The following is a 51149-nucleotide window of genomic DNA, read 5'->3' as shown; positions in this document are numbered from 1 at the left end:
TCCTCCCCTTTTTCTATATTTTGGCAGACTAGCCTTTAGTTTGATAGACCATGTAGAAGGCGCTTGTACGCCGAAACGCATAGTCTAAGCAGGCTACCACTCCTAATCTCTTTCCTTCACCGCCCAGAAGTGAGGCTCCAATTTTATGGAAGTTTTTCAAAATAAAGATTTGCAAATGCAAAAAAATTTTTAATATATATCTGCATCCTCAAATTTGTCCGCTGGAGTTATAAAGTTTTTTCATTTGGATTTCCCGTGGCTGGCTCCTGCTCTGGTTTTCCGTGCGGACTATCATCTGGATTGATACTGGAATCCACACACAGGAGTGTACGGGTAAGCTGGCTTTGAAAACTATTTAGTTTTTTGTACTATTTACAGTGGCACACTTATATACCCCTTATCCTCTGCCATAGTCTGCAGCAGAGTCTTTGCACGGTGGACCCTGACTGTCTGATATTCCTTTGGGTTTTATTATCAGACAGCCCCCCAATAACACCCAGCCTGTACCATATTGTAATCAGGCTCCAGCAGTAGATATTGTCCTGTATGTGCTGCTTCTGGTCGGAGATTGATTGTTCTTGCAAGCATGGGGCTCCTACAATCCATAACTTGGTAGACAGAATAGAGCCAGGACGTCTAGCATCCTTTCATGTATCAAATGTCCAGGGGAGGTGGGCCCTTCTGCCCACCTAAGGGGCTGATCCCATGAGAGGAGAATAATGAGACCCATGTTAGTCAGTTGGTTGGATTTCAGCTTGAGAAAGACTAGGATCTATAGCTGAGGCTGGATCCTAGAACCTGTGTATGGACTCTTACAGATTGGAGATCAGTGGCCACGTGGGATTGTGTTTTGTTGTTCACCCTGTTGCTCAAGGAACTCATTCATATAAGGACCATTGCCATATTTTCCCTGGCGTCGGAATACCGAGAGGCGCCCCCGGATCTGTTTTTTGTGGACTCTTTGCAGACTTTAAGGATTTATATTCATGTTTGGTGCTTTATCTTTGTGGTTCCAATAAAGCCCTTTTGTTTGGCCTCGGCCTGGTGTCCCTTACTGCTCTGTCGCATACCCCGTCACAATGACAACCAAAAATATCCAAATAACCCTAACCAAAAGTTCGGTCGGTGTGCGCGCGCGAACGTCATTGGTGCATTCTTGGGAACCCTGTGCAACATTTACAGGGCCCGGGAGGGGAAAGACGCAGCAGCACACGTGGATGGCTACGGAAATGAAGGGGGAGGACGTGACCCACCTGGGGCGGTAAGTCTCTGTCTCAGCAGAGACGCTGGCGCTACAAAAGGAAGAATGGATGAAAATCACTCAAACAAGTATTAAAATACTCTTGACTGCTACAAAAAGCGTTTACAAGCGGTGATACTTTCCAAAGGGTTGTGATACTAGTGACTAATCATGCAAGATGCCCAAACTTTCTCGCCAGCCCATTTTCCTTTTTTGTTAATTTAATAAAGTACAGAGATTTAAAAAAAAAAAAAAAATAAATTGTTGTTTCTTCCCCAGGAATGTTCTGTTTATGGCTGGTTGAAAGTGGTCGGACAGCCGAATGGACCAATAAGTGACTTCCATTGCGGGGTTCAGATCAAATCTGGGTCCAGAACAGTCCGGCTGAACCCCCAAGTCCACTCATCTCTAATAATAACATCATGTTTGAATGGGAGCATGCAAAATAAATAAAAAAAAATTGCTTTTTGTTAACAAAATATATTAAAATAAATAAATAATAATTACATCAAATGCATGTTTAAAAGGTAGATGCTGCCCAGTACTACTACATTACAAAGTTCCAACATAACTCGCAGTACCTACAGGGTACATGAACATACACAGATCGTAAACTAAATAATGGGGTCGTCTTACAAAGAACTAGTGTTAACCCCTTCACATCAGGTGATTTTCCAATTTTCCTTTTTTATTTTTCCATCAATATAGCCATATGAGGCTTGGTTTTTTTTGTGGGACGAGTTTTTTTTTTTTACAGTGAAACTGTAAAAAAGTGCAATTGCACAATTGTTTTGGGGGCATTTTATTTGCCATGTTCACTATATGGTAACACTGACATTTCAGCATGATTCCCCAGGTCAGTTTGTAGATACCAAACATGTATAGTTTTACTTTTATCTAAGTGGTAAAAAAAAAAAAAAAAAAAAAAGAATTCAGAAGTTTGTGTTTAACAAAAAAAAACAAAAAAAAACAAAAGCAATTGCACTTTTCTCACCAATTTCCGAGACCCATAGCGTTCCCGTTTTTTGAAATCTGAGGCTCAATGAGGGCTTCTTTTTTGTTTTTTGAGCAGACGTTTTTAATTACCGTATTTTTCGTTTTATAAAGACACACCCCAAATTTAGGGATTTAAAAAAAAATAAATAAATAAAAGTGTAAAAAAATAAAAATGAGGTCCGTCTTATAATCCGGTGTTGTCTTACCGGAGGGGGGCAGCAGTGGTGGTGAAGCGGGGTCACAGGAGGCACAGGTTGTGCTGGCAGCCATGGCGGGTCAGTGGTGGCAGCGGTCAGTGGCGAAAGGTCAATGGTGTAAGCAGCGGCAGGTAAGTAGTGGCAGCAGCGGTGGGTCAGTGGAGGAGCAGGCCGGTTTGTTGAGTGTCCCAGTCTGTACGAGGTCCCGGCTCAAATGATGGCGCCTGGAGTGGCGCATGCGCAGATGGAGTTCTCATTCAAGGGCTCCATCTGCGCACGCGCTGACTCCCGGCGCCATCATTTGAAACTGGGACCGTGGACACACTGGGACGCCTGCTACACAGCCACCTGCCCGCATGCACAGAGTGGCAGCCAGCAGGCCGCCCACCCGCACAGAGAGGCAGCCGGCCTCCAGGACAGAGAGGCAGCCGCCACAGACAGGCACCCAGCTAACCGCACGCAGCCACAGGCACCCGGCCACACGAACGCACCGTTCGCCGCACAGACAGCCTCCCCGGTAAGCTATATTCGGATTTTAAGACACACCCCTCATTTTCCTCCCAAATTTTTGGGATTAAAAGTGTATTTTATAATCCGAAAAATACGGTATACCATTTGTGCATGGCTGTGATGTTTTATTCACCTGTTGTCGCATTTTAATGCAATTTTATGGCGAGCAAAATAAAACAAAGAAAAAAAAACACCAAAAAACGTAATGCTGGAGTTTTGATTTTTTCCTCTCGCTATGCCGTGTACTAATCACATTAATCGATTTCATATTAGGATAAATCGGGCATTTCTGAATGCAGTGATACTAAATACCGTATGTGTATTTTCTTTTTGTTTTATTTTCAATGGGGCAAACAATAATTTAAACAATAAAGGTTTTTGTTTTTCATATTTTTAAATTACATTTTTTTTTTTACTTTACCCTTACCCCTAGTGGACTTTATGCCTGCACTATTTAATCTGCTGACCAGAGCAATGCTTCAGCCTCAGCCCCGCTCTGATCAGGAGAAATGCTGTGTTAGGATGGCGTCACACTTGCATATCGCTTCTATCATGCAACTGTGACCCAATCTTGCGATCGGGTCACAGCTGTGTAGGAGAGGGAGGGGTTAATCTCCCCATCTCCTCTATTGTCAGCCTGTGCATATATCGCACTGCACTTGAATGACATCAGAGTGCAGCCCGATGTTTCTCTCACACCTATAGACTTTTATGGGTGCGAGTGACACGGCTCTTGCAGACAATTGCAGCATGCTGAGATATTTTCTTCAGTCTGTTTAGGGCTGAGGAAAAACTGGCAGATCAGAGCGGCCTCATTGATTAACATTGGTTCGAGGACAATGCGAGATTCTCGCATTGCGCTCGTGTGAGTCATACATAAGTGTGACTCCAGCCTTACTGTGAGTGCCAGTGCTCTGCTGGCATTCACAGGAAATACATCATGACAGTGACAAGGGTCCTCATCTGACCCCACTCTGTCATAGCAACCAACTGGCACCCTATGATCGCATCATGGAGCTGTCAATGGAGAGGGGGTGGGGGGGGGGGACAGCTTGATCCCTGCCAGTGTGTGTTAGATTGCGCTGTCAGAGTTTGAAAGTGTAATCTAAGGGGTTAACAGGAGCAGGTAGATCGGAGATCCACCATTGCCTGTGAGCTGCACATGTCTGCTGATCAGACAAGCAGACATGTGCAGGGAATAATGCGGGCTTGCCGCATGAGCCCACATTAAAGGGACAGACACTGCCAAGAACGTGAAGGGGTTAAAAGGGATCCTGTTGTGTCCACTATGACCGCCAACCCTGCGGCAATTTTATATGAATGGCTAAATTGTCAGCCGTACCAGTCCTTTATAATGTTAGTCACATGAATCCATGGAAAAAAAAAAAAGGATTTATAAGCTGGTTATGCTAATTAAGGCTCTAGTAGATGAGATGGGGCATTAGTTCCTCAGACTAGTTGGCCCTGTGTACATGTTATCATACCCCTGTGGGTGTGATAACATGATGTGCAAGAGACTGTCATAGCCAGCTACCTGTATATCTCACATGCGCGGGGCATCATTGTGCCTGAAGTCGGGTGTTCACTTCTTGACCTCAGAGGCACACGATAAGAAGTGCAGAAAATGGCTGTTCTTCGGCTCCTTCGTGCATGCAAGCCGCCTTCTGAACGTCTGATCATGTGCAGTGCGCCTGCAGATTACTGGTCTAATAAGCCGTCAACAGTGCGGACGCTGTCACCGTTTCCCCTGTGCTCTGATGCTTTGTTCCAGAAAGGGGCAGGGGCTTTGGCAGTGTCAAGCTAGGTACGCTGAATGACCGAAGGGAAAGCCTGTGTCTAAGGAAAGGAGAGATGGTGACCACTGACTAAACTTACCGCTGGCCCCTGGCTTCCCTGACCGCCCTAGATAGCTTCCGCACCTATGCACCGAGCAGGATACCTGACCCTGGCTGACCCTGAAATAGGCCCTAGGTAGGGAATGGATGGGATGAGTGCTTAGTCAACCCCACTAAGCTCTAAAGAGCACACAAGGAATACACACAGGGGAAAAGTAAATTAATAATTTACCTCCAAATGACTCAGGGAGAGGAACTGCAACAACAATATTTTCTCCAGATGAATACAAGCTGACTGCTTGCATTGAAGACTTGCTAAGGGTATTAGACCTATCACCAGGACTGAGTAAGGGGGAATGAGGGTATTTAAAGACACAAAGGGAAGTGCTGAAAATTAACAGCTGAAAATGTGAGGAAATCCACAAGGTCCTAAAGAGAAAAGGGATAAACCTCAAGCCGGGAAAAAGGGAACGTCAGAGCAGCTTGTGTAGCCAAACGCTGCGACCTTCTACAGCTGGACACTACAGGACTGTTTGTCAAGTGTGACACACCAGTGACAGGCAGTGACCGCACATTCTGCTCCCTGCTCTGATGACGCTTTGTTTCAGGGAGGGCAGAGGCTGTGCTAGTGACTGCACCCTCTGTTCTGATAATGCTTTGTTTCAGGGAAGGGCTGAGGTAGTGACCACCTCCTCTGCCCCCTGCACTGATGACACTTCATTTGAGTATCCCAGCATGCACTGGTGTTCTCAAACAAAACATCATCACATAGGAAATAGGAAAGGAAAAAAAAAAAATAGCAGTTAGTGTAGTTAGGGAACGGTAGTGAATTTTTTATATATTAGAAAATCGTTTATAAATTATGACACTAAATAGATAAGGATTTTGATGGAAGTTTAGTTTGACTTCGGACCACCTCTTTAACTGATGCAGTCAGGGTTCTTGTACTGGTGCAGATGGTCCTTTGCCTTTAGTCTTCTGGCAGCTGATGCATGGCACATTGCACGAAGTAAAGAAAAAAGCCAGAAATATGGACAACAGGCCCAATCCACCTGTCGACAGTATCTTCCCTTCCTGCTCCTTTAGCCTCCCCCTACTGCATACCCATTTTTTTAAAAATGTTTGCACACTTTTCCTTCTTCTGTGGCATTCCTCTCCATCCTCATGGGGATCTTTCCCAAGTGATCTCCGTCTTTTCGCTGCAGCTCCAGCTCTTTCTTACACCAGTGGGATCTCAGATACTCTTCCCATGGCCGGGAGTAAAATTTAGTCCCCAGAACTCCCCAACCAATCAGCCTTGTGTGCAGCCTCTCCTCCTGTGCTTCAGCCTGTGTCTGCCCCTTCCTCTTTCCCTGGATGCTGTCTATGCTGTGTGCACTGCTTCATGATACGAGTTGCTCTCGATATCTCTTAGGTGCTGTCCTCGTCCAGGACTTGCTTTTATTCTCCTGCTTCTTTCTACTCTCTGCCCTCTATCATATCCGCCTATGCCACATGACAAGCTCCACTGATCATCTTTTTGTTCTGGGTTTCATGTATGTGTAACCCATCGCAACCTACACCACTTACTCTTGCCCGGTTCCCCTGCAGCCTGCAACACGAGTGCACCCCCTTCTTCAGGTTTCTATATAAAAATGTTCCTTTGGCCTCCTTATATTACGGTAATTCCTTCTGTGTCTGGCACACAATAGAAATATTCACCTCGCCCCTCGCTGACCAGCGCTGCTGCTCTCCTCCTTCCTGCAGGCTTCTGTCCGGCACATGCAATACAGTGCAATGACATTGCGTCACCTGCGTTATGGAAGCAGCCCTTGGCCTCTCAGAGTATCGGAGCTACAGGACGCTCACCCAGGCGTTTGTATTGATGGAGACTAACCTTGAGCAATTTCTAAAGGGACTGAGCTGGAGTCTGGTTGTTGCGTTTCATTGTGGCTATTGGAGACCTCAGGATTCCTCTCTGGGACCTGCCCCGGGGCTTTGGACCTTCGGCTTCCGAGGTTTTCAGACTTCCCTCTTATTTCTGAGAGTCACCTGCCTGTGGGTCTCCACTCGTGAGGGACTCAGCTACGAGTCTGCCAATGGTCTCCAATTATCCTGGTACCGATCTCAACTTGTAACTACCTGTCTGCCAGTTTTCTCCTGTCATGCCCTTACCCGTGTCCCCTAGTCAGTAACTCTACTACCTGTCTGCCAGTGATCTCCCATCATCCTGTTACCTGTCTCCACTAGTCACTAACTACCAGCGGTCTCCAGTCATCCTGTCTCCACTCATGAGTAACTCGGCTATCTACCAGGGGTCTCCAGTCATCCTGTCTCCACTCATCAGTAACTCTGCTATCTACCAGGGGTCTCCAGTCATCCTGGTACCGATCTCCACTCATAAGCAACTCCGCTACCTTCTCTGTCAGCAGTCTCCTGTCATTCTGTTACCTGTCTGCACTAGTCAGTAACCGCTGTCTACCAGCGGTCTCCAGCCATCCTGTCTCCACTAGTCAGTGACTCTGCTACCTGTCTGCCAGCAGTCTCCAGTCATCCGGGAACCGGTCTCTGCTCGTCAGTAACTGTTTGCAAGCAGTCTCCAGGCATCCTGTTACTTATCTCCACTCGTCAGTAACTCTGCTGTCTGCCAGTGGTCTCCAGTCATCCGGTTACCGATCTCCACTCGTCAGTAACTCTGCTGTCTGCCATCATCCGGTTACCAATCTCCACTCGTCAGTAACTCTGCTGTCTGCCAGCGGTCTCCAGTCATCCAGGAACCAGTCTCCGCTCGTCAGTAACTGTTTGCTAGTAGTCTCTAGTCATCTTGTTACTTATCTCCACTCCTCAGTAACTCTGCTACCGATCTGCCAGTGGTCTCCAGTCATCCGGTTACCGATCTCCATTGGTCAGTAAGGCTATGTGAACACGTTGCGTTTGTCCCTGCAGAAATTTCTGCAGCGATTTGACTGGAGAGGGGTAACCAAGGACTGTCTTATATAGGAGATGGAAAAAACATGGCCGAAAGGGGCGGAGCTGTGTTCACATTAAGAAAAAAAATTACATATAACTGAATAGGATAACTGAAGTGAGCACTAATGTATGTATTTTTTTGGCTTGCACTCAGAATATATATATTAGTGCTCACTTCAGTTATCCTATTCAGTTATATGTAATTTTTTTTCTGAATGTGAACACAGCTCCGCCCCTTTCGGCCATGTTTTTTCCATCTCCTATATAAGACAGTCCTTGGTTACCCCTCTCCACCCACAGCAGTTTTTAATTGCAATGAGATGACACACAGTTAGGGTCACAGAGCTAGGGACCCCAATATAGAGATATACCTTGACGAGGTCTTGGGGCTCAGTTACATTGATCAATGCGATTGCTAAATATCTCCTTTTTCCTAATATTCATGGCAGGTATGCAATTCATTAGTCACATGTTCAAGTTAGCAAGTAGCATTTTTCATTGTATTTTTCCAATATTTTTCCATATGCTTGAGGCATTATACCATTATCTAAGTTTGATGTGCAGCCTTATCCTTGTATAGTATGTATTTTTTTGGCTTGCACTCAGAATATATATATTAGTGCTCACTTCAGTTATCCTATTCAGTTGCCAGTGGTCTCCAGTCATCCGGTTACTGATCTCCACTCGTCAGTAACTCTGCTGTCTGCCAGTGGTCTCCCATCATCCTGTTACCCGTCTGCACTAGTCGGTAACTACCAGCGGTCTCCAGTCATCCTGTCTCCACTCGTTAGTAACTCTGCTGTCTGCCAGGGGTCTCCAGTCATCCTGTCTCCACTCGTCAGTAACTCTGCTGTCTGCCAGTGGTCTCCAGTCATCCGGTTACCGATCTCCACTCGTCAGTAACTCTGCTGTCTGCCAGTGGTCTCCAGTCATCCGGTTATCGATCTCCACTCGTCAGTAACTCTGCTGTCTGCCAGTGGTCTCCAGTCATCCGGTTATCGATCTCCACTCGTCAGTAACTCTGTTGTCTGCCAGTGGTCTCCAGTCATCCGGTTAGTAATCTCCACTCGTCAGTAACTCTGCTGTCTGCCAGTGGTCTCCAGTCATCCGGTTACCGATCTCCACTCGTCAGTAACTCTGCTGTCTGCCAGTAGTCTCCAGTCATCCGGTTACCAATCTCCACTCGTCAGTAACTCTGCTGTCTGCCAGCGATCTCGTCATCTTGTTGCTGGTCTCCATTGGTCAGTAACTCCGCTGTCTGCCAGCGGTCTCCAGTTGTCCGTATTCATGCTATGCTTCTGTGGTCCTCCGCCATATGCCCCAGATCTTCAGTTTCGCCTCCATCTGCCAAGGCTGTGCAGGTTATGTGCGTTCCGTTACTTTGTACACGGCTGGACTTCCTAAACCTGTTACCTTTGCCCGTTACCTCTGTATGCCACACGCTTCATGAGACTGCAGCACCGGCGTGTCGTGTCCACGTGGGCCAGCGAGTTTAGTGGATCCACCACATGAGCACGTGTCACATAACTGGCCTATGCAGCCAACCAGAGCGGAGCGGCCAGTATTAGCCAGACCAGTCCGGCTCTACAACCTGCACAATTGTGACTGCAGGTAACTGGTACAACATGGCGGCTACTGTGGGGAAGGCTCAGCTCTGTATTAGGGTCTCCACCCGGGCCCTCACTTTACATTCTGCCTTACTATACACCTGATGTAAAATACCTCACATTTACATTGCCTTTTCTGTCAGTATTCCAATGACTGGCAGTTTCAACTTGCGATAGAAGAATCTAGAAATGTCTCTCACGTGAAGAAAAACTGAAATTCCCGCCCTTGCCGCGTCGCTCATCAACAGCCGCGCCCATCTACTGGCGGACGGAGTTTCACACACCCGCTCCTTTTATACATCCGTTAGGCCACGCCTTTTAATGCTCTTCTCCAATCAGACTTTGGTAGCGTCATACAGGAGCGACATACGCCGGCGGAAAACAAGGCGTGTTGAGTGGGCGGAGTTTTCTTGCCTCCCTTGATGATGATTGGAGGACATGCTGTGACGTCAGGAAAAGGGACAGCTGACCGGATTGAGGCCAGGGAAGTGACGTCAGAGTGAGGGCAGTGGGTGGTAGAGCGCCCGAGCCTTCCAGAAGGAGAGACGTGCGCGCAGCCTCCAGGTGGGAGCTCGTCCGGTCCGTACATTACACGGCTCTGCCCGTGTTATTTCTCGTTGTATTAGAAGTGACCTTGTATGAAGCAGGAAGTGACTCTGTGTCTGGTGTGGAGCTGCAACTCCCAGTGTTGTGCAGCAGTCTCTGACATCCTGTGAGTGGCATGCTGAGACTTGTAGTCCCCACCCTAGGCTTAGAATGAGGGGATTGCAGATGAACAGGGGTGACCTTTTATTCTATGTGACTTTTCTATGTAAAAAAAATGTGGAAGGATGGGATAGAAGGGAAAACATCGTCTCAAAGGGGCGATTGTCGTCTTAAAGGGGCGGTTCACTTTTGATAACTAGGGACTGCGACCCCGGGGGGCGTCCACTATTCTGACTTTAAGGAGCAGATGTGATTTGGTTGCACGACTGCTGTGTACGTTATGTGCGGCGCATTCTTAAAGGGGAACTCTATCTACAACGGATCCGTAGTCCAGACTACCGCACATTTCCTCTTCGTGACCTTTTGACACCGCACGGAACTTTCTGTTCCTGGTAAACTGTCAGCATTCCAAGGGAAAAATCACAGACGTGTAAAAGGGGCTGTTGTGATATAAATGTGGAAATCTGCCAAAATCCAAAATTATAGACACGTTGTACTAGTCTTGTATGGGTCTACGAGGTCCCTTGAAGGGGTTACTCCCATCTTCACAAATGGATGTTGTCGGATAGGGTAGGGCTTGAAAAAAACAAGCACTTTTGCAATTATCATCTTGTTAAAATTTACAGCCGTTCTTGATATATTAACACTTTTCTTTTGTTTACAGCTCGTTGCCTAGGAGACAGACCACCGCTGTTGTCTAGCTTGTAAGCACTGCGTTGAAGTTGGCTGGGATTAGGAGGTCACGGTATGCTCCAGCGATCCTGGCCTGCTTCAAAACAACACTTACGTAATGGAAAAGATCTTGGATCATAATGGAAAAGATCAAAGCACCGTGCTTTGTTGAGCTGTGGTGGTCGGTCTCCAAGGCAACAAGATGTAAATCAAAAGCTTTAAAGGGAACCTGTCACCAGTTTTTTACCCTATAACCTGTGACCATCACCAGTAGGCTTTTATATCCAGCATAACATGCCATATATAAGAGCCCAGGCTGCTGCGTAGAACATAAAAAACACTTTTCTTTAACGTTCCGACATGGGAGACCCAGCCCATGGGTGTATAGCTAGCGACCTCCGGAGGACACACAAAGCACTACACTCAAACGTGTAGCTCCTCCCTCCGGGCTATATACACCCCCTGGATGACAATCTACCCAGTTCAACGCTTTGTGTTCCAGGAGGATCACACACACTTTTATTTCCTCATATTTTTTTCAATTTTATTTTAATGTTTTAAAGATTTGGAAGAAAAGCGGGTCCAGTCTGGACTCCCGGCATGTCCCTTCACGCTCCACTCTGCGGGGTGCTGTTAAGGTTGATTTTAATAAGGCTGGAGCCTTCACATGCCGAGCTCCTTCGCATCCTCTGTCGAGGCTCTGTTTGAAGTGGGAGCCTCCACGGTCCTCTCTGCTTGCAGGAGGCCGGCTCCATCCACAGCCCTGTCTGGTCCCTGCTGGAAGGAGCGTTAACCCCCATTCAGGGACATGGCCCTGCGTCTCAAAGCTAAGTATTGAGACGTTTTTTCAGGGATCCCGGGTACTTTTATTATGGGGGCAGTATGTGCTTTAGCGTTACTGTTATTTTCGGCCGGTTCTGGGAATTTCCCATGAGAACCGCGCCGACGGTGCCTGCTCGTCGGCCGCACTTTAAAATCTAGGCCCCGGCTTCAGTTTGGGCCTAGTTTCGTTTTTGGCTTCTTCTGTATGTTTTGCATACAGCGACGCCCACCGCCCGGCCAGCAGAGCGGAGGGCACTCCCCTCTGGGGGGATGTCCCCTCCTCTGTCTACCCCCCTGTGTCTCTCTGGCCTCTGTGTTTTCCCGCTCCTGGGCTTATACACGCCCCCCCTCCTTCTCCCAGCGCCATTTTCTCAGCGTTCTTATCACTGAGAAGCGCTGGATGCTACTGCTGCATACTTTTTGGAAGCTGTCACTTTACAGAGGAGCGGTGAAGTCCAGAGGGCACACAGAGAACAGGGCTGGTAAGCCACAACCTATGGTTGTGGATTTTTATACACTCAGGCTTTCTACAGGAGTGTGTTTTGGCTGCAGAGCTTCCTCCACAGCAGCATGTCTGTCACTAGGAGCAAGGCTGCAAACATGTATGCTATATGCACTGCTTGCAAGCTAATTCTGCCAGAGCCTAGCACGTACCCACATTGTGATAACTGTGCTAATATGGTTGTGTCTCAGCCTGGAGCCTCCGCAGGGGTCCCTCCGGCTGCTTCGGTCCCGGTGGCTGAACCCCCGGCTTGGGTAGCATCCTTTACACAGGCTCTTTCCAAGTCGTTTGCCGATTCCATGGGGCAGCTGTCTCAGACGCTGCTGTCTATGCATCAGCCTCCCTCTCAGCCCCCCTCTCAGGGTGTCTCTGCTGCTCAGAGCTCTGCAGAGCCCTCAGAGCATGTCCTCGGACCCAGTCCCCCCAAACGGAGACGCACGGACCCTCCTCCTTCCTCGTCCCACGGCTCTGATTCACAAGCCGAGGTGCAGGGCGAGGATGATTCATTTACTGTGGGCTCAGACTCTGCCTCTATGTACCCCATTGACTTGTCTGAGGGCGATGCGGACGTTAGTGACTTGATTGCGTCCATTAACTCCGTACTGAACCTTAACCCACAGGAGTCAGAGGATCAACCCTCTCTGGTAGAGGTACACCAGTTTACCTCTCCTAAGAAGCCTAGGAGTATGTTTTTTAATCACTCCAGCTTTCAGACCACTGTTAACAAGCCAAGGGCCTGTCCTGACAAACGTTTTCCGAAACGTAGTTCAGATGACCGTTTCCCGTTTCCACCGGAGGTGGTTAAGGACTGGGCCCAGTCCCCAAAGGTAGACCCTCCAGTGTCCAGAATCTCAGCCCGCACAGTAGTTGCGGTGGCCGACGGCACTTCTCTTAAGGATCCCACTGACCGCCAGGTTGACCTTCTGGCCAAGTCTGTATTTGAGGCGGCAGGAGCCTCCTTCTCTCCGTCTTTTGCGGCGGTGTGGGCTCTTAAGGCTATCTCTGCCTCTCTGGCGGAGATTCATTCCCTCTCCAGAGACTCTATTCCTGAGATGGATGCTTTAACCGCCCGAGCTTCAGCTTTTGCATCCTACGCCATGTCTGCCGTCCTGGAAGCTTCTCACCGCACGGCAGTGGCCTCCGCTAATTCCCTCGCGATCCGCAGGATCTTGTGGCTTCGAGAGTGGAAAGCGGACGCTTCCTCTAAGAAGTACCTTGCGAGTCTCCCTTTTACGGGGTCACGGCTGTTTGGGGAACAGCTGGATGACATAATTAAGGAGGCTACTGGCGGGAAGAGTACTTCCTTGCCACAAGCTAAACCCAAGAAACCTACCCAGGGCAGGAACCAATCGAAGTTTCGTTCCTTTCGTTCCTCTAACTGGTCATCCTCTAAGTCCACGGTCTCGTCCACTACCGCCAAGGATCGTAAATCCAACTGGCGCGCAAAGCCGCGTCCTCAAAAGACCGGAGGAGCCGCTGCCACCAAGGCAGCCTCCTCGTGACTATCTGGCCGCGCCAGCAACGTCCTTGGTCGGGGGCAGGCTCTCCCACTTTGGCGACGTGTGGTTGCAACACGTCTCCGATCAGTGGGTGCGGGACATCATCACCCACGGCTACAGGATACCCTTCTCCTCCAGCCCGCCAAACAGATTTTTTCTGTCCACCCCCCCCTGCTCCAAAGCCGCCGCCTTCGCTCAGGCCGTGGCATCCCTGCAGACCAACGGGGTAATTGTTCCGGTCCCCGCCCGGGAACGGTTCAGAGGTTTCTACTCAAACCTCTTTCTAGTTCCCAAAAAGGACGGTTCCTCCCGGCCCATCCTGGATCTCAAGCTTCTCAACAAGCATGTTCAGGTGCGGCACTTTCGCATGGAATCTCTAAGATCGGTCATTGCCTCAATGACCCAGGGAGATTTTCTCGCATCCATCGACATCAGAGATGCCTATCTGCATGTGCCTATTGCGGTTTCACACCAGCGTTGGCTACGCTTTGCGATCGGAGAGGAACATTTCCAGTTCGTGGCTCTTCCCTTTGGCTTAGCCACGGCCCCCCGAGTGTTCACCAAAGTCATGGCAGCAGTGGTTGCTGTCCTGCACCTCCAGGGATTGGCAGTGATTCCTTACCTGGACGACCTTCTAGTCAAGGCCTCTTCCAGTGTAGACTGCCAACGGAGTGTCTCTCTCACTGTCGCCACGCTAATTCAGTTCGGGTGGCTTGTCAACCTTCCCAAGTCGACTCTGACCCCGACCCAGGTACTCTTGTACCTAGGGATGCAATTCGAGACTCTGCCGGCACTTGTCAAGTTGCCCTTAGTCAAACAGCAGTCCCTTCGTCTGGCGGTGCGCTCTCTGTTGAGGCACCGCCGTCATTCCCTCAGACGCCTCATGCAGGTGCTGGGTCAGATGGTGGCGTCCATGGAAGCGGTTCCCTTTGCCCAGTTCCATCTGCGTCCCTTGCAGCTGGACATTCTCCGCTGTTGGGACAAGCGGATCTCTTCTTTGGACAGGCTAGTGGCTCTGTCATCACAGGCCAGGAACTCCCTTCAGTGGTGGCTTCAGCCCCTCTCCCTGTCACAGGGGCGGTCCTTCCTGACTCCGTCCTGGGTGATTCTCACCACGGATGCCAGTCTCTCCGGTTGGGGAGCGGTGTTTCTCCATCACCGAGCACAGGGCACTTGGACTCCGTCCGAATCAGCCCTCCCGATCAATGTGCTGGAGATCAGAGCTGTGTTTCTAGCTCTTCTAGACTTTCACCACCTACTGGCGGGCAAGCACATTCGGGTTCAGTCGGACAACGCGACAGCGGTTGCCTACATCAATCACCAGGGCGGAACTCACAGCCGTCTGGCGATGTTGGAGGTTCAACGAATCCTCCAGTGGACGGAGGACTCAAAGTCCACCATATCCGCAGTCCACATCCCAGGCGTGGAAAACTGGGAGGCCGATTATCTCAGCCGTCAAACCGTGGACGGCGGCGAGTGGGCCCTGCATCCGTCAGTGTTCAGATCAATCTGCCGCAAGTGGGGCACTCCGGAAGTAGATCTAATGGCTTCCCGGCACAACCACAAGGTTCCGGTTTACGTGGCTCGCTCCCACGATCCTCAAGCCTTCGCAGCAGACGCACTGGTTCAGGATTGGTCTCAGTTCAGTCTGGCCTATGTGTTTCCCCCTCTAGCGCTCTTGCCCAGGGTTCTGCGCAAGATCCGAATGGAGGGCCGTCGAGTCATACTCATTGCTCCGGACTGGCCCAGGCGAGCCTGGTACCCAGACTTGCTCCGTCTGTCCGTAGAGATCCCGTGGCATCTCCCAGACCGCCCAGACCTTCTCTCTCAAGGTCCGTTCTTCCGCCAGAATTCTGCGGCTCTCAGATTGACGGCGTGGCTCTTGAGTCCTGGATCCTGACGGCTTCAGGCATTCCCTCTGAGGTCATCTCCACCATGACTCAGGCTCGGAAGTCTTCCTCGGCTAGGATTTATCATAGGACTTGGAAGATTTTCCTGTCCTGGTGTCGCTCTTCCGGCCATGCTCCTTGGCCGTTCGCCTTGCCGACCATCCTGTCTTTTCTACAGTCAGGTCTACAGTTGGGTCTGTCCCTCAATTCCCTTAAGGGACAGGTGTCGGCTTTGTCGGTATTGTTCCAGCGGCGTATCGCTCGACTGGCTCAGGTGCGCACCTTCATGCAGGGCGCATCTCACATCATTCCTCCTTACCGACGACCCTTGGATCCCTGGGACCTTAATTTGGTCCTCACGGCCTTACAGAAACCCCCTTTTGAGCCTCTCAAGGAGGTTCCTTTGTCCAGACTTTCACAGAAAGTCGTCTTTCTAGTAGCCATAACTTCTCTCAGGAGAGTTTCCGATTTGGCTGCGCTTTCTTCGGAATCCCCCTTTTTGGTGTTTCACCAAGACAAGGTGGTTCTTCGTCCGACTCCGGACTTTCTTCCTAAGGTGGTGTCTTCCTTCCACCTTAACCAGGACATTTCATTGCCCTCTCTTTGTCCGGCCCCTGTGCATCGCTTTGAGAAGGCGTTGCACACCTTGGATTTGGTGCGGGCGCTCCGCATCTATGTGTCTCGCACCGCCGTGTTTCGGCGGTGCACCTCACTTTTCGTGCTAACCACGGGTCAGCGCAAGGGCCTTTCGGCTTCTAAACCGACCCTAGCTCGTTGGATTAGGTCGGCCATAGCCGATGCCTACCAGTCTTCTCAGGTGCCTCCCCCGTCGGGGATTAAGGCGCACTCGACCAGAGCTGTCGGTGCCTCCTGGGCTTTCAGGCACCAGGCTACGGCTCAGCAGGTGTGTCAGGCTGCCACTTGGTCCAGTCTGCACACTTTTTCTAAGCACTACCAAGTGCATGCTCATGCTTCGGCAGATGCGAGCTTGGGCAGACTCATCCTTCAGGCGGCTGTCGCCCATTTGTGAAGTTAGGTTTTGCCTACTTCTCAGTTTAGTTTATTTCCCACCCATGGACTGCTTTGGAACGTCCCATGGTCTGGGTCTCCCATAAAGGAACGTTAAAGAAAAAGAGAATTTTGTTTACTTACCGTAAATTCTTTTTCTTATAGTTCCGACATGGGAGACCCAGCTCCCTCCCTGTTGCCTGTTGGCAGTTTTTGTTCCGTGTGCTTCACGGCTGTTGTTAGTAGACAGAGTTCTGGTTTTGCCGAGTTTTACTCTATCTCTACTTATGGGTGGATGTCCTCCTTCAGCTTTTGCACTGAACTGGGTAGATTGTCATCCAGGGGGTGTATATAGCCCGGAGGGAGGAGCTACACGTTTGAGTGTAGTGCTTTGTGTGTCCTCCGGAGGTCGCTAGCTATACACCCATGGGCTGGGTCTCCCATGTCGGAACTATAAGAAAAAGAATTTACGGTAAGTAAACAAAATTCTCTTTTTTATAATACTCACCTAACCAGTCGCTGCGGTGGATGTGGCTCAGATGGGCGTCTTTATCTGTCGGCACCGCCTCTTTCGGCCATCTTTGTCTTCCTCCTGAAACCTGTGTGCATGACACGTCTGCGTCATACACACTCGCCGATCCTGCGCAGGCGCACTACAATACTTTGATCTACCCAGCTCAGGACCTGAATGCCGGCGAGTGTGTATGACGTCGGACGCGTCATGCACCGTGACTTCAGAAGGACAACACAGGCAGCGGAGGACGAAGACACCCATCTGAGCCACATCCACCGCAGCGACCGGTTAGGTGAGTATTATAAAGTGGTTTTTGTGTTCTACACAGCGGCCTGGGCTCTTATATACAGCATTTTAATATCACAAATACTGATTAAGAAGGGTTCATGCCACACATTGGGATGAATAGATATATAATACTAGTATATTGATCATAACCGATGTGTGGGAACTAACCAAACCATAGGGATCATTCAGAATAATGAGACACCAAAGGAGGGAAAAAGGGGGAGGGAAAGAAAAACCGAACAAAGATCAATGATAACAACTTTTATTGAATATAAAAATTACCATAAAATCTAATAAGATACCAGCCATTTACTGGAAAGAAATAAGGCGTAACACCATAGAATAAATCAGTGCACAGGAAGAAGTATATAGAATCACAAGTATAATTCTCACAAAACTATGCTGAATGAAGGGATACTTGTGGCACATATATGGTTATGCAGAGGTTATACACAAAATAAACAATAAAAGATAAAGTGCTTATCAATGTAAGAGGTATATATTACGCAATATATGGTGTATATATAATCAAAGGAGAAGCATAATGTAGCCATAAAGAGAGGAGTTTTTATATATATATATATATATATATATATATATATATATATATATATATATATATATATATATATATATATATATAAGTTAGGTCCAGAAATATTTGGACAGTGACACAAGTTTTGTTATTTTAGCTGTTTACAAAAACATGTTCAGAAATACAATTCTATATATAATATGGGCTGAAAGTGCACACTCCCAGCTGCAATATGAGAGTTTTCACATCCAAATCGGAGAAAGGGTTTAGGAATCATAGCTCTGTAATGCATAGCCTCCTCTTTTTCAAGGGACCAAAAGTAATTGCACAAGGGACTCTAAGGGCTGCAATTAACTCTGAAGGCGTCTCCCTCGTTAACCTGTAATCAATGAAGTAGTTAAAAGGTCTGGGGTTGATTACAGGTGTGTGGTTTTGCATTTGGAAGCTGTTGCTGTGACCAGACAACATGCGGTCTAAGGAACTCTCAATTGAGGTGAAGCAGAACATCCTGAGGCTGAAAAAAAAAGAAAAAATCCATCAGAGAGATAGCAGACATGCTTGGAGTAGCAAAATCAACAGTCGGGTACATTCTGAGAAAAAAGGAATTGACTGGTGAGCTTGGGAACTCAAAAAGGCCTGGGCGTCCACGGATGACAACAGTGGTGGATGATCGCCGCATACTTTCTTTGGTGAAGAAGAACCCGTTCACAACATCAACTGAAGTCCAGAACACTCTCAGTGAAGTAGGTGTATCTGTCTCTAAGTCAACAGTAAAGAGAAGACTCCATGAAAGTAAATACAAAGGGTTCACATCTAGATGCAAACCATTCATCAATTCCAAAAATAGACAGGCCAGAGTTAAATTTGCTGAAAAACACCTCATGAAGCCAGCTCAGTTCTGGAAAAGTATTCTATGGACAGATGAGACAAAGATCAACCTGTACCAGAATGATGGGAAGAAAAAAGTTTGGAGAAGAAAGGGAACGGCACATGATCCAAGGCACACCACATCCTCTGTAAAACATGGTGGAGGCAACGTGATGGCATGGGCATGCATGGCTTTCAATGGCACTGGGTCACTTGTGTTTATTGATGACATAACAGCAGACAAGAGTAGCCGGATGAATTCTGAAGTGTACCGGGATATACTTTCAGCCCAGATTCAGCCAAATGCCGCAAAGTTGATCGGACGGCGCTTCATAGTACAGATGGACCATGACCCCAAGCATACAGCCAAAGCTACCCAGGAGTTCATGAGTGCAAAAAAGTGGAACATTCTGCAATGGCCAAGTCAATCACCAGATCTTAACCCAATTGAGCATGCATTTCACTTGCTCAAATCCAGACTTAAGACGGAAAGACCCACAAACAAGCAAGACCTGAAGGCTGCGGCTGTAAAGGCCTGGCAAAGCACTAAGAAGGAGGAAACCCAGCGTTTGGTGATGTCCATGGGTTCCAGACTTAAGGCAGTGATTGCCTCCAAAGGATTCGCAACAAAATATTGAAAATAAAAATATTTTGTTTGGGTTTGGTTTATTTGTCCAATTACTTTTGACCTCCTAAAATGTGGAGTGTTTGTAAAGAAATGTGACAATTCCTACAATTTCTATCAGATATTTTTGTTCAAACCTTCAAATTAAACGTTACAATCTGCACTTGAATTCTGTTGTAGAGGTTTCATTTCAAATCCAATGTGGTGGCATGCAGAGCCCAACTCGCGAAAATTGTGTCACTGTCCAAATATTTCTGGACCTAACTGTATATGTGTATATAAAGTGTCATGTGCAACAAGGGGTTAAATAACCAAAAGGTGCAAAGATGTCCAGTCAAGTATAATTGCACACAGAAAAACCTAATCACGCCCCAGTAGTCAATTCCAACGCCATCCAGGTGCTAGCGCTTGAAATGTAATTGCTTAGAAAATATATTATGCCTAATATTGCAGAGGCACCAGGCACCGGGCTATGAGTATGACGCCTTCCCCTAACGCTCATGTGTCGGCGCTTCTTTCTTCCTTTGAAAAAGCTCGCGTTTCGGCGCTTCCGTCAGGGGAAGGCGTCACAACTCATAGCCCGGTGCCTGGTGCCTCTGCAATATTAGGCATAATATATTTTCTGACTAATTACATAACCCCCTTTTTTGCCCTATAAAAGGTCCGGCCACCACCAGTGGACTCTTATATACAGTATTCTAACATGCTGTATAGACACCAAAGGAGGGAAAAAGGGGGAGAGAAAGAAAAACCGAACAAAGATCAATGATGATAACTTTTACTGAATATAAAAAATACCATTAAATCTAATAAGATACCAGCCATTTCCTGGAAAGAAATAAGGCTCAGTGCACAGGGAGAAGTACGGTATATAGAATCACAAGTATAATTCTCTGCTCAATGAAGGGATACTTGTGGCACATATATGGTTATCCAGAGGTTATACAAATAAATAAATAAGATAAAGTGCTTATCAATGTAAGAGGCATATATTACGCAATATATTGTATATATAATCAAAGGAGAAGCATAATGTAGCCATAAAGAGAGGTTTTTTATATCTAATATATAAAGCTGAGTGTGTGTGTGTGTGTCCGGGGATTGGCATCTGCACCGTCGCAGCTACAGCCACAAAATTTTGCACACTCACACGTCTGGACCCCGAGAGCGTCATAGGCTATATTTTGAGGGGAAATTTTAACCCCGCGCTTTACAGTTATTCACCAAAAAACCTGCCTCCATTAAAGCGAATGGAGCTGGGAGCCACAGTGCAGCCAGAACTTCAGAAGAATGCGCAGCCACGCCCTTATATGGAATGTTGGCGTGTCACAATGCAGCCAGGGAAAGAGACAGACACAGAGAGGGAAAGAGGCAGACACAGACAGGGTAAGAAACAGACATAGACAGGGTAAGACACAGACACAAAGAGACAGACACAGACAAAGAGACTGATAGGGAAAGAGACAGACAGGGAAAGAGAGAGACACGTTAAGAGACAGACAGATAGAGACAGACACAGGGAAACCGACAGACAGGGAAAGAGAGGGAAAGAGACAGACAAAGACAGGTAAAGAGACAGACACAAGGAAAGAGACACAGGGAAAGAGAGGGAAAGAGACAGACAGGGAAAGTGACAGAGATATATACAGAGGGGGAGACATACATTATAATTACATTTATATCTATTTGTTTTGTGGTGTTTGTGTGCAGAATACATTTTTGGTAATACATTCTATTTTGTTAACAGCAGTTATTAACCCGGGCGAAGCTGGGGAGACAGCTAGCTCTCTATAAACAGGCTTGGAGAAAGCTTGTTACCTATACTAGTAGCTTTCCTAGTAGAGAATCGTACACCCTTAGATAAAATATCTGATACAATATGATCTTGATGCAACACAGGTAAATGCTTCTGAACAATATTCCGGATAGTGGGAAAATCATTTGTAAAAGTAGTAACAAAGGTAACAGAATCCTTAATTCTATAAGTTCTACATTTGGATCTTTTGCTATCCCCATAGACTAAATCGTGTCGGTCTCTAGTAGCATCAGTATCCCGGGCTCTGTTAAGTAGTGCATTATTATAACTCCGATTTTTTTTTTTTTTTTTTTTTTTTTTTTTTTTTTGTGTCTATTTGTTTTCTTTTCACCACATGAATTGTGAGGTCTAGGTGAGCTGTTGATTATTTGTTTTTTCTCAATGGCTCCATACGCCTTCCCTTGGTGTGGTGGTCTGGCGTGTGGAGCTGTACAATGCAGAGATTGAGGGGGCAGTGTAATACAGAGCAGGATGGTGCTGCATATGCCCGGCCCATAACAGGAAGGGGCCTGGGGGGCAATAATCCCTTCATTCTCGGGATTTTTGGAGGGGTCTGAAGCGTCGCATAACGTCAGATGGAAATAGCCCTCCAATCCTTTGTCAGAGGGGGGGCTCGGCACACGTGCACTTGGCACTATCGGGCACTTTGGGAGCTGTCATAGGAATTCTTTCCACTCAAGGACACTTCTATTAAAATATGTAACAGCTCCTCCTACAGGGCAAACTGAGAGGATTCGATGTGACGGACTCTACCCCAGCTCCATTACATGGAGTAGTCTGTCAGCAGCCGCGTGCTCTGTACTATACTGAGGGGTCTACACTGAAGACCTGTGGGTGGGAGACCCTGTATGTACGGGACTGACTGATTCTAATGGTTCACATTGTCTGTGTCTCCTTCAGAAAACCTCAGTGAGCGGCAAGATGGTGGATTATAGTGTGTGGGATCACATCGAAGTGTCGGATGATGAAGACGACACTCATCCCAATATCGATACAGCCAGTTTGTTCCGATGGCGGCACCAGGTGAGAACATTATGCTGTTTTATAATGGCTTAAAGGGAACAGCTATGAAATATCTGCTGTCTGTGCCCCCAGGAGGCCTCCCAACATGTGGTGGAGGATGCCCTCCGGAGGTCTAGAGGTACGCAGCGGATTATGTGCCCACGAGGCCTGTAGGTGCGGGGCCCCCCCCAGGAGGCCTGTAGGTGCGGGGCCCCCCCCCCAGGAGGCCTGTAGGTGCGGGGCCCCCCCCCAGGAGGCCTGTAGGTGTGGGGCCCCCCCCAGGAGGCCTGTAGGCGTGGGCCCCCCCCCAGGAGGCCTGTAGGTGCGGGGCCCCCCCCCCAGGAGGCCTGTAGGTGCGGGGCCCCCCCCCAGGAGGCCTGTAGGTGCGGGGCCCCCCCCCAGGAGGCCTGTAGGTGCGGGGCCCCCCCCCAGGAGGCCTGTAGGTGCGGGGCCCCCCCCAGGAGGCCTGTAGGTGCGGGGCCCCCCCCAGGAGGCCTGTAGGTGCGGGGCCCCCCCCAGGAGGCCTGTAGGTGCGGGGCCCCCCCCAGGAGGCCTGTAGGTGCGGGGCCCCCCCCAGGAGGCCTGTAGGTGCGGGGCCCCCCCCAGGAGGCCTGTAGGTGCGGGGCCCCCCCCAGGAGGCCTGTAGGTGCGGGGCCCCCCCCCAGGAGGCCTGTAGGTGCGGGGCCCCCCCCAGGAGGCCTGTAGGTGCGGGGGCCCCCCCAGGAGGCCTGTAGGTGCGGGGCCCCCCCCAGGAGGCCTGTAGGTGCGGGGCCCCCCCCAGGAGGCCTGTAGGTGCGGGGCCCCCCCCAGGAGGCCTGTAGGTGCGGGGCCCCCCCCAGGAGGCCTGTAGGTGCGGGGCCCCCCCCAGGAGGCCTGTAGGTGCGGGGCCCCCCCCAGGAGGCCTGTAGGTGCGGGGCCCCCCCCAGGAGGCCTGTAGGTGCGGGGCCCCCCCCAGGAGGCCTGTAGGTGCGGGGCCCCCCCCAGGAGGCCTGTAGGTGCGGGGCCCCCCCCAGGAGGCCTGTAGGTGCGGGGCCCCCCCCAGGAGGCCTGGTGGTGCGGGGCCCCCCCAGGAGGCCTGGTGGTGCGGGCCCCCCCCAGGAGGCCTGGTGGTGCGGGACCCCCCCCAGGAGGCCTGGTGGTGCGGGGCCCCCCCAGGAGGCCTGGTGATGCGTGGTGCGGGGCTCCCCCAGGAGGCCTGGTGATGCGGGGCTCCCCCAGGTGGCCTGGAGGTGTGAAGTGCAAGCATAATGTAGGGCCAGAAAGCCTGATTCCAGCAACATGTCACTTTGCTGTGTGCTGTTGTTTCAATAAAATCAGTGTTTTATCAGCAGGAAATTAGGTGTCGTGTAATACTCTTGTGCTATGTAACCACACTCCCACCGTTGATTGGCAACTCTCTGTGCACACTGCCAGTCAACTGGTGTGGGCGGGGTTGTACAGCGCTCCGATGTCAGAGAACTGGTCGATCTGCAGCAGAGAAAACAGGGATTGTATTGAATCTGCAGCAAGCAGTCAATAAGTGACACATCGCTGCAATCAGGCTCTCTGCCCCTACATTACGCTGCTCCCAGATTACAAAGCAAAATCAGTCATTGTCTTCTTGCACCATGTTGTCTTTCTGTGGCATGAAAGGTGCTAATAATTGCTTCAGCTTTATCTGCTTCCTCCTGACACAGGCCCGCATGGAAAGAATGGAGGAATTTGAAAAAGAGAAAGAAGAACTTAAGAAAGGGACGAACGAATGTAAAAAGAAGCTTGGTGATTGTCAGAAGAAACTGAAAGAATTACAGGTTCATGACAATGCGAAAGGGGACGCCGACAAGCTGAAGAAGGAGGTGGAGCAGCTGAAGAAAGAGGAGAAGACCTGGATGAAGAAGGAGGACGACCTGAAGAAGAAGGAGAAGACCATGCCCTGGAATGTGGACACACTCAGCAAGGAAGGGTTCAGTAAGGTGCGGCGATGGCGAGATTTGGTGGCCATGTAGTCGTGCAGGCTACAGGGGGGATGAAGAGGCGGTCGGAGGGGCGGTCGTCCTCCTAAATTCTGCTGTCTCTTTTCTCTCCCCAGAGTGTTTTTAATGTCAAACCAGAAGGAAATGTGGAGACGGAGGAGCAAAAGGAACAAAAGCACAAAACCTTTGTGGAAAAGAACCTCAAGCAGCTGAAACATTTCGGTAAGTGACAAAGGCATAACTGGGGACTCGCAGGGGAAAGTGCACAGTCTATTATTGCCACGAGTGTCTCCCGTCCTTGGGAGACCTCAGACAGGACTGGCATCTGAGCTTCACATTGCCTTGTGAAATTCTGGGTTATAAATGTAGTTGCTTTCTTTTGGTGCAGCAAGGGTTAATGACCCTTTTCTTGTTGGTAGTTCCTTGCTACTCCAATCTGGGGTGCAGCTGGTTTGTGACGACTCCCATTCCCTTTAAACCAGGGGTCTCAAACTCTGCTGGATGTATGGGCCGCATAGAGGAAAAAAAAATAATTTGGGGGGCCGCATTCTTTGCAGGACAAAGTGACATTTTTATTGGTACCATATAATATATATATATATATATATATATATATATATATATATATATATATATATATTGTGAGGCAAATCCCGGGATATGAAGATGAATTATGACTCCAGTCATAATCTCTCATCACTCCCTGGCAGTGCCCCCTCCCTTCTTGTTCTCAGTGTTCCACTTACACCTCCATGGCCATGTCCTGTGATATGGAAATGAGGTGGTGTGGGAACAATGGACACAGGATGACTCCCTGCCGTCACCCTGTAACAAGAGTTGTAGCTAATTAGCAAGGCTATGGAACTAGCCAGACAGAACGACTCCAGTAAAAAATGGTTCATATCTCGCAAGCCATATTTCCGATAAATATGGCAACCATAAAAATGGTGTCTCCGCATGCGGACGAAGCTGGCACACCCTTTTTATGGGAGCAGGACATTGGGAAATGCCCCAGGCGTGATATCAGCCAATGGGGAACTGGCAGACAGGTCATGAGTCCCCTCGTTCTGTGGCTAAATTCATAACTATCACAATGAGAGCATTGGCGTCCGCCTACGACGCTCCCAGGCAAAGTTATGGCCCATATTCCATGTTGTGGATTGTCCATAACTCCAGCCAGGGGTGGAGCAGTGCTCCCTCTGAGGTCACTAAGGTAGGAGGGGACCTGGATTTGCCCAGGTTGATAACCCTACTTCGGCCATTTTCCAAGGTTCTTTTCGCTGGGGGCACGTGTAGGAAACATCTGTGGGAAGGATCCTAGAAACCTGGGTACAGCGCCCCCCTGTGGCCAGACGCAACAAGGTAACTGCTGGAACTGTGTATGCCTGTTTGTAACCCATGCTTTGATTGTAACTGTACTCTGACATATGTATATTCTGTAGATTCCCTATTGTATATATTGTAGTTCTAGTGTGCTTTAGGCTGATTAAATTATATAATTAATCTTGGGCTGTTCTGTTATCTCGATCTTGAATCCCACGTCTGTGTGTTCGGCTAATAGTTACCGTAAATCGGTTGGTGGCAGCGAATTGTGCCAAGGATTATTGTGGGGAGGCCAGTGAGATTCGGGGAGATTTTATATATTCCGCCCGCGGAGGTCGGGGGAATATATACCCTACTCTCACCGGGGACCCTTCACTAATCGGCATAAGTAGTATAGCGGCCTCCTTGCTTATTGTCGGGCAATTCCATAATTGGGCTGACTATAAGAGGGGCGCTAGAGAGCGCGTCACGTGCTCTGTCTGTCGGTCGGGAGGTATAAAGGAGGGGTGACCCCCACTTGTTACCCCCCGATTGTGACGTACTGGTAGCCAGCGCGGGGGATTTCTGAGTGACCCCCCCGGTGGTTTGTGACATATATATATATATATATTTTTTTTTTTTTTACTTTTGGATCACTGATTGTGAACATTATTCACTTGTTCATTATAGCACATGTGCACATTCTTTGTTTAAATATAAAACAAATTTTGACAGTAAATAAAAAGTCATGCCTTATTTTCAGGTTTTTTTCAATTTTATTCCTTTCTTGTACCTAATAGTCTTACAATTAGCACTATATAGAAATTTTGACCAACATCTTTTAGTAATGTTCCCCATCTTGATGTGCCCATCCTTGTCCCCTTGTAGTATTGTGCCCCATCCCACAGTAATGTGCCCCATCCTAGTCCCCATTCTACAGTAATGTGCTCATCCTTTTCCCCATTATATAGTAATGTTCCCCATCCTTGTCTCCATCTTGTAGTAATGTTCCCCATCCTTGTCTCCATCCTATAGTAATGTTCCCCATCCTTGTCTCCATCTTATCGTAATATGCACATCCTGTAGTACTGTGCCCATTCTTGTCTGCATCCTATAGTAATGTCCCCAGCTTTGTCCACATCTTATCGTAATTTGCACATCCTGTAGTAATGTCCCCATCCAATAGTATTGTGCCCATCCTTGGAATGTCCCCATCCTTTAGTAATTTTCCCATCCTATAGTAATGTGATCACCTTGTCCGCATCATAATGTGGATGATGGACGCTGGAGTGAAGCTGAGGAGAGCGGTCTCCGGCCCCAGATCCACAGTGATTGGAGATATCGGTCACAAGGCTGGTCTCTCCAATCAGAGCTGGGGGTGGGTGAAACACAGGTCACCCAGCTCCAGCCAATGATCAGTGCTATAGCTGCACTGATCATGGCTGGATTTCAATGTTTCAGCCATTTTCGATGGTTGAAACATTACAGTGGCTGTGATTGGCTGAGCGGCGTTCGTCAGCCAATCACAGCCTCCGTAGGTCCGGTGAGGAGACACCACCCCTCCTGAGGTCAGGCAGAGGTCCCCTCCTCCCCGAATCTAAGGTATTTGCATTGCAAAGCAATCGCAGCCACCGGGGCCGCAATTTCACCATGACGTACTGGGTACGTTATGGGTCCTTAAGTACCAGGGAGCCATGATGTACCCAGTACTTCATAGGTCGCTAAGGGGTTAATGTGTCTGCCTTCACATACACAAAAAAAAAACAACACACCATTCTTCTCACCTGTCCCGCGTTCCTTCAGCTGCCTCAACTCTGCTTCCGTGCCCCTGTTGACTATCGCGGCAGGTGCAGGGGCCGCCCGCAGCCCCTGTCAGCGATTTATGTCAGATGAATGTTTTGCCGGCACTGCGGCCCCTGCACCGATTGCGATAGTCAACAGGGGCACGGGCCTGAGGGCCGCACGCGCACAAAGCAGCCTGAGGGGCCGCATGCGGGCCGCGTGTTTGAGACCTCTGCTTTAAACAGTCACATGTCCCTTCACCTGATGCCGGTTATAGAATTCATTTTTGAACTGTGAAGTGTGGAAGTTTCTTGTACCAGCTGGAGTTTATTCGTTTGCAGCCCTGGTGTTTGGCTGCAACTTTGGTGTTGGTGTATATCCTTTTTTTTTTCTATGTTCCCCTGTCTGTCTTCCTTCCCCGTTTTTGACTATTGCAGTGGTCCAGTCTAGTACACTCGCCGGCCTTTGTACTACTTGGGGTGAGTGGAGGGTCAGCTGCGGACTAGGCACGTGACTACGACGGGGGAGGGGGGTGGACCTGTATAGGGATGTTGGTGAGTCAGCAGTTAGTGTTGGGAGGTGGCCCGTCTTCCCTTTCTCTATCATTTGGGTCTCCCTACCCTTTCCATCCCCATTGTATCCTCTATTGCACCTGGCATTTTCTTGCCCGAGCGTGACAACTATAGTACCTGGAAAGCTGATCACTTCTAGGCTCTATGGAGTCAACTAACGACCAGGGGACTAGTCCACGCGCTCATTAGCATATGATATAAGATCTTTAGAAATGCTTTTTCTAAAGATCTCTTTATCTATGCTAGTGTATACAGGGACAGTTAGGCAGGGTTTAGTAATATGCACCCAGAACTGCTCGTGGTCCTGGGCGTATATTGGACCTGACAGGTTCCCTTTAAGTTCTGTTCAGAAGTCACGGCTTGTATACAGTTAGGTCCAGAAATCTTTGGACAGTGACACAATTTTCGCGAGTTGGGCTCTGCATGCCACCACATTGGATTTGAAATGAAACCTCTACAACAGAATTCAAGTGCAGATTGTAACGTTTAATTTGAAGGTTTGAACAAAAATATCTGATAGAAATTGTAGGAATTGTACACATTTCTTTACAAACACTCCACATTTTAGGAGGTCAAAAGTAATTGGACAAATAAACCAAACCCAAACAAAATATTTTTATTTTCAATATTTTGTTGCGAATTCTTTGGAGGCAATCACTGCCTTAAGTCTGGAACCCATGGACATCACCAAACGCAGGGTTTCCTCCTTCTTAATGCTTTGCCAGGCCTTTACAGCCGCAGCCTTCAGGTCTTGCTTGTTTGTGGGTCTTTCCGTCTTAAGTCTGGATTTGAGCAAGTGAAATGCATGCTCAATTGGGTTAAGATCTGGTGATTGGCCATTGCAGAATGTTCCACTTTTTTGCACTCATGAACTCCTGGGTAGCTTTGGCTGTATGCTTGGGGTCATTGTCCATCTGTACTATGAAGCGCCGTCCGATCAACTTTGCGGCATTTGGCTGAATCTGGGCTGAAAGTATATCCCGGTACACTTCAGAATTCATCCGGCTACTCTTGTCTGCTGTTATGTCATCAATAAACACAAGTGACCCAGTGCCATTGAAAGCCATGCATGTCCATGCCATCACGTTGCCTCCACCATGTTTTACAGAGGATGTGGTGTGCCTTGGATCATGTGCCATTCCCTTTCTTCTCCAAACTTTTTTCTTCCCATCATTCTGGTACAGGTTGATCTTTGTCTCATCTGTCCATAGAATACTTTTCCAGAACTGAGCTGGCTTCATGAGGTGTTTTTCAGCAAATTTAACTCTGGCCTGTCTATTTTTGGAATTGATGAATGGTTTGCATCTAGATGTGAACCCTTTGTATTTACTTTCATGGAGTCTTCTCTTTACTGTTGACTTAGAGACAGATACACCTACTTCACTGAGAGTGTTCTGGACTTCAGTTGATGTTGTGAACGGGTTCTTCTTCACCAAAGAAAGTATGCGGCGATCATCCACCACTGTTGTCATCCGTGGACGCCCAGGCCTTTTTGAGTTCCCAAGCTCACCAGTCAATTCCTTTTTTCTCAGAATGTACCCGACTGTTGATTTTGCTACTCCAAGCATGTTTGCTATCTCTCTGATGGATTTTTTCTTTTTTTTTCAGCCTCAGGATGTTCTGCTTCACCTCAATTGAGAGTTCCTTAGACCGCATGTTGTCTGGTCACAGCAACAGCTTCCAAATGCAAAACCACACACCTGTAATCAACCCCAGACCTTTTAACTACTTCATTGATTACAGGTTAACGAGGGAGACGCCTTCAGAGTTAATTGCAGCCCTTAGAGTCCCTTGTCCAATTACTTTTGGTCCCTTGAAAAAGAGGAGGCTATGCATTACAGAGCTATGATTCCTAAACCCTTTCTCCGATTTGGATGTGAAAACTCTCATATTGCAGCTGGGAGTGTGCACTTTCAGCCCATATTATATATATAATTGTATTTCTGAACATGTTTTTGTAAACAGCTAAAATAACAAAACTTGTGTCACTGTCCGAATATTTCTGGCCCTGACTGTATGTGAATGTGGCTTATGTGTAGCTAGACTTTTAGTATATATTGTTATAGTCAGTTTGCTGGAGCTCTAGATCCTCAGACCCCACTGATCCCTATACCCCCCGGGGTAGAAGCGATCATCTCCTGCTCCAGCATGCTCACAGCCGTGTACAGAGCCATAGACTTTCTATGGGGCCCATACACCGCTATGTGCACGCTCGTGCAGCAGCCGATCTACTATTAATCACAAAAGTCACCCTCTGCACAGATCTGAATGACTGCACCCTCTGTACTGTCAGATGTTGCATCTTTCACCTCAAATATCACTTTGCGCCCCCTGCTGGTAGATGACCTACTGCACATCGATAACAAGGTGACTTTACAAAACATTAAAAATAATGGCTATTTTTTATTAAATATTTTAAGAATTTTTCTCGGAACAGGATTTATTTTTTACATGTTAAATCAGCATAAACAAAATATGACCCAAGCAAGTGGTGAGCAGAGTAATGACAGCCCGTAATTCGTCATGAGTCACAATGTATAGGGGAATAATGAAAAGCAGAACTGCTATGGGAATACTAGACTGAAAAATACAATGGACTATCTGAAAAAAAGTGAAAAAACATGACAAATGGAATATGCATAACTGCTATGAATAATAGGAATATAAGAGATGTTTAGCCATTGTATTGATCAATGCAAAAGAGCCCCAAAACCAACGCCAAGGTAATCTCTATTTTTGGGGTCCCTAACCTATATGTAACCTCACCTGCAGTTAAAAACTTGCTCTGTATGGGAAGCAAAGGACCAAGCTATATATGTGAAATAAGACACATGGCTGTGGGTGGGGCAGGGTTCTCAGACAGAAAATGCATGCTAATTAAAGAATGTATGTCTGGAACACCAATGGTGTGAACAAGGTGCAAGACTCAAAAATATACAACTAAACAATAGGATAAAGAGTTGCACACCAGTCACAATGTATATGGGAATAATGAAAAGCAGAACTGCTATGGGAATACTAGACTGAAAAATACAATGGACTATCTGAAAAAGTGAAAAACATGAAAATGGTATATGCATAACTGCTATGAATAGTAGGAATGAATAATAGGCAAGCAACCTCTCAAATTGTGCCACTTGGTTGCCGGGGTCTCGGGGTGTGATGAGCTCCTTTTCTTGGCTGTCGGAGGCTTGTTGCGCCCCTTTCCTTGGCTGTTGGGGCTCGTCGTTTCCCTTTACTTGGCTGTCGGGGCCTTGGGGCTCGTCGTGCCTGTATTCCTGGCTGTGGGTACCCTGGGGGTCTGGGTAGTCCTGTGGTATGGCAGCTGTCCCACATGTAATGTCCTCTCCCATCTCTCCATTTCAGGCATGCTGCATCGCTGGGACGACAGTCAGAAGTACTTGTCCGATCACGCTCACCTGGTGTGCGAGGAGACCGCCAACTACCTGGTCATCTGGTGCATTGACCTGGAAGTGGAGGAGGTGAGAGGATTTGGTAACTGCAATAAATGCAAAATCTGCAGAAACCTTCAGCTCGTCCTGTAGCAGATGGAGGAGGCATGGTTCTGTTCACACCATATGGGCTTATAGGAGCGATACCTTTACATTGCCAGACCCTTCCTCTTTTATTGACAAATCAGAGTTTTAATTGATATGCAAATGAGGCTGAAGAACTATTAGTAGATCTGAAGCCTCCGTCACTCCAGCTCAATACCCGCCCAGCTCCGTCTCTTCCTGCTTGATTGACAGCTTCTGTCCTGTGTGGCTTCAGGGAAAGGGGCTGTCGGTCAAGCAGGAGGAGGCAGGGATAGAGCTGGAGTGACTGAGGCTTCAGATCTACACATAGCTCTTAAGCCTCATTTGCATATCAATTCAAACCCTGATTTCTCAGTAAAGGAAGATTGGACTGGCCATGTAAAGGTATTGCTGGACTTATCTTTCAAAGTGTTGCATGCCCATATACATAGTTTGAGGGGTTAAATCCTGATACAGTGCCTTGCGAAAGTATTCGCCCCCCTTGAATTTTTCAACCTTTTCCCACATTTCAGGCTTCAAACATAATGATAAAAATTTTAATGTTATGGAGAAAAATCAACAACAAGTGGGACACAATTGTGAAGTTGAACGATATTTATTGCTTATTTTAAACTTTTGTAAAAAAAAAGAATAAACTGAAACTTGGGGCGTGCAATATTATTCATCCCCTTTACTTTCAGTGCAGCAAACTCACTCCAGAAGTTCATTGAGGATCTCTGAATGATCCAATGTTGTCCTAAATGACTGATGAATAGTGTTGATCGGACCTGGACTGTAAACGTCTGGATCCGCACGGTTTCAGTGCCATCTCCGGGGACGACCCGGACGCGGGATTCCGTGCGCGCGATCCGGATTCAGCAAGTCCTAAAACATGAAAAAAATAATAAATAAATGAGCGTTTCATACTTACCGACACTGTGTCATGGCGGCATACTTCTTCCGGGTCGTGCTTTGACTTCACACTTCTTTCCTTGTATTCTCTGCCCAGCGTCCGTCCGTGCAGGCTGACACGCCCCCCAGCCTGTGACAGTCTGCTGCGGTGATCGCGTCCTCGCCGCTCCCCGCCCACAGTCCGTCCGTGCAGGTTGACACGCCCCCTATCCTATTACAGTGTGCTGTGGTGATCGGTCCCTGCCCACCAGCCGTCAGTGCATGCTGGCACGCCCCCCTAGCTTGTGACAGTGTACCGGCCCCGGAGGCTGTGACAGTCTGCCGCGCTCATGGCAGCATCGTTAACGCTACACTCAGAGCGGGTAGTGTTATCGCTCTGAGATGTAGCAGAGCTGTTTGTGTTGCCGCGGGTGGATCTCTCTGTCTCTTGTTATGCAGGCACTGTGGATGGCTTCATTGTGGGGGCACTGTGGATGGCTTCATTGTGGTCTGTCTCTCACTCTCTCTCCCTCCTTGTCAACCCGCCACTGATCCGCCGGACCACTTGTGTGTAATCAAGTCTCCGTATAAATGCACCTGCTCTGTGATACTCTCAGTGTTCTGTGTAAAGCGCAGAGAGCATCATGAAGACCAAGGAACACAACAGGCAGGTCCGTGATACTGTTGTGGAGAAGTTTAAAGCCGGATTTGGTTACAAAAAGATTTCCAAAACTTTAAACATCCCAGGAAGCACTGTGCAAGCGATCATATTGAAATGGAAGGAGTATCATACCACTGCAAATCTACCAAGGCCCGGCCGTCCATCCAAACTTTCATCTCAAACAAGGAGAAGACTGATCAGAGATGCAGCTAAGGCCCATGATCACTCTGGATGAACTGCAGAGATCTACAGCTGAGGTGGGAGAGTCTGTCCATAGGACAACAATCAGTCGTACACTGCACAAATCTGGCCTTTATGGAAGAGGGGCAAGGAGAAAGCCATTGCTCAAAGATATCCATAAAAAGTTTGTTTAAAGTTTGCCACAAGCCACTTGGGAGACACCAAACATGTGGAAGAAGGTTCTCTGCTCAGATGAAACCAAAATCAAACTATTTGGGCACAATGCCAAACGGTATGTTTGGCGTAAATGGCGTAAAAGCAACACAGCTCATCACCCTTTACACACCATCCCCACTGTCAAACATGGTGGTGGCAGCATCATGGTTTGGTCCTGCTTTTCTTCAGCATGGACAGGGAAGATGGCTAAAATTGATGGGAAGATGGATGGAGCCAAATACAGGACCATTCTTGAAGAAAACCTGGTGGAGTCTGCAAAAGACCTGAGACTGGGACGGAGATTTGTCTTCCAACAAGACAATGATCCCAAACATAAACAAAATCTACAATGGAATGGTTCACAAATAAACGTATCCAGGTGTTAGAATGGCCAAGTCACAGTCCAGACCTGAACCCAATCGAGAATCTGTGGAAAGAGCTGAAAACTGCTGTTCACAAACGCCTCCATCCAACCTCACTCAGCTCCAGCTGTTTACAAATGAAGAATGGGCGAGAATTTCAGTCTCTCGATGTGCAAAACTGATAGACACATACCCCAAGCGACTGCAGCTATAATCGCAGCAAAAGGTGGCGCTACAAAGTATTAACTTAAAGGGGATGAATAATATTGCACGCCCCGATTTACAGTTATTTATTTTATACAAAAGTTTAAAATAAGCAATAAATTTCGTTGAACTTCACAATTGTGTCCCACTTGTTAATGATTATTCACCAGAACATTAACATTTTTATCTTTTGAAGCCCGAAATGTGGGAAAAGCTTCAAAAATTCAAGGGCCCTGAATACTTTCGCAAGGCACTGTAGATTCCCTTTATTTAAGTCCTGGAAATCGCTGTGAATGGGATATAGGGTTTGTGGGGTTTAATAATGGGAGTGAATCTAGACCAGTTTCCTGTCCTGATATGGCGCCCCCTTGTGGTTTCTCCCCGCAGAAAGACGCCCTAATGGAACAAGTCGCCCACCAGACCATCGTCATGCAGTTTATCCTGGAGCTGGCCAAAAGCCTGAAGGTGGATCCCAGGGCGTGCTTCCGCCAGTTCTTCACAAAGATAAAGGTGTGTACATGATGGGGGGCGGCTCACTGGTATGAGCACATTTAAAGGGGTTGTCCCATAAACCAATGTACGTGTGGGTGCAACACGTATGTGATGGACGGCCTCCTCCTTTCCGTAGCCATACACACTGGGCCTGAGACAGATGCCGCCATTGCTGTTTTTCAGCAGTTGCTTGCTTTACAGCCTTAAAGGGGGTTGTCCACTTCATGGGCAAAACTCTAAAAATGCTTTTAACCATTTGATTGGGTTGGAAAAAGAATGAATGCCCACATAGTGCACCCCGACTCGGCCAAAAAAAAGCCCTTGGCTTCCCATGGTGGCGACTCTTTTTATATAGTGGAGATGGTGCTGACCATGTGATTTATACCACCTGACGAGCACCACACTCCTTGGCTAGCCTCTTTTGGTGGCAGGCATTGGACATGTTTCCAATGTGGACTTTGTACACAGGTGACATTTTAGAAGATGCTACTTCTCAGTCTGAGCATTAAAGGGGTTGTCCACTGATTCCATATGTTACCCTCTGGTAAACTGATAATGACTATACTCCCCTCCCGTACTGGTGATGTCTGGGATCGCAGTGCCGGGGGCTCACATGGGGTTGTGAAGTCACGCGAGCCCTACATCCAATCAGCACCGGCTTCCTTCTCCCGGGGGCTCACATGAGGTTTTGACGTCATGCAAGCCTCACGTCCAATCAGTGCCGGGTTCCTTATCCCCGCCTACAGACCAAATGAATGAATCAACAGGAAGTGAGCTCTGCAGCGCCCACTCACTTCCTGTTGTTTGGTCCTAAGGCGGGGGAAAGGAAGCCGGCACTGATTGGATGCAGGGCTCGCATGATGTCATAACTCCATGTGAGCCCCCAGCACTGCGAGCCTGGACACCGCCAGTATGTGAGGTGAGTATAGGCTTTATTATTTTTACCTGGGGTTAACGTGGAATCAGAATGGGTTGTCCGAGTAGTGGACAAGCCCTTTAAAATAAGGGGCCAGGAAATACGCTGTCGCCCTCATCAAGGTCCCCTTTTTCTGCTATGGACGCAGATCTGAAATAAGATCGCCTGCTGTTTTTGTGATTTGCTTTCTGCAACAAGTAACCATTCTAGCGCTGCTCCTTTACTCCTCCTGGAAATGTTTGAGTGAATTGACAACGGGCTGCCACTGTTCCACTTGACTATGTAGCGTATGACGCTATTACCAAGGGGAATGATAATGCCTTCATGTCAAGTTATTCAGACATTTCCAGGAGGCATAACAGAGGAATAGCATAACACAGTTAAAATAACCAAAAAGTTTGTTTTTTTTTATGTGAAATTGCTGTATACTCTGTGGAAGAGGGACAGTAAAAGGAGGGGACCCCCTGTCCTATAGGGCAAAGAGAAAGTGGCCAACCTGATAGAAATATATATTAATACGCAACGTTCCCCTCCTCCACAGACCGCCGACCAGCAGTATATGGACGCCTTCAACGACGAGCTGGAAGCTTTCAAGGGCCGAGTACGAGAGCGCGCCAAAATCCGAATAGAAAAGGCCCTGAAAGAATACGAGGAAGAGGAGCGGAAGAAGAGGCTGGGCCCCGGGGGGCTGGATCCAGTCGAGGTCTACGAGACCCTTCCGCCTGTAAGTGGTGGGATTAATGGGGGTTTTATGGGGTGATGACGGGATAATCCTATGTCGGGAAAGATGTCAGGATGTTCAGGGATGGTGGCTGTAGTCACTCCGTATCCGGAGGAAGGGCGTATTCACTTCTTAGATATGTCCCTGCCAGGATGTAAGGGAAAGGGTTTACCGGATTATATGTGATCAGTCGGATGACGGTCCATTGTCTGGGACCAATACCGGAGCTCTGCCTCATTCACATCCCACCGCAACATGGTGTCCATTTATTAACAGCAAGCAGAGTTCTTGTAAACCGGGAGACATTGAACAAGAAATTACAGATTTTTTTTTTTCCCCTTATACAATGATTAAACTCTTCCTACTCCATGATGCATTTTCATCAAGGTGCCATGTGTATGGAGCGGCCATGGTGGTGTCGGGTGTATGGAGGAGCCGTCGCGGTGTCAGGTGTATGGAGTGGCCATGGCGGTGCTGGGTGTATGGAGCGGCCATCGAGGTGCCGGGTGTGGCTGCTGAGGTGCCGGGTGTATGGAGCGGCCGTCGTGGTGCCGGGTGTATGGAGCGGCCGTCTTGGTGTCAGGTGTATGGAGTGGCCATGGCGGTGTCAGGTGTATGGAGCGGCCGTCGCGGTGTCGGGTGTATGGAGTGGCCATGGCGGTGCTGGGTGTATGGAGTGGCCATGGCGGTGCTGGGTGTATGGAGTGGCCATGGCCATGGCGGTGTCGGGGTATGGAGCGGCCGTCGCGGTGTCAGGTGTATGGAGTGGCCATGGCGGTGTCGGGTGTATGGAGCGGCCGTCGCGGTGTCAGGTGTATGGAGTGGCCATGGCGGTGCTGGGTGTATGGAGCGGCCATGGAGGTGCCGGGTGTGGCTGTTGAGGTGTCGGGTGTATGGAGCGGCCGTCGAGGTGCCGGGTGTGGTTGTCGAGGTGCCGGGTGTATGGAGTGGCCGTCGAGGTGCCGGGTGTAAGGAGCGGCCGTCGAGGTGCCGGGTGTATGGAGCGGCCGTCGAGGTGCCGGGTGTATGGAGCGGCCGTCGTGGTGCCGGGTGTAAGGAGCGGCCGTCGAGGTGCCGGGTGTAAGGAGCGGCCGTCGAGGTGCCGGGTGTATGGAGCGGCCGTCGAGGTGCCGGGTGTATGGAGCGGCCGGCGTGGTGCCGGGTGTATGGAGCGGCCGTCGAGATGCCGGGTGTATGGAGCGGCCGTCGTGGTGCCGGGTGTATGGAGCGGCCGTCGTGGTGCCGGGTGTATGGAGCGGCCGTCGAGGTGCCGGGTGTATGGAGCGGCCGTCGTGGTGCCGGGTGTATGGAGCGGCCGTGGAGGTGCCGGGTGTATGGAGCGGCCGTCGTGGTGCCGGGTGTATGGAGCGGCCGTCGTGGTGCCGGGTGTATGGAGCGGCCGTCGTGGTGCCGGGTGTATGGAGCGGCCGTCGAGGTGCCGGGTGTATGGAGCGGCCGTCGTGGTGCCGGGTGTATGGAGCGGCCGTCGTGGTGCCGGGTGTATGGAGCGGCCGGCGTGGTGCCGGGTGTATGGAGCGGCCGTCGAGGTGCCGGGTGTATGGAGCGGCCGTCGTGGTGCCGGGTGTATGGAGCGGCCGTCGTGGTGCCGGGTGTATGGAGCGGCCGTCGAGGTGCCGGGTGTATGGAGCGGCCGTCGTGGTGCCGGGTGTATGGAGCGGCCGTCGTGGTGCCGGGTGTATGGAGCGGCCGTCGTGGTGCCGGGTGTATGGAGCGGCCGTCGTGGTGCCGGGTGTATGGAGCGGCCGTCGTGGTGCCGGGTGTATGGAGCGGCCGTCGTGGTGCCGGGTGTATGGAGCGGCCGTCGTGGTGCCGGGTGTATGGAGCGGCCGTCGTGGTGCCGGGTGTATGGAGCGGCCGGCGTGGTGCCGGGTGTATGGAGCGGCCGGCGTGGTGCCGGGTGTATGGAGCGGCCGTTGTGGTGCCGGGTGTATGGAGCGGCCGTTGTGGTGCCGGGTGTATGGAGCGGCCGGCGTGGTGCCGGGTGTATGGAGCGGCCGGCGTGGTGCTATTCTTTAGCAGAAAGCTGTCTCCACACGACTGATTGACCACTCTCTGTGTACACTATGCATAGGCAGAAAGCTGCCTATCAATGGTGATGGTGGGGATATACAGAGCAAATAAATGGAGAGGTCTACCTAGCAGAATTGCTGGTTTTTGGTCACCTAAAAAATGCAATAAAAAGCAATGAAACTGTCACACACACATCCAAAAATGCTGCTTATGAAAACCACCACAGCGGAACACACACACACACACACACACACACACACACACACACACACACACACACACACACACACACACACACACACACACACACACATATATATACACACACACACACACACACACACACACACACACACACACACACACACAATGAAATCCTACGCTGACTATGTAAAGTTCAGTCTCAAAAAATGGGAGAAAAAAAATAAGTGTAACGAGTCATTTTTACTGCACAATAAACACCGTCCAAACAAAACCCCCCAAAAAGTTGTGCCGTGGCTTTTCTTTGTCGCTCCATTGGGAGACCCAGACAATTGGGTGTATAGCTATTGCCTCTGGAGGCCACACAAAGTATTACACTTAAAAGTGTAAGGCCCCTCCCCTTCTGGCTATACACCCCCAGTGGGATCACTGGCTCACCAGTTTTGTGCTTTGTGCGAAGGAGGCAACACATCCACGCATAGCTCCACTTTTTAGTCAGCAGCAGCTGCTGACTATGTCGGATGGAAGAAAAGAGGACACATATAGTGTCCCCAGCATGCTCCCTTCTCACCCCACTGTATGTCGGAGGTGTTTGTAAGGTTGAGGTACCCATTGCGGGTACGGCGGCAGGAGCCCACATGCTGATTCCTTCCCCATCCCTTTTTACAGGGCTCTGGGTGAAGTGGGATTTACCGGTCTCCAGGCACTGAGACCGTGCTCCATCTACAGCCCCTGGAGAAGATGCTGGATGGAGCGGAGTACATCAGGGACATGGCCCTGCTTCCTCAAGGTACTCTGTGTCCCCGTGCATTTGGCGCTCACACCGCAGCATGCTGGGTGCTGTAGTGCGCCGGGGGACATCAGCGCTGCGGCGCCTGTGCCATGGCCTCATTCAGCTTTGCTGAAGCAGGCTCACTTATGGGAATTGGTCGCGCCGGCCGCTGGGACTGCGGCGCGGCTGGCACTTGTAGTGCGCCGGGGACTTCAGCGCGGCCTGCGCTTTTACGGCGGCCGCGCTGATAACTAGAGTCCCCGGCTTTTGCGGCCTGCTTCCGTTCGTTCCCGCCCCCAGACCTGCCAGTCAGGAGAGGGGCGGGACGCTGGCCACTTCCAGGAATCGGTCGCGCCGGCCGCTGGCAGCGGCGCGGCTGGCACTTGTGGTGCGCCGGGGACTTCAGCGCGGCCCGCGCTTTTACGGCGGCCGCGCTGATAACTAAAGTCCCCGGCTTTTGCGGCCTGCTTCCGTTCGTTCCCGCCCCCAGACCTGCCAGTCAGGAGAGGGGCGGGACGCTGGCCACTTCTATGAATCGGTCGCGCCGGCCGCTGGAACTGCGGCGCGGCTGGCACTTGTGGTGCGCCGGGGACTTCAGCGCGGCCCGCGCTTTTACGGCGGCTGCGCTGTTAACTCGAGTCCCCGGCTTCTGGGCCTAGTCTCCCTTCGTTACCGCCCACAGCCCTGACAGTCAGGGTAGGGGCGTGACGCTGCATAGAGCAGAGCTGAGAGCTGGAGTATGTTTTGCATACTCCACCCCTCTCACTGTGTGCACTGTGAATCCGGATTCCCGCACTTTCTCAGGCACGCCCACGGCTTCCTTCTCTACAAGGACACCGGCAGCCATTAGTGTCAGTTTCTGTACGATACAGAGACAAGTGTGGAAGACCCTGGCATTCTGATAGTCACACAATCGCTGTAACAGGCGTTAAGCAGCACCTGTGGTGCTAACCCCACTAGTGCAGAAGTGCACTTATAGATATGCTTGTACTATATACATTGCACTGTTTGGTCGCACGTTGTATATACCCTCCTGGATTATGCGGAGGAGTTATCAGCATATTCTCTGTGTAAAACAAAGGTGCAGAACCACATGTTTTTCTATGCAGCCGGTACAGCATGTACGGCTATACGGCCGGCAGGTACATAGACTCCCATTGTATGCACTAATGGCCAGGGGATGAGGACGGTGTCTGCAGTATTTACTGACAGTTTTTCTGAGACTATGGCTATGATACTAGAAGCCTAGCAGTCCGGACATGTCTCTCACAATATGGGCACTGTTGAATCATTGATCCATGGCCCCCCTCAGTGTGAATAACTAACAGCTCCGGGAATGTCACACGCATCCCAGAGTCACGGCTCTGCACGGACGTCAGTCCCCAGACAGCCTAAGTGGGCTCGCTATGAGCGGCCTCGGTTTCATCAGGGTCCTAACAGAAGGACTCGCTGTGTAATGAGGCGGAAGTAGCGGCTCAGGATTCTGATCCTGAGACCGCTCTCAATCTGGATACACCTGATTGTGACGCCATAGTAAATAATCTTATAGCGTCCATCTATAGAATGTGGGTTATTTCTCACAGCTCCTCCAGTGGAGGAGTCAGCTTCACGTATTTTTCTGGACCACTCTGCCTTCAGAGAGGCAGTCCAGGAACACCACGCTTATCCAGATATGCGCTTCTCCAAACGGCTTAGGATACACGTTATCCCTGTCCCCTGACTTGGTCAAGGACTGGACCCAATGTCCCGAGCGGCATCCTCCAATCTCCAGGCTTGTAGCTAGATCCATAGTTGCAGTGGGAGATGGAACTGCAAACTCAAAGATGCCACTGACAGACAGATGGATCTCTGGTCGAAAGCCATCTATGAGGCTGTCGGCGCACCGTTGGCTCCGGCATTCTCTCCCTTGGGGCACTCCAAGCTATTTCAGCTTGTCTTACACAGATTGACACGGTTACACGTACATCTGTGCCGCAGGTGGCATCCTTAACCTCTCAAATGTCTGCATTTGTTTCTTACGCGATTCAGGTTGTCCTGGACTCTGCGAACCGGGCGGCGGTAGCCTCCGCTACTCCGTGTTTTTAAGCAGAGCCTGGTCTGCTCGTTAAGTGAATGGAAGGCAGATTCTGCTTCCAAAAAAGGTTGCCTAACCAGTTGCCTTTTTCTGCTGACCGACTGTTTGGTGAGCGTTGGATGTAACCATCAAACAGTCCAGGGGTAAGGATTCATCCTTTCCTCAGCCCGGACACAACAAACCCCAACAGACCAAGAGGCAGTCGGGGTTTTCGGCCTTTTCGAGGCTCGGGCAGGTCCCATTTTTCCTCGTCCAATGTGGACTCAAAAGGATCAGAGGAGCTAAGATTCTTAGCGGGCTCAGTCTCGCCCAAAAAAGCGACAGTCTGAAAACCCGCTTCCAAGGCGGCTTCCTCATGACTTGCGGCCTCGGTCGGTAGCAGGCTCTCCCGCCTTGGCGATATTTAGCTGCCATAGGTCAATGACCATTGAGTGTGAGACATTCTGTCTCACGGGTACAGGATAGAGCTCACTTCTCGTCCTCCAACTCGATTCTTCAGAATTTCTCCACCTCCCGGCCGGGCCGCTGCTCTTCTGCAAACAGGGTGCACTCTATAGGCAGAAAGAGTGATGACCCCCGTTCCTCTTCAGGAACAAGGTCACGGTTTTTACCCCAAATTCTTTGCGGTACCTATAACAACGGGCCGTTCCGTCCCGTTCTGGATCTAAAAATGCTCAGCAAGCTCGTGGACACCAGGCGGTTCCGGATGGAATCCCTCCGCCATGTCATCGCCTCAAGGTCCCAAGGATATTTCCTAGCATCATTAGGCATCAAGGATGCTTATCCACACGTGCCGATTGATCCAGAGCACTAGCGTTTCTACGCTTCGTTATAGGAGACGAACACCCTCTGTTCGTAGCTCTACCTTCCGGCTAGCGACAGTCCAACTGGTCTTCGCCAAGGTCAGGGCAGCAGTAGTCACAGTCCTGCACTCTCAGGGTCACTCTGTGGTCCCGTATTTAGACGATCTACTTGTCAAGGCACTCTCTTAGGAAACATGCCAACACTGCCCGAACGTTGCGCTGGAGACTCTCTAGAGTTTTGGGTGGATCATCAACTTTTTAAAGTCAGATCCGACCCCGACCCTATCGATAACATATCTAGGCATAGAGTTTCTTACTCTCTCAGCGATAGTGAAGCTGCCGCTAGACAAACAGCATTCACTACGGGCTGCAAGCTCTTCTTTAAGAACCAGTCGCACACATTGAGACGCCTCATGCACTTCCTACGTAAGATGGTAGCAATGGAGGCAGTTCCTTTCGCGCAGTTTTACTGCGTCCACTACAATGGGACATTCTCCGCCAATGGGACGAGGAGTCGACGTCCCTCAACAGAGTCGTCGTTCTTTCTCAGGCGGCCAAGGAATCTCTACGGTGGTGGCTTCTTCTCACCTCTTGGTCAAAAAGAAGGTCCTTCCTATCCCCGTCCTGGGCGATAGTTACGACAGACGCGAGTCTATCAGGGTGGGGAGCAGTTTTTCTCCACTACAGCGCTCAGGGTACGTGGACTCAGCAAGAGTCCACTCTTCAGATCAATGTTCTTGAACACAGAGCAGTGTATCTTGCCCTACAATCCTTCCAACAGCGGCTGGAAAGCAAGCATATCCGACTTCAGTCGGACAGCTCCACAGCGGTGGCATACATCAACCACCAAGGAAGAACGCGCAACCGGCAAGCCTTCCAGGAAGTCCGGCAGGTTCTGATGTGGGTGGAAGACACGGCATCCACCATATCCACAATTCACATCCCAAGTGTGGAAACTAGGAAGCTGACTTCCTAAGTCGCTGAGGTGTGGCCGAAAGAGTATGGTCTCCTCACCCGGACGGGTTTCAGGAGATCTGGCGCCGCTGACAGAGGCCGGACGTCGATCTAATGGCGTCACGGCACAACAACAATGTGCCAGCTTCATGGCACGGTTTCACAATCATCGAGCTCTGGCGGCAAACGCCTTAGTTCAGCATTGGTCGCAGTTCCAGCTACCTTAGGTGCCACCTCTGGCATTGTTGCCCAGAGTACTGCGCTAGATCAAGACCGACTGCGGCCGCGCCATCCTCGTCGCTACAAATTGGCCGAGGATGTTGTGGTACTCGGTTCTGTGGTGCCTCACGGTAGGCTAACCGGGGGCACTACCAGACCAATCAGACTGGCTGTCTCAAGGGCCATTCTTCCATTTGAATTCTACGGCCCTCAACCGGATGGTGTGGCATTGAGTCCTGGAACCTAGTGTCGTCAGGATTACCTCAGGACGTGGTTGCCACCATGAGACAGGCTAGCATACCAACGTCCGCCAAGATTGACCACAGGACGTGGAAGATGTTCTTATCTCGGTGCTCGGCGCAGGGGGTTTCTCCCTGGCCGGTTGCATCGTCTATGTTTCCTTCCTTCCTGCAATCTAGGTAGGAAAATGGGTTGTCGCTCAGTTCCCTTTAGGGACAAGTCTCAGCGCTATCTGTATTTTTTCAGAAACGACGACTTCCTCAAGTACGCACGTTCCTACGGGGAGTTTGTCTTCTCAGCACTCCGTACAAGCGGCCGTTAGAGCCCTGAGATCTGAACAAGGTTCTAATTGCTCTCCAGATGCCGCCTTTCGAGCCTTTGAAGGATGTCTCCCTTCCCGTTTTTCACGGGAAGTGGCCTTCTAGTAACGGTCTCGTCTCTTAGGAGAGTTTCCGAGCTAGCAACGCTCTCATACAAACTCCCTTCCTGGTCCTTCACCAGGACAGGGTAATTCTGCGTCCGGTTCCGGAATTTCTCCCTAAGGTGGTATCCCATTTTCATATCAATCAGGATATCACCTCACCTTCTTTGTGTCCTCGTCCAGTCCATCAATTTCAGAAAGATTTGCATCTGTTGGTTCTGGTGAGAGCACTCAGGTTCTACTTCCCGCATGGCGCTCCTGCGCCACCCGGATGCACTCTTTGTCCTTGTCGCTGGTCGGCGTAAACAGTCGCAAGCTTCCAGATCCACCCTTGCTCGGGGGCTCGAGGAACCAATTCTTGAAACCTACAGTTCTACTGGGCTTCTGGTTCTCTCAAGGCCGAAGGCCCATTCTACCAGAGCCGTGGGTGCATCCTGGGCATTACGGCACCAGGCTACGGCTCAGCAGGTGTGTCAGGCACCCACCTGGTCGAGTCTACTTACTTTTACCAAGCATTATCAGATGCATACCTACGCTTCGGCAGACGCCAGCCTAGGTAGATAAGTCATTCAGGCGGCGGTTGGCCACCTGTAGGAGAGGGCCGTTTGACGGCCCTATCATGAGGTATTCTTTTACCCACCCAGGGATTGCTTTTGGACATCCCAATTGTCTGGGTCTCCCAATGGAGCGACAAAGAAGAAGGGAATTTTGTTTACTTACCGTAAATTCCTTTTCTTCTAGCTCCAATTGGGAGACCCAGCACCCGCCCTGTTTTCTCCGGGTTTTTCTGTTTTTTCGGGTACACATGTTGTTCATGTGGTATGGTTCAGTTCTCCGATGTTTCCTCGGATTGAATTGGTCTTTAAACCAGTTATTGGCTTTCCTCCTTCTTGCTTTGGCACTAAAACTGGTGAGCCAGTGATCCCACTGGGGGTGTATAGCCAGAAGGGGAGGGGCCTTACACTTTTAAGTGTAATACTTTGTGTGGCCTCCAGAGGCAATAGCTATACACCCAATTGTCTGGGTCTCCCAATTGGAGCTAGAAGAAAAGGAATTTACGGTAAGTAAACAAAATTCCCTTCTTTTCCCCCTTGTTTTCAGCACTTTATACCTCTGGTGTCTTTCAGAACTACAATTTGTCCTGTAGAACATGTGCCGTCACCGGGAAATAATGATGGGTCCTGGAAGGAGAGGGGGGGGGGAATGTGCAGCAAATCTGTGTATTATCAAACGCTCGGGGATGGGGCCCAGACAGGGGGGACAGCGGCACACAGATGTCTCGCCGGGGGTTAGTAAGGTGCGCAGAAAACACTTATTCCCATCAGCTTGGATTTTGTTTTGTTTTTTGCCTTTCAAAAGTCGTAACTTTTTTTTTTTTTTTATTATTTTTATTTATTTTTTTTTTATTTTACGCAAAGATATTTTCGAGGGAGCGGGGGAGTTACTATTTTTGACATTTTGGGGCAAATCTGTTGTATTGAAACATTTTGACACAAATCACTATTGCATTAGCTCCTTTTTTGGCCATTTTTTTAGGGGGATTTTGTTCTTGTTTTTTTTTCTCCTGTTTTTTTTTGTTTTTGTTTTTCTTGTTTTTCCTTTGTTCCTTTTTAAAGTCTTTTGTTTTTATGTTTTGTTTATTTTTTTCTTTTTTTTCATTCTTCATCATTGCAGGCTGGATTTGCACCTTCCATATTTTTGGCTAATTCCATCAATTGCGATTTATTTATTTATTTATTTTTTTTTAAGTTTTTAATATTTTTTGCACAAATGTACAGTAGATTGCGCCCACCTGCCTAGAATGATGGAATGATTTTAATGTTCTCTGTAAACTTTTCGGTACAAACTTTACAGCTTTTCATGTGACATTTTGCACTAAGTGGGGGAAAAAAAAAACAAAGATTAAAAAAAAAAAAATCTAGAAAATCTTTGAATTTCCACAAAATTTGGAAACCACATTTGATGCGAAAGGAAAAACAAAAGGTAAGATGAAAAAAGTGATAAAAAAGGTACATGCTCATCACCACTCCCATTGAAGTGAATGTAGCGACAATCACGCATACATGATACCGTTCCACTCACAGGAGGGACGTGGGACTCCCAGTCTTGGGATCTTTGAGGGTCTCGGCGGTCAGACCCCACTGATCAGACATTACTCACCCCTACTGTGTTGTTTGCTTGTGGAATAACCTGCCCTCATGGTACCGGAACGGCCAGACTCTACACCCCAGGGATGCTGGTAAGGGGGTATTACTGGGATAATAGCAAATATAACCCTACCAGCTCTTTAGATGGAGAAAACCACCCCAATGATATGGAAGTCATACTGATGCCCCTTGTTTTTCACATTTTTTTTTTCTTTTTTTTTTTCTCTCTTTCTATAGGAATTACAGAAATGCTTTGATACAAAAGACATCCAAATGCTGCAAGACACGATCAGCAAAATGGACCCGAATGTAAGTTTGGGGGGTGCAAAAGCATTATTTACTAATATTCAGGAGATAGGATTAGAAAACAAACAAAAAAGAAAACATTATTGCTCATCAGTACTAAATAGCCGTGTCTGGGGGCACTAACGGGATAACTGTCCTGATAGCAGTCAGTAGTAGTAAGATGGCCGAGATCAGACTTGTCTCCTATCCTGGATGTTGCCTGTATATTAGTCGGCACCGGCTTTTCTTTACTCTTCTTCTACTGGACTGAACGTTACCTGCGTTTTTAATGTACAGTTATAATCATCTTTTGGAAAAGGATAAAATATTAAAGTAAATCCCTGTCAAAGAGCAGAGTTTGCCTTCTTCCTTGGAGAATGTCTTACTCTCCATAACGAATAATGATGTTCTCAAGGTCTCCAAAATTATTCTCCTTGGATGAATAGACCATAGTTATAACTATTCGTCCGCTGGTATTGGAGCATGGAGTGTGCGCAGGAGCTGAGCCTGCTCCATTAACCCCCGCGCAATTTTGCATTTATTTTTGGTTTTTTGCTCCTTTTTTACCGAGAGCCATACGTTTTTGGGTTGTTTTTTTTTTATTTATTATATTTAATATTCCATCAATCTTGCCATATGCGGCTTTGGTGGTTTTTTTTGTTTTTTTTTTTCTTGCGGGACGAGTTGTACTTTTAAACTAAACCATGAGTTTTACCATATAATGTACTGGAAAACGGCCAAAAAATTCCAAGTGCGGAAAAATTGCAAAAAAAATGTGACTGCCTGATAGTTTTTGGGGTAGTTTTTTCACCATTGTTCACTATATGGTAAAACTGATGTATCGGTGTGATGCCTGAGGTCGGTGCGAGTTCATAGATACCAAACGTGTATAGGTTTACTTTTATCTAAGGCTACTTTCACACATCTGGTTTGAGCAGTGCGGCTCAATCCGGCTGTGAAACCTATGCAACGGATGCGGCAAAAACACCGCATCCTTTGCATAAGTTTTTACATGCGGCCGGTCCGTTTTTTTCCGGTTGCGGCACGCTACTGAGCATGCGCAGTGGAAGAAACCGCATGCGGCGGCCGGATGCGTTTTTTTCCGCATCGCGCCGCATCCGGCGTCCATAGGCATGCATTGAAAAATGCGCCGCAGCGGCCGGATGCGGCGCGATGCGGTTTTTTTGCCGGAGCAAAAAACGTTGCAGGCAACGTTCCATCCGGCCGCGGCATCGGCTAAATCTGCCGCATGCTGCAAAAACCGGACCGAACGCAAGCCCATGCGGCACAATTCGGCACTAATGTAAGTCTATGCAAAAAAAAACGCAACCGGCGACAAAAAAAACGGTTGCAGTTTTTCTGCAGAGCGTCGTATTGTGCCGCAGAGCAAAAACCGGATGTGTGAAAGTAGCCTTAGGGGGTTAAAAAAAAAAACCCCCAGAAATGTGTCCAAAAAAAGTGGCGAACTCTTTGCGCTTTTTTCGCAACCCGTAGCGTTCTCATTTTTCACGGTCCGGGGATCAGTTATTTTTTGCGTCTCGAGCTGACATTTTTAACGCTACAATTTTTGTGCAAATGCCAGGTTTTGATCTCCTGAAATTGCATTTTTCCCAAAATTTGCAACAACCAAAAAACGTAAATTTGGCGTTGGGATTTTTTTTTTTTGCCACTACACCATTTACTGATCAGATTAATTGATTTTATATTTTGATCGGGCATATCTGAACGCGGTGATACCAAACGTGTGTTTCTGTTTTTGTTGGGTTTTTTTTTAACCCTTTAATTTGCAATGGGGCGAAGGGGGGTGATTTGAACTTTTAGGTTTATTTATTTTAATTTTTTTTTTTTTTTAATAGTCCCTATAGGGGACTATAAGGATCAGAAGTCTGATCTCTCATTCATTTCTCCTGATCAGAGCAGCACAGCTCTGATCAGGAGAATTGCTCCATTCTTGTTAGAGCCACTGCTCTGCCGGCTGTAACAGGAACTACGTCATGATAGCGATAGGAATCATCACATCACCCTGTGCTACCATGCATGGCAACAATCGGCTCCCCATGATCACGGCATGGGGCTTCTGATGGCAACGGTTAAGTGTGAGTTACCTGCTGGGGCCATTTTAAATTCTCTCTGTTCCATTTTGACAGCCCGATTTAAGGGGTTAACCGGCACTTGTGGATCGTGGATCCACCTCTACCTGCAAGGCACACATGCATGCTGTACAAATCAGCAGACATGTGCAGGGATCGCCACCGGCTCATCGTAGCTGCCGGTTGTGATCACCCCTTCATGATTTAGAACGTACGGGTACGTCCATAGTCGTGAAGGGCTTAAGGACAACTGGTAGATGTGTTTTACAGACAACTCCTGCCTTAAACAGCAGCGACCGGAGCAAGTCCTGATTGCAGATGTTTAACCAGTGATGTAAATATAGTGCAAGATTTGGATCTGGCCCCTCATCCTCAGCATGTTGGTCAAATGTATGAGAGCTCTTGTATCCTTCTAAATCCTATAAAGACATACGAGTTGCCCTCCTTCCCGATTATGTACTAAAGTCCCCCATCCTTGGCCCCTTCCAGGTAATTATGTCCCCCAGTTCTTATTAAGAAAAAAAAACATTGCCATCCTCTTCTACAGTCGGCACAGTAGACAGCATGCTAATGTCATCTGCTGGCCTCTGGTTGGCCAGTGGCGTATATTGCGGTGTAGGGACCCGACGGGTCTCTGCACCACAGTACACTTCAGCTGAATGTGCGTCCAGTTGAAGTAGGTGCTTTCTGGTGTCAGTGGGCCCCATGCGGCCCGGTCGCGATCTCTGCTACTGTAGTTGTTAGGCTCTTGGAAGAGTCTGTTTTGCGGTGCAGAGACCCAACAAGTCTCTGCACCAAAATACACTTCAGTTACGGGCACGCTGAGGTCATCTGACAGCCTCTGATTGGTCAGTGACGTGTATTGCATTGCAGGGTCCCAACATATCTCTACACCGCAATACACTTTAACTGAATGTGCGTCCAGCTATAGTAGGTGCTCACTGGTGTCGGTGGGCCCTCCTGTTGCCGGTCGCGATCTGTTGAACTCCAAATTAATAAGATTTGTTTTATTAGCGCTTGGGAAATCAATACAGTACATACGCTTAGTGGTGTACTGAGAGAATTCTCCTTTATTATTACATATGACTAGTTTATATAGGGTCATAAACAAAGGATAATTTCCCTCTGAACTATGCACTAATAAGACCAGTATGGGCGTGAACAGAAAAAATGTGAAAAATAGCCTAATGCTAAAAGGGTTAATGACTTTGAAGGGGAGGGCTACAAAACAAAAATTTTCTCACAATTTCTCTTTTCCTGCTTCAATAAAAGTCAGTAGGAAAATTGACTGTGTAATCCCAACGTTCACAACTAGATGTCACTCGTTGCCGGCACAGATATGGCTGTGGTCTGTAATCTTCCAATGTTCACCACTAGATGTCACTCGTTGCCTGCACAGATATGGCTGTGTTCTGTTTTCTTCCAACGTTCACCACTAGATGTCACTCGTTGCCGGCACAGATATGGCTGTGGTCTGTTCTCTTCCAGCGTTCACCACTAGATGTCACTCGTTGCCGACACAGATATGGCTGTGTTCTGTTTTCTTCCAACGTTTACCACTATATGTCGTTTGTTACCTGCACAGATATGGCTGTTGTCTGTAATCTTCCAATGTTCACCACTAGATGTCACTCGTTGCCTGCACAGATATGGCTGTGGTCTGTTCTCTTCCAGCGTTCACCACTAGATGTCACTCGTTGCCGACACAGATATGGCTGTGTTCTGTTTTCTTCCAACGTTTACCACTATATGTCGTTTGTTACCTGCACAGATATGGCTGTTGTCTGTAATCTTCCAATGTTCACCACTAGATGTCACTCGTTGCCTGCACAGATATGGCTGTGGTCTGTTCTCTTCCAACGTTCACCACTAGATGTCACTCATTGCCAGCACAGATATGGCTGTGGTCTGTTCTCTTCCCATTATCACATACATCCTTTGTTTTCCATTCCTCCAGGAAGCCAGAATCTACATGAAGCAGTGTATCGACTCCGGCCTGTGGGTCCCAAACTCCAAAGGAGACGCTCCTGACGCCGAGGACGGAGATCCAGTTTACGAAGAGGCCAAAAGTGAGTCCTCCGAGCAGAACGCAGCATCATAAGGGTCCGATCATGGAAAGTGTGGCTCTCACCGTGGTGTAATAGAATTAGCAGGATCTCTTCTGAGCGACCCTACTATTCCACCCATAAGAGGTGCAGCAAATGCTAAAACCTTCCTCCAAATCATGGAACCAATGAAGACTGCAAATTACTGATGGGGAACACCGATGTATACTGGTGACACTGGGAACGAGGGAGCCGCCGGCCTCTAGCTGGATAGGTCACTGTCATTTTGGTTTAATGTCTCCCTTTTTCCCTCCCAGGACTATGGTTTTATTTTTTAGGGCTGTTATATTCCCCAGGACTGAATGAGTTAAACGGCGTCCCAGGACGTGATATGAGCATACCCACAGTGCGGCAGGACGGGGGTACACGGGGCGTCAGGCCGGGGAGCGGACGTCTGGTGTCCCGTGCGCCTGTGAATCATTTGCTTCTTCTGCTTCCGTGCACTGAGAAGAACATAAACCGCATTTTTTTTTCACAAGAAGTTGTGTGTTTGTCATTTTTTTTTTGTCATTTGCAGTGTGTTCTGTGCGTTTGACGTGGACCCCCTTCCCCACTGGCATCGCAGCGTCATTCAGCAGAAGAGAAGACCGACCTAGACAGACCACGCCCGCTCCCCCACTTACTTTTGAGCCACTTTTATCCCCCCTCATCCTAAACTTAGCATTCATTCTGAAATTTTTAGTAAGTGTTTTAGCTCATCCCAAAGCTGGATTCTCAGCTACACTGCTCAGTACTGCTGTGTAATGTCCTCCATACGGATGCTTTTTAGTAAGTGTTTTTCTCATTCCAAAGCTGGATTCTCAGCTACACTGCTCAGTACTGCCGTGTAATGTCCTCCATACTGATGCTTTTTAGTGTTTTCTCTCAACCCAAAAGCTGGATTCTCAGCTACACATGTATCGTGTTTTTCCAAAAATAAGAACGGTCTTATTTTTTTTTACCCCCCACGTGTCCGGCCGCAGG

General features: G+C 48.8%; 1 protein-coding gene across 3 annotated transcripts; it reads left to right on the top strand.

Moving 5' to 3' along the window:
- The first annotated feature begins 9811 nt into the window (after positions 1–9811).
- On the top strand, positions 9812–50667 carry CDC37 (cell division cycle 37, HSP90 cochaperone). Of its 3 annotated transcripts, none has more exons than XM_075346502.1 (9): positions 9812–9898; positions 21977–22099; positions 23755–24030; positions 24147–24252; positions 31053–31168; positions 34103–34225; positions 35665–35847; positions 45944–46015; positions 50039–50667. In XM_075346502.1, exons 2-9 carry the CDS (start codon positions 21998–22000, stop codon positions 50180–50182), a joined length of 1122 nt encoding a protein of 373 aa, XP_075202617.1. In that variant the 5' UTR covers positions 9812–9898; positions 21977–21997; the 3' UTR covers positions 50183–50667. The 3 variants fall into 3 exon arrangements, with proteins under 3 accessions (XP_075202617.1, XP_075202619.1, XP_075202618.1); XM_075346504.1 differs by having other exon boundaries at positions 9852–9913; XM_075346503.1 differs by lacking the exon at positions 9812–9898 and adding an exon at positions 9943–10046.
- The last annotated feature ends 482 nt before the right edge of the window (positions 50668–51149 follow it).

Source organism: Anomaloglossus baeobatrachus, chromosome 4, assembly GCF_048569485.1.
Source record: "Anomaloglossus baeobatrachus isolate aAnoBae1 chromosome 4, aAnoBae1.hap1, whole genome shotgun sequence".
Classification (NCBI taxonomy): Eukaryota; Metazoa; Chordata; class Amphibia; order Anura; family Aromobatidae; genus Anomaloglossus; species Anomaloglossus baeobatrachus.
The sequence above is the reverse complement of the archived record's forward strand: the minus strand, read 5'-3'. Positions and strand labels throughout refer to the sequence as shown.

Excerpts from the sequence above, each read along its gene's own strand:
- CDC37 (XM_075346502.1), top strand. The coding sequence starts at position 21,998 with ATGGTGGATTATAGTGTGTGGGATCACATCGAAGTGTCGGATGATGAA. Across the intron at positions 22,100-23,754 it reads TGTTCCGATGGCGGCACCAG|GCCCGCATGGAAAGAATGGA; the intron begins GTGAGAACATTA and ends CTCCTGACACAG. Across the intron at positions 46,016-50,038 it reads TCAGCAAAATGGACCCGAAT|GAAGCCAGAATCTACATGAA; the intron begins GTAAGTTTGGGG and ends CCATTCCTCCAG.